Genomic DNA, 72,089 nt, shown 5'->3' on the forward strand with positions numbered 1-72,089 from the left:
TTTCATGTGGTGTTTAATTATGACTCACTATATATTTTTTTAATTATGATTAAAAATAATTTAATTATAATATTTATAATAATTAATATTATAAATATCATGCACTACAGGAAAAAGTGTTTTTTGTGACGGCAAAACGCCGTCGCAAATGGTCCGTGCACCGTCGCTAATACTTTTTGCGACGGTAATTTGGCTTTTTGCGACGGCAAAAGGGGGTCGCGACAAAGGGGGTTGCAAAAGGGATTTAGCGACGGTAAGTGCCGTCGCCATTGTTTTTTGCGACGGGAGTCTGCCTTTTTTGCGACGGCAATGTTCTGTCGCCAATAATGGAAGAAAATCTGACTTTTTGCGACGGTACAGTATTTCCATCGCTAAAAAAGGTTTTTGAGACGGCAAGAATACCGTCGCTAAAAGTGTCGTAGCTGATACTATTGCCGACGGCAGCCTGAGCCGTCGCTAAAGGTTTTATTTTAAATTACATTGCGTAGCTTTTGCGACAGTATGGCTGCCGTCGCAAAAGACTCCAAAAATGTTTTTGTGACGAGTTATTATGCAGTCTCAAAAAAAAAAAAAAAAACCTGTTGGGAAATTATTAAAAAAATTAAAATAACCTGTATTAAATGAAAAATAACTATAAAAAAATCCAAAAATTACATAATAATATAAATACATACATAAACAAAAGTTGACAAATAATGAAAATTCATAATGTTGTTCCATTCATAACAATACAGAAATAAAAATTCATAAAAACAAAAATTATGCCACTACATAATGTCGCATACTACATACATAATGTTATTCACAAATTTAAATAACATAAATCAAAATCAAAATCAAAAGTTTTCGTCTTGATTCTTTCGTGGGTTACAAAAACAAAAGTTGGTAATAATCTTTATACGCCCGCATTCCACAAGAAGCAAACTGCTACTCAGGAAATATCTGAAAAAAACAAGATAAAAATAATTAATAACCATATAATGGTGTTAATATTTTAATTACAGAAAAATATAAAAAAAAATTGACTACTATATAATTAGAAAGATAGTTTAGTAAATAATTTTGACTAGTCCGAAATCCGGCTCTAACTTCCAAATCGGGAACCCGATTCGAGCCCCGTCTTCTCCCACAAGTCTCTCGTGCCTAGGCGGTCGCGTGTGCCAACTTTCGTGCTAAACCGACGCCGTTTGGTGATTTTGGAGCATTAACGCCTCGAATTCAAGTTTCTTAAGGAACTAGTTTGCCTAAAGTGAAATCCGGCTCTAACTCCCAAACCGGGAACCCGATTCGAGCCCCGTCTTCTCCCACAAGTCTCTCGTGCCTAGGCGGTCGCGTGTGCCAAGTTTCGTGCTAAACCGACGCCGTTTGGTGATTTTGGAGCATTAACGCCTCGAATTCAAGTTTCTTAAGAAACTAATTTGCCTAAAGTGAGATCCGGCTCTAACTCCCAAACCGAGAACCCGATTCGAGCCCCGTCTTCTCCCACAAGTCTCTCGTACCTAGGCGGTCGCGTGTGCCAACTTTCGTGCTCAACCGACGCCGTTTGGTGATTTTGGGGCGTTAACACCTCGAATTCAAGTTTCTTAAGGAAGTAGTTTACCTAAAGTGAAATCCGGCTCTAACTCCCAAACTGGGAACCCGATTCGAGCCCCGTCTTCTCCCACAAGTCTCTCGTGCCTAGGCGGTCGCGTGTGCCAAGTTTCATGCTAAACCGACGCCGTTTGGTGATTTTGGAGCGTTAACGCCTCGAATTCAAGTTTCTTAAGGAATTAGTTTGCCTAAAGTGAAATCCGGCTCTAACTCCCAAACCGGGAACCCGATTCAAGCCCCGTCCTCTCCCACAAGTCTCTCGTGCCTAGGCGGTCGCGTGTGCCAAGTTTCGTGCTAAACCGACGTCGTTTGGTGATTTTGGAGCATTAACGCCTCGAATTCAAGTTTCTTAAGGAACTAGTTTGCCTAAAGTGAAATCCGGCTCTAACTCCCAAACCGGGAACCTGATTCGAGCCCCGTCTTCTCCCACAAGTCTCTCGTGCCTAGGCGGTCGCGTGTGCCAAGTTTCATGCTAAACCGACGTCGTTTGTGATTTTGGGGCGTTAACACCTCGAATTCAAGTTTCTTAAGGAAGTAGTTTACCTAAAGTGAAATCCGGCTCTAACTCCCAAACCGGGAACCCGATTCGAGCCCCGTCTTCTCCCACAAGTCTCTCGTGCCTAAGCGGTCGCGTGTGCCAAATTTCGTGCTAAACCGACGCCGTTTGGTGATTTTGGAGCATTAACGCCTCGAATTCAAATTTCTTAAGGAACTAGTTTGCCTAAAGTGAAATCCGGCTCTAACTCCCAAACCGAGAACCCGATTCGAGCCCCGTCTTCTCCCACAAGTCTCTCGTGCCTAGGCAGTCGCGTGTGCCAAGTTTCGTACTAAACCGATGTCGTTTGGTGATTTTGGAGCATTAACGCCTCGAATTCAAGTTTCTTAAAGAACTAGTTTGCCTAAAATGAAATCCGGCTCTAACTCCCAAACCGGGAACCCGATTCGAGCCCCGTCTTCTCCCACAAGTCTCTCGTGCCTAGACGGTCGCGTGTGCCAAGTTTCGTGCTAAACCGACGTCGTTTGGTGATTTTGGAACATTAACGCCTCGAATTCAAGTTTCTTAAGGAACTAGTTTGCCTAAAGTGAAATCCGGCTCTAACTCCCAAACCGGGAACCTGATTCGAGCCCCGTCTTCTCCCACAAGTCTCTCGTGCCTAGGCGGTCGCGTATGCCAAGTTTCGTGCTCAACCGACGCCATTTGGTGATTTTGGGGTGTTAACACCTCGAATTCAAATTTCTTAAAGAACTAGTTTGCCAAAAGTGAAATCCGGCTCTAACTCCCAAACCGGGAATCCGATTCGAGCCCCGTCTTCTCCCATAAGTCTCTCGTGCTTAGGCGGTCGCGTGTGCCAAGTTTCGTGCTCAACTGACGCCGTTTGGTGATTTTGGGGCGTTAACACCTCGAATTCAAGTTTCTTAAAGAACTAGTTTGCCAAAAGTGAAATCCGACTCTAACTCCCAAACTGGGAACCCGATTCGAGCCCCGTCTTCTCCCACAAGTCTCTCGTGCTTAGCTAAACCGACGCCGTTTGGTGATTTTGGGGCGTTAACTCCTCGAATTCAAGTTTCTTAAGGAACTAGTTTGCCTAAAGTGAAATCCGGCTCTAACTCCCAAACCGGGAACCCGATTCGAGCCCCGTTTTCTCCCACAAGTCTCTCTTTAACTTAGAATGTCTAAATTATGCAAAGATACATTTTAGCTTAGAATGCAAAGATACATTTTATACCTGATCTTCTGGTAGTGGTGTATATGGATTCTCGTCTTCTGCAAATTCCCTAAATGCCCGGTGGCCACTCGATGCATCAGGAACCTATGATAGTCAATACATAATGTGGTAATCATATTCCCAAATTATCAGCACCACTATAGTTCCTCACGGGTCGACTAGATTTGGTTTCTACATCATTGAGATATTGTGCACAAAAATTCATGCATTCTTCCATAAGATATCCTTTAGCAATTGATCATTCAGGATGAGCTCTATTACGCACGTATTGCTTCAAAGTAAGAAGATACCTCTCAATTGGATACATCCATCGAAACTGAATCGCTTCACCCAATAAGGCTTCATCAGCTAAATGTATAGGCAAGTGCTCCATTATATCAAAAAAACTCGGAGGAAATATTTTCTCTAAATGACAAAGTGTTATAGCGATACGATCTTGAATATATTGCAAATCTGTCGCACGATTCACTTTTGAACACAATTGTCTAAAGAAATTGCTCAATTCAATCAAGGGTTTAATTACATTCTTCGGTAACGATCTTCGAATAGCCAATGGAATAAGTTGTTGCATCAGAATATGACTATCGTGGCTCTTAAGACCCCCAATACTTCTATCATGTGAGCGCACACGACGTGATATATTGGATGAATAACCGTTGGGAACTCTTACTTCCTTCAACACTTTCAAGAACAAATCTTTCTCATCCTTGGTCATCGTGAATTGTGCTGCTGGTAAATAGGCTTTATTCGACCCTCTTAACTGCAAATGTAGGGGTTTTCTAATATTCATATCTTGTAAATCACGCCGAGCATTAACGTCATCCTTCGATTTTCCTGCAACCCCTAATATTGTCCACAACACATTGTCACAAACATTCTTCTCTATATGCATCACATCGAGGTTGTGTCTTATTAGATTATGCTCCCAATATGGCAATTCATAAAAGATACTCTTTTTCTTCCAACTGTGGGTGCGATGTCCAGCTTTCTTCTTCTCTACCTGTCTCCTATGCCTCTCCTTAAGGTCATCCCTCTTGTATTGGGTTAAAATACCCTCAGATTCTAATTGTAGCAACATCTCAATTCCAGACAACAATTTGGGTTTGAGTCGGACTTCCCGAGTACCATCAAATGATACTTTATCCTTCCAGAATTTATGGCCAGTAGGTAAAAATCTACGATGACCCAAGTATGATTGTTTCCTACTATGCTTCAACCAACACGATGTAGTTTCCTTATTGCAACAAGGACATGCATATTCGCCTTTAGTGCTCCATCCTGACAAGTTTGCGTATGCAGGAAAATCACTAATTGTCCACAGTAAAGCTGCATGCATTTGAAACATTTGATTTGTTGATGCATAAAATGTTGACACGCCCTCATTCCATAGTTCTTTCAACTCCTCAATCAACGGTTGCATGCACACATCAATCTTGTCACCAGGTCCTTTTGGGCCGTCAATAAGCACGGCTAAAATTAGAAATGGTTGCTTCATGCACATCCATGGCGGCAAGTTGTATGGAACGAGCACAACAGGCCAAGTGCTATGAACTATGTTCATCGTTCTGAATGGGTTAAAACCATCAGATGCTAAGCCAAGCCTTACGCTTCGGCAATCATTACTAAACTCAATATTCCGACGGTCAAAATTTTTCCATGCAAGGGAGTCAGTAGGATGCCTGAAGACACCATCACCAGTTCGTTCCTCTGCATGCCATCTCATTAACTTGGCCGTCTTGGATGACATAAACAACCTCTACAACCTTGGCTTTAAAGGAAAATACCTCATCTGTTTTGTAGCTATTCGTTTGCCACCTTTGTTAGGACCATTTGAACCACCATCACCATTTGATTTCCATCTACAACTGTTGCATATGACGCATTTATCAAGATTGGCGTCCTCATTTTGAAACAACATGCAACTGTTGGGACATGCATCCCACGTCTCATACGTGAAGCCCAAATCTGTTGTGACCTTTTGAGCTTTATAATATGAGTCCGGGAGTTTCACACCCAACGGGAACGCCTCATTCAATAACTCAAGCAGCATGTCGACAGACTTGTCTGTCCACTGATTAAGCACCTTCAAATGTAAAAGTCGAACAATGAATGACAAAGATGTGAACTTCTGACAACCCGGATACAATTCACTTTGTGCATCTTGAAGAAGTTTGAAATACTTTGCAGTCTCTGCATTTGGATCGAGCTGGGGTTCAAATGCATGGGGATCAGGCCCCTATGGTTCATCACCCTCAACACTTGTATCGGCATGTGGATTTCCCATAGGCCCTTGTATCATTCCAATCATATCATCCCCAATGTCTGAATTAGCTAATGTTTCATTCTCTCGATTACCATGCAGAGATACGTAAGATTCCCCATGATTAATCCAATGTTTGTATTTTTTAAAAAAACCATTCAAAATCAGATGCTCCCGTACACCCTCTCGTACAAAATAGTATCGATTCTCACACTTCCTACACGGACAACTGATCATCGAACCTTCAACCCTATTGGTGTAGGCAAACACAAGGAATTCATCAATCCCATTAATGTATTCGCTCGACATCCTATTTGAAAAATCAATCCAACTCTTATCCATCATCTGTACACATCCACAAAAATATCTCATCAAAGTAACTCTAAATATAATACCTACGTATTCATGTACCATGATACCTATCCATCCAATTTCTCTCAAATAGGTAAGTAGTCTTATCCTAGTTAGTTATTTACCGATTTAATAGGAGAACATAAAAAATGATATAATTTCATACTTTCTGAGTCATAACTTAAAAAATAAATAAATCATAACCAAACACCATATGAGGCACAACCAAAGATCTTATAAGTCTTAACTAAAACAATATCATAATTAACGAAGATAATTCATCATAACTAAAGAAAAAAAAAATGACATAACTAATGATGCATATGATAAATGGATGTGTATGGTAGAATTCTCCAAATTATTAGTATTCCATAATACTATGCAGCATTATTTATGAACTTGATAGATGAGTTATACAAAAACACACTAATCAAGTATATTGTCTGAAAAATTATTTAATAAAAATGGATCATTATTCTGTATATTATAATTTTGAACATCACATACATAATCTTATGTAACAAAGTAGAATAAGAAAGCCCAGTCCAAGTTTCTTTTCTATCTATATATATGGAGGCCCAATTACTTTCCATACTACAAATTACTTCCACAAACACACCAGCAAAGATCAACCAGGTAACGTAAATACTTAAATGCCTCGCACGCTACATGTTGGGAACATTGTAAGATATGCTCTCCTTGAAAGAAAATGCAAAAACTACATATAATGAAATGATAGCAGAACTGCATTAGCTATGGTTATGAAGTTCAGAGACTAGATAGATGTACAGTATAACCAAATTAAGCACAGAACCATTACCTATCGATAGAGTGGTGACTGGAACTTAAAATCCACCAAAAAATAAAGGCTTCAAGTTCCTGGATCAAGTCCCGGCCTAAATTCCCAAAAGTTTATCAAATGATCAAAAAGACTACTTTTCGATACAGTTGCCTGGAAGAAAAATAGAACAAATGATAGGTACATCAATAACAGTATCAGCATAATTAAACTCATGATTTATTTTATTATAAGACTTAAACTTTGAGTTTTTTTTTTCCTAATTTTTCATATTATTTTTTATTGGACACTTCTTATATTATTGAGAATTGCATTACTTTAGTGATTAAGTAGTGTATATAATATGAGAAATTTGTTGGGTTACATTATGAAATTTGAAGTATACCAATGAAGTTTTTTGAAACTCTTCAATCGTGGAACTAAACTGGATTTGAACAAATTTTGCCTTGTTAATCCACAGGTTATTTCATCTTAATCTAAAACGCACACATCGACTCCCTAGACTTGTGCCACTCCCTAAACTTCTGATAATTTAACTCTTTTTCAACTTATTTAAGTAGTTCTTTTTTTAAGTTCCACGGAGAAATTGCACGAAAATCTCTTCCACCCAGAAAAAAAAAAGCCAGAAGCACCATACTACATCGAACAAACATGAGAACCATACAAATATTAGTGTGCTGCAGAGTTGAAAAAAGACAGTGAGCTTTGTAAATATTAGCAGGACAATCTGATGGATCATCTTTTGGGGGATTAAAGTTTCAGCTCAAGAAGGTTTCCTTTTGATCAGCAAGGGGATAACAAAAGTTGCACCTTAGGATTTCTATTCCATAAAAAGATTTTGTCAATTATCAAAAAGTTGAAATTGCAATATTCAAAGGAAACAACCAGGTAGTTCAAAACCAATATAGACGGATCACAAAACGAAATAGGAGTACCATTTACATTCGAAAATGCAAGCAGTGTTATTATAGAATACAACAAATAAAAAGAATAGACTCTTTATAGCCCATTTTTGCAATTTACAAATCTGATTACACTTTGGCCTTTCAGCATGAAAATGCACACCCTTCTTCATATAGAAAGTCAAATATATGAAAATAAATATATAGGGAGAAAATATTACAACTACAGAACTACTTTCCATGTTACCTTCCTAATTTTCATAAATGAAATCAAGTAGAGTTACTTCCTCCTGACCAAACTATTCTTTGACTAATTTGGTTGCATTTCGTGTTCAATTTTTTTTCCTAATTTTTTTTTTTACATATATAAAAATAGGTTGTGAATTTTTAAAAGTTTATTATTTTTCAAAAAAAAATAAAATGATTGGAAATAATGAGTGTTTCCATAAATGTTATTATTATTTATTTAAATATACAAATTAAGTGTTATTATTTATTTTCAAAAAAATAAAATGATTGGAAAACAATGAAAACAGATTTTAGTTTTATAATGTATATATATATTTATATATAATAATGAAAACAGATTTCCATAAATGTTATTATTATTTATTTAAATATACAGATTTTATAATATCAATGTAATTAGAATTATAATGTATATATATATTTATATATAATTTACATATTTATATATATATATATATATATATATGGGTTATGGGTTCAAGTCATGGGGCCATCACTTTGTGCATTATGCCAAAGGTTAGGTGTGCACTCAATCTTTTCCCTCCCAAACACACATTAATGTGTACTAATTGGGCGTTATTTTTTTTTATATCAATATATATATATATAGATGATATAGATTTATCAATATATATACATATTGATACAGATTTATATATATATACATACAGATTTAATAATGTATATATTATCAATATATATATATAGATGATACAGATTTATATACATATATATATATATATAGATGATACAGATCTGTATATATCTATACAGAGAGAGAGAGAGAGCATACCTGTCGTCCTCGCCGCGGCACCGCCGCACCACCGTTCGCCGTTCGGCTTCGTAGGGATTTGGGGGAAAGAAATTGGTTTCACAGATTTAGGGATTTGGATAGGTTTTACACTTTTTGATCGAGCGGCATGATGAATAGGGAAGAGCGGGGGCAAAAAAAATTTCACTTTTTGCGACGGTAGGTTTTACACCGTCGCAAATGTCAAGTACTTTATTCATAAAACGACGCCATTTAAATTAGACTTATTTGCGACGGACAATTGCCGTCGCAATATGTAAAATATTTGCGACAGCAACCGTACGCCGTCTCAAAACATTTCTTTTGGCGACGGTAAAAACATCCGTCGCTAATACTGATGCATTTACTTTCTATCCGCGCATTTTTTATTGCCGACGGGGACAACGCCGTCGCTAAATCCCTCATTTGCGACGGTTTAAGCTGCCGTCGCAAAAAATCATTTTTTGCGACGGGAAAAGCGCCGTCACTAATGCTTCCGTGTTTTTTACCCTCTTTTCTTGTAGTTATGGCTCGTATATAATACAGACTCTGTGTTTATTTTAAAATTATATGAATTTTGATAGCTTGGTCATATCCACCAAAATGGGTCCTCATCAATAAAACCATCAATAGGAGACTTTAGTAGGTGTCATTAGACATTGACAAGTTCCTAAATGCACTCCTTGACAAATTTTGCCGACTTCCTTCCTTCTTAAAGCAGATTTGAAATGCAATCCCCTTGTCACACTCATTTTACTTAAAAATATTCTAGGTTTAGTTGGAAATTTTATGTGTAAAGGTGCTCTTTCAAGAAATATAATAGTACTAAAGTGAAATGAAGGGAAAAATAATTTGTGTTCATTTGTTAGGAAAAGAAAAGTTATTATTCATTTTTTTTTGTAAAATCTTATATATTTTTTGGAGGATCAATTTTAAGAGAAAATATATTCCAGTAAAAAATTGAAAATATAAATCCCATAAATTTTTAACTAATTGAACCAAAAAAAAAATATACAGATTTTTTCAACTTTTACTTTTCTTCACTTTCTTGTAAAGTGAACGTTGCTTTGTCTTTCTTCATTTTCTTAGGAAGTGGGAACAGTGCTTTTATTTGAAACTCTTTCACTTGGTACGTCTTATCAAAGTTACGTTCAAGAGAAATTACAAATAAGTGAGAATTTATATAAGTGTAAATAAATATAATTGAGAGTGCACCTTAAATTACAGTTTGGGTTTTTTTTTTTAGATTTTTTTAAAAAAATACAGGTAGTTCTATATTTTTTATATAATTACATTGACTTTTACTTTAGAAAAACTAAAAGGATTGAAACTAATACAAATAGTGGTAAACACTGAAATAAATAAAAATAAATATATATTTTAAAAGATATAACAATATTATTTTTTTCATATACGACTAATAAATTATTGATGAAATAGAGTCTAACTATTATGTAAATTAAAATTTTAAGAAAGACTAATTTAATTATATAAAAAGTATAGAATTTATTATATTTTTTGCAGACCTCATAGGGAATGTGTGCAATTTATTGATCTTTTACTATTTTATAATTTTTCTTATTTTAATTTTAAATGAACACGGAAGTATTCAAAAGATTATATGAATTTTTTTTGTTTCTTCTCTTTTGTGTTTTTATGTCAAAAAGGTTGATCACATAAAAAAACATATAACCCAATTTTCTCATCTCTTCAAGCAGAAGATTAAAGAGATAAAGTTCAAGAATCAAATTTATTTAATTTTTATTTTCAATGACACATAAACATGACAAAATAATCATACTACTCAATATGTCACTTTTAATTAATTCACATTTTTTCCCTTTTCTTTTTCCGCTACAAATCTCTCTTTAAATTTGAGATCCAAACACAACCTTAAAGTACAAAATAATTGTTATTATTATTATTATTATTATTTTATTTTTATAAAAAGAAATTGTGAATATAAATGAAAAAATTTGAACAAGGTCAAATTTATGTTACAAGGAGCCTTTTACTCTACTGTTAGGTCATTATCATCACTAGAGAAATGACTACAAATCATGGCAATATCAGCATATAAACATTCCAACATATAATGAAGAACTGGCCTTCCCTTCCCATTACAAAGCCAAGCTAAAGCCTCATCACTAGACCTAGATGCTGCACTTTTCTTCATTAAGCAATTGGTCCTGTACACCAATGTCTCCATCCTCATGAGCTGCTTCAGTAGCAGGTTTCTTCTCACTGTTTCAGAAAGCCCAAGTAAGACCAGCAATAATTAGAACAATCTTACCGTTCTACAAAAGCTAGTCACCTAGTATTTGTTAATGCAGTCTCAGTCTCTAAGAACAAATTTTAAACAAATGCTCGACATTTATTTCTGCATTCAATATCAGTCATGACTTGTAGGAGGTTGCCTGTTTTGGTGGCCGAGGTTTGAGATTATAACTTCTTCATCCATTTGATGAGTAGGAATGCATGAGTTTTCAGATATATAGTCTAACAATTTTTAGAAAGACAAGTCAATTCAAAGACACGGGTTACACTTACGACTTTGAATAAATGATAAGTCCCAGAACCACAATCGCAAAGGATAGATAGTACAACCAGTCCACCTGCATTGATGATTGTTCAATATGTCAGCTTGTGATATTTGCAAATTATATACAATGGCATTGGACTCAAAATGGATATATTCAAGAAAAATTGGCTAGTAAAAAAGAAGAAAAAAATTGAGAAAGCAATACCTGCTGATGATAGAAAAAGACGCGAATGACAACTGCCCACATGTCGGATGTAAGAATAGAGAGACTGTACATTGTGGATCCACTCATCTGTATCAAATGTAATCTTGTTAGAGATTGTTATAGTATGTGATACTTCCAAGTTCCAACTAGTCAGCGTTTGTCACAGTTTTCGTTCACCCCAAGATCTATAGATTCTATATTGAGACAGTTCTTAATTTGACGGATCAATGTTACATTTTCATAACCAGTTATATCACTCCAATAAAGAAATAAAAAATGTAAAATGTAAAAAATTATAAACTTATAAAAGACCAGAAATTCTAAAACTGTGAACAAGAAGGTTACTGACCTTTAAAACAAAAGGAATAAGGGAGTAGAGTGTGAAGCTTGCAAGAGCATATCCAACCAAGCAAAATATCTGAAATCAGGGGAAGTAATTTAGGGGTCGTTTGTTAAGGTTTTTGTTTCCTATTTTCTGTTTTTGTTTTCATTTTTTTTTTTAAAAATTGAAAATGAAAACTTATTTGGTATATTATTTTTGTTTTCAAAAAAATAAAATTGATTTTAAAATTTTCAAAATTTTTGAAAGCACAAAAAATGTGTATTCAATTTCTCGTCTCACCCACCACCTCAGTCACCACCCACCATTGGCCACCAATTAACACCACGGCAACTCTCCAGCGGGTGGGCAGTCACTATTGTGATTTTCAGCCACCTTTTGGCATCCTTCCGTCCACCTTGTGACATTCGGCAACATCCAAACACTTATTCCGTCAGACACCTCCAGCCACACATAATTGTTGGAACGTGACCTACATCGCTTAGAGTTGTCCAATCTGTGTTGATTATAAGGTTTCAGTTTCCCTCTCTTTAATACCTAGATTTTAAGAAGATGTGTGGACTGGGGCTTTTAATTTGGTATCAGAACTTGGTTGGACCTGTGATTGGTATGCCGTTTGTTTGGCTACTGTATGTTGTGATCCAGGAGGGTGTGTTAGAATATGTCTCACATCATCTGGAGTTGCCCCATTTGTGCCGATTATAAGGCTCAAGTTTTACTCTCCTTAATACTTAGATTTTAAGGAGAAGTGTGATTGGGCTTTTCAATTGCAACTACCGGTCACAATATCCGTCCTCTCCATCTTCGGTCACTAACTCTAGAAACTCATCAAATATATTTCTCTATTTTTATTTTTATTTGTTTTCAAAATATTTTTATATACCAAACAAGTTTTCTATTTTTAATTTTTGCAAAAATAAACAAAAACCTGTGTCTTGTTTTTTTGTAAACAAAAAACTGAAAACTGAAAACATTAACAAATGAGGCTACTAAACTAATATTCAATATACGTGAAGAGGGGGTAGCATTCACCAAGGTGTCTTCAAATTAAATTAGGAGACAGGCTCCACCATGCACCTATTCATTCCAACAAATCAACTTCATTTTTTCACAGTAGATTGAATTCAATATGTGAAGACAATCAATAAAGTGGATTATTACTACAACATAGCATGCTACTTTCAGTGGTGGCAGATGCTTCGATTATTGAGTTAAATATCTAGAAATTAAGTAGATACATTTTCATTCTGGAATTCCATCAATTCTTTAACATCTCAAAGGAAACCAATTAATTAGGCATTTCGGGGTAAAAATAGATAGAGCTATTTTCAAATCATGAATTTCATTGAAGTTATTGTACCCTTCATATTGATCAGTTCCACTATCAGTAATAGCCTGGATAATCAATTCATGAATTTATTTAATAGTTCCACTATTTATGTCTTAGAGAGCCCTATCGGATTTCTGTTGTGGCATACTTCTCATGGGTTCTTGGCACCATGAACAAACAATCCAAGTTTCCTTTAGTAACTCGATCAGTGTAAAATGAAAGGGAAAGTTTTAGAATCCATCCAATAACTTTCTATTCTTGCCGTGTTACTTGGAACAATGGATGACATGGAACGTAAAAAGCAAAAAGATTATTAAGATAAAACCTGAAGAAGGCCTGTGGTGAGCCGCTAATAATACATAGATTACTTACAATTTCTGCAGACCACTTGACCGATTCAAGACTCTTTCTCTCCAACAAAAATCTAAGAGAAGGTTATGGAAAAAACCAGTGTCACTTGTGATTTTACTGAACTCAGAGAAATTGTATGATTCAGATATGGTTTCTGAAGCCAAAACACAAGAAATAAGCAATGCACACAACATAGTTTCAAGAAAGTGCATATACATGTCTCGAGTAGTGTTGCATATGTAAAGGATACATCTGGCAAACACTAACTATCAATCCGAAAAGTGCAACCATTGAAACTACTTCAATGCGATCCTTGTTCTTCACACAAAATTCCTGTTTTGAGGAAGAAATGAGAACATCAGCAACTCATGTAAGGCAAGAATTAATCAAGAAATAAAAAATGTGCAATACAGATTATTTGGTGCTTGATAACATGAGTTCAAAAACTAAACAACCAAACAATTCTGTAGGCAAGTCCAAGAAATTTTGGTACTAGATTACTAGTAACTCACCTGAATAGCCAACTAGTCATGAAGTCTAAGCTTCTTTTTTGTGTCTGTGTATTAGCATATGTGTCCGTGTGATTTCGTCTGTGTCAGAGAGAAAGAGAGAGAGAGAGAGATTCAAAGAATTTACTAACCTCACTGACGTTGCTCATTGCAAAGAATAGAGTCCCCGCAATGACTAGTGTGTCCCCGAGAAGAGGTTTTGTACCACCTGAAAAGTAAATGTTATCACGAGATAATACTTCATATAGCCAAGATTAATCTTAAATGTTCCACACACACACTCCAAAAAAACAAAAACAAAAAATAGTAACAAACTCCTTAAGGGTGTTGATAAAACTATTTTGCAGGGCTGGAATATTTGCTTTTCAATTCAAGTAATAACCCAGAAGAATAAGAACAAACTCAGCTCCAAATGGAAAAGAAAATATCACCTCCACCACCCACTCGAGCATCAGAGAGGAGCACTAAACCAAGGCCCATCACGCAGAAGGCTGCACCTAAGAACTGCGATAAAGAATATTGTGTGCCAATGAAGATCCATGTGAGAATCATGGCCCAGGCTATTGTCCAACAATCCAATATTGTCACACTGGTAATTGATGAGAACTGGTATGCTTTATTAACTGCATTACAACACCCAAATTAGTACTTCGACAAATCAATACAGCAACTACCTCATTTTATGAAAATTGTTTTGAGTTCCTCTTCTACACAGCCAAAATAATATCATAATCTGAGAGACCTACAAGACTATCTTTAACAAAAGTGCGAGATCTAAAGGAAAATGATTCTCCACATAACATCCGTGTTCAGTTAAAGCTATACAGATGGTACAACTGCTAATTACAAAGTACCGATTCACTATTTGGAGCATCCTTGCAGAAGACACCAAACAGAGTCTTAGGAATAAATTGAATATCCTGTGTTTCTTAGTCGACACCACAGAATCACACCAAGTTGAAATTTGCTTACGGCATCTCCAATACTTGACTCAAACCTATATCAAATTTAAATGTGGGTAATGTACGAGCAAGAAATAATCTTCTCGTATAATCCTGTTGATCAAGTCCGCGCTTCTCCAAACGTCGTCGCTTTACTCCCTGAAAACACAAATGTGAGCTAGCCGGCGGGTGTGTGCCGGATACCTCTCTGATGCCTAAGTCAGCAAAATAGACAAGTAGACAAAAGCTCTGTGTATTCAAGAATCAAAATTGTGTTACCTCTCCATAGGTGATATTATGAGCTTTTATAGGTTCCGTGTGGCACAATCCTAGTAGGACTTTTACTCCTCCATGTAGAGTCCTCTTAGGAATCACATTCCTGAAAGATAATGCTTATCCTTCAACACCCCCCTCACTGCTTAAACCAAGTGAGATAGTTTTACCATGGTTGGATGTCAATACGACCGAGATAACATGGCCACGCTAAAGCCGCAGACTAGACCGAGCTCCAGCTAGCTCGGTTCTTCCTTTCACTGCGCGTGTACCTCGGTTGACATATTCCAACTGGGTTGTCTGAAACCGTGCTATCCACAATGAGCTTGGACCGAGCTATCTAACAGCAAGGTCCTAAGCAGAAGCCAACATACTTCGGCCCAATATAGTATGACCGAGCTAACTGTCACCACGCCGACCATGGTGACCGAGCTAACCACCAAGCTCCTTCGGACCGGACTATCTGCAAGGCTCTTCTGGACCGGACTAATTACAAGGCCCCTTTTACTCAACCCTTCTTACCGTGGCCCACAGAATGACCCTTTACCCAGCTCGGCCCAATTTATATTTAAATTACCCTCTCAATTGCCCCTTAATTCCATTTGCGCAGCATGATAGGGATTACCTGTTACCAGCCAAGCTAAAAAAAACTTTAGCCTTCTAACCGAGCTAAAAAACTTTAGCCTTCCAACCGAGCTAAAGAACTTTAGCCTTCCGATCGAGCTAACAAACTTTAGCCTTTCAACCGAGGTAAATTCACACCGTGTTGCCAATCTGTCTGGTCAAAATGTCTCTTCAGTCACTTTAACTGAATCAATTTCCATTCTTTATACACGTGGCAAACCCTTATTAGCCCAATGCAGGTGTCACGCCGCCTTCGTACCTCGCGACTTTTGAATAGTCCCGCCTTTTTTTCGTCCCACTCAAATAGGCCTTTAATGCTTGAAGAAATGATCGACATCTGCCTGACGACCGACTTATGAACCGGTTTAGCGCGGCTGCCATACCGGTGAGATGCTGTACTTCTTTTACTGAGTTGGGCCTCTCTAGATCCTGGATTGCTTTGATCTGAGAAGGGTCTGCCTTTATACCTCGGTTGGTTACCAGGAAGCCTAGGAATTTGTCTGATCCTACGCCGAACGCACACTTAGATGCATTAAGGCGCAACTTGTGTTTCTTGAGGATCTGAAACATCTCACCTAGGTCCCTGAGATGGTTATTCTCATCCTTGCTCTTGACCACCATGTCGTTGATGTAAACCTCCATTGTTCTGCCTAACAATGGCTCAAACATCTTGGTGATCATCCGCTGGAATGTTGCCCCTGCGTTCTTTAGGCCAAAGTGCATGACCTTGTAGCAATACAAACCTCTTGGCATTGTAAAAGATGTGACCTCCTGGTCTGGCTCATACATAGCGATCTGATGGTAACCTCTGTACGCATCAAGAAAGCTAAGACGGTTGTGTCCAGCCGTCAGATCTACCAGTTGGTCTATCCGTGGTAAAAGAAAGCTGTCATTTGGGCATGCCTTGTTGACTGTTTTGTAGTGCACACAGACACGTCATTTTCCATTCTTCTTTGGCAGTACTACTATGTTGGATATCCACTTGGGATAGTGCACCTCTCTGATAGCTCCTGCCTCTAGAAGGTTTCCCACTTCTTCCGCCACTATCTTGGCGTAGTGGAGTGCTGATCTGCGAGTGCCCTGTATGATTGGTCTCGCAATTGAGTGGACATTCAATTGGTGACAGATGAAGTTTGGGTCAATGCCAGGCATGTCATACGGCGTCCAGGCAAACACTTCGATATTAGAGGTCAAGAATTCCATGACCTCTATTCTCTTGGTGCTGGACATAGATGAGCCAAGCAAAAAGAACTTCTCCAGGTCTTTTTCATCTATCCTTACCCGTACCAAGTCTTCCACTGCCTTCTGTTCAGCGGCTTTGCCAACATCCGCAAACAATTCATTGCTCTCTGGTTCTTCCACCATCTGAACAAACCCTTTGGCAGCTCGGCTGCCATTTACTGTAACGAAGCATTGCTTGGACATGATTTGGTCGCCAAAGACCTCTTCAATTACTCCGGCTTCATTGGGGAACCGCATTACTTGATGGTAGGTTAACGCTACTGATCGCATGGCGTGTACCATGTCCTCCCCAAGATTATGTTGTAAGTGGAAGGGACTTTCAATACCCAGAATTCCACTTGTTTCGTCATGCTTCCTGCTCTGACTGGGAGGATAACCTTGCCAACTGGCCACTCTGGCATTGAGTTAAATCCGATTAGGGGAGATATGGCAAGTGCCAAGTCTTTGTCCTCCAGTCTCAACTGTTTGAAAGTTTTGTAGTACATTATCTCACATGAACTCCCTTGGTCGATCAAAATTCGCTTGACGTCGTAATCCTTGACGCGGAGAGTGACGACCAGTGCATCATTGTGAGGGCAATACATCCTTGCCAAGTCTCTGTCTGAAAAAGACATGACATTCGTGGCCTCTGTTCTCCCCTTTTTAATGGTGGGCTGTGCACTTAATACCTCCCTTAAGTGCTCAGCCTTCTTTATCATTCCCCTTAGCTCACATACTCGCTCAGGTTCGAATACCCCATGTATTACGTTTATCACGCCTTGAGGTGGGGCGTCAATCGGTGTTCCATCTGGGTGATCGTGGTTTTGGGGGGCTGGCTGCGTCCCTCCTTCTATGTACCGGTCTAGGTGACCAGCTGCCACTAACTTCTCCAGATGCTGTCTCAATGGCGTGCAATTTTCAGTGCGGTGCCCCTTTTCCTTATGGAAGGTGCACCGAGATCTTTCGTCGTAGTCCTTTTGCGCTTCTCCCAGTTTAGCTGGCCATCTGATGAAAGGTTCATCACGTATCTCGCTGAGAATTCGGTAGATTGGTTTCTTGAGTACCGTGGTAATGGTAGTGCGGACTCTCAACCATCTTTTATCTTGGTCTTCTCCGTTGTCTCGCCTACCTCGCCCGTTCTTGCTTGGATGTTCAACCGCGTTGACTTTTACCGAAGTCTTTTATCTGGTATTGCGGCTGTACCAGACTTTGTTTTAGCACGGGCGCCATCCTCCTCCACCCAGATGTGCTAATGTACCCTCTCCATTAAGGCTTCCATTGTGAGGGGAGGTGTCATGGTAATTGAGTCCCTCAGCCTGTTTCCGACTAGAAGTCCTCTTTTGTATTGCGCGATGGCGAGATTTGTGGGACAATCTCCTATCTGGTTGAAGGTCTCCCAATAATGACTGTTGTAGGATCTCAACGTCTCCTAGTCGTCTATGTCAATGGAGAGTAGCTGATCGATCTCTACTGGCGTCTTGGTGTTCGTTCTGAACCTCGTTACGAACGCCTCCGCTAACTGCGCCCAGGAGGCTATGCTGCCTTCTGGTAGCCTTTCGAACTAGGTTAAACCTAGGTCGCCAAGGCTGGATGGGAATAGGATGCACAACAAAGCCTCGTTCCGCCGGTATACTGCCATGACCTGGCAAAAGTGGCTTAGGTGCATTTAAGGGTCTGTTTTCCCTTCGTACGTCGTAAATTTAGACCAGATGAAACCTGAAGGTAAGGGTGCGTTCTCAATCACCGGAACGAACAGCGAGCTATGTAGCCTTGCCAAAGCTTTATCTGTTGGTTCGTAGGCAAGGTGCGGTATTGGCATTCCAACCTCGATGCTTCCATGCGTCCGAGGAGCCAACCGCTGAAGGGCTGAAACTCTGTGCGGGTCGCGTGCCTTGGCATCCTCCTTCCGTCGTGCCCTTTCTTCAAGCACAGTCCGTAAGTCGGACGATCTAGGCAACTCCGTTTGCCTAGATGATGTCTGGTGCGTATGTGAGGGCCGATAGATGCTTCCCTCAGTGTAAGATCTTAATGATCACGTTCTCTCAGACCTGGAGTAACGAGTTCTGGAAGTTCTTAATTGAGTGTCGTCTGTTCTGAGGCTTTTACTCTCTGCTTGTGATGGCGTGGTATGCCTACCACGATCTTCAGAGTGGCGATGAGGCGTATTGCTTTTGCGCCCCTCTCCTGTCGCCACCCATTTCCCTTTTATTTGGCGCTTCATCACTTCCATGTCCATCGCTATCTTCCTGATTAACTCGTCCTGCTCCTTCACCCATCCTCCAAAACTTGAGGGTCGATCCTCTGCCTCTGTCTGTCAGGACTTGATGAGCGACGGGGGCTGTTACCCCGCCTTCCCCTTGCATCCCTCCGGGGATTCTGTCGCTGGGGCTTTAGATCTGCCATGGGAGGGATGGAAGGCAAACCTTTGCGCTTCCCACCTCCATCTGGGGTTTGCCTGTCAATGGCGGACTGCGGCAAATCTTCATTGTGTGCCATTGCGTCTAATTTAGCGAGGAACACTTTGATCAAGAAGTTTTGTTCTTTCTGTGATTCCCATAGACGGCGCCAATTATACAAGCAAGAAATAATCTTCTCGTATAATCCTGTTGATCAAGTCCGCGCTCCTCCAAACGTCATTGTTTTACTCCCTGAAAACACAAACGTGAGTTAGCCGGCGGGTATGTGCCGGATACCTCTTCGATGCCTAAGTCAGCAAAATAGACAAGTAGACAAAAGCTCTGTGTATTCGAGAATCAAAGTTGTGTTACCTCTCCATAGGTGATGTTATGAGCTTTTATAGGTTCCGTGTGGCACAATCCTAGTAGGACTCTTACTCCTCCATGTAGAGTCCTCATAGGAATCACATTCCTGAAAGATAATGCTTATCCTTCAACACCCTCCTCACTACTTAAACCAAGTGAGATGGTTTTACCATGGTTAGATGTCAATACGACCGAGATAACATGGCCACGCTAATGCCGCAGACTAGACCGAGCTCCAGCTAGCTTGGTTTTTCCTTTCACTGCGCGTGTACCTCGGTTGACATATTTCAACTGGGTTGTCTGAAACCGTGCTATCCACAATGAGCTTGGACCGAGCTATCTAACAGCAAGGTCCTAAGCAGAAGCCAACATACTTCGGCCCAATATAGTATGACCGAACTAACTGTCACCGCGCCGACCGTGGTGACCGAGCTAAACACCAAGCTCCTTCGGGCCAGACTATCTGCAAGGCCCTTCTGGACCGGACTAATTACAAGGCCCCTTTTACTCAACCCTTCTTACCGTGGCCCATAGAATGGCCCTTTACCCAGCTCGGCCCAATTTATATTTAAATTACCCTCTCAGGTAAAAATCACTCAAAACACACTCCCCTCCTTGACTCAAAATTACTCAATTTTTTAGCCAAATCAAGGGAGACTTAGATGTCTACTCAAAATTTTCATGGTTAGTTTGTGGCTCTCAAATTTACCACTCTGTCATTAGGAAAGCTTTTATTCAGATTTATGCTTAAATCTGGGTTTATCCATCGGAGTGGTTTATATCAAATAAATATTTTACTCAAATTTGAGTAATGGCTGGATGGCCTTAGCATTGAATCGACAAGCTTTTGAACATAAGGTAGCTTTACAGCCCTCAATTTCCATCCTCAAGTAAAGAGGCATAGGGCAATAGGATGATTTAGAATGTTTAAATTGATGAAATAATGCCATTTTGTTACCCAGTAATACAATTACCAATCTTTTGACAAGCACAATCATTGCAATAAAAAAAATTAAAAACTCTTCGATTGATACTATTGTCAAATTAAGCTTTTTTTTCATCTACAACCTACCAATAGGAGTCAACAACAATCATAAATTGCCAAAAGAGTTCTTTTATCTGTTTTTTCAGGTTTGGAATAGGCAAATAATTATTCATCCAATTAGTTTCACGTTGCTTGTATGCAATGCGACAGAATTTATCACATTTTTGTAAAATTTCAAACTACACAATCTAGCAGTACTCATTATAATCCATTAATCTGTTGATCCAAAAATTATACACGTGTTGGCTTTTTGGCTTTTCGAAGGGTATTTTTGTGAATGTGAGCGTGCCAGCAAGGATCAATCAGTCCTTACAGAAATTATAATTGCCAACCAATTATCAGACGATTGTGTTTTAGTTCTTTTCAGCCTCAATGAAGAGGACTTTTACTGGTGGCTTGACTTAGGAGAAATTAAGAGAAATAACAGTAATATGAAGAACAATTGAAGTATTTCATAAAAATGAACACTTACAACGGTCCGAACTCAGCCTCGGAGAGGTTTACAACAGCAATCTACTTGAATCTACTTGAAGCTACTCCTATGAATCGAAGTGCAGTGCGAGTATTTAAAGTGCAGGTATTTAAAGAACAGGTATTTAAGGACTGGAAATGTAAATGACTGGAAAGAAAATATATGAAGTAAATGACTGGTTTGTATGGTCTGAGTCCGTCCCTCTTTCTGGGGGCTACCCTGCTATTTATACTCGTCAGTGATGACCTTCGAACTGCACTTCGAACTGTCGAACTGCTCCTCCATGATCGCTGGTCATGCTTCCTTACAAGTAGCTCCATTACGCCATTACTGGCAGTTGAGCTTCCCTCTTGTACTTAGATTTGAATATGAGTAACCGTTTGAAGACACGTCATCTTGCATCCCGTTTATTTGATCTAGTGTTACTCGGATCATGTGAGGACCAATGTTTATTGTCACGTGTACGATCAGGATTAAAGGCTTGAATAACCTTCCTTTATTACCCTTACTATGCCACGTGTCGAACTGTAACTGGCTTTTACAAAATATGTAGCCAACATTACCCCCCGCACTAATATACCCAATACTTGGTGATATTAGTGGATTGCAATTTTCCCGCGCTTCCAGAACGTGTATGAAGTCCATATTCTGGAAATACAACCGTCATCCATTTGGAGATCATCTACATTAACTCGTCGAACATCCCAATACCTTAGTATTCGAACAGGTTATGGCTGCATCAACTTCCCTTTCTATTGATCAAGCATATGAAGAGCCTTTGAGTGATGTTGTTCCCCCTCGAAAGAACCTCCACGCATTCATTAGCCACCTTTACCCGCCCTTCTATATTCAGGTAATGGAGGCTTTTGTAGATTATAAACCTCTGGACTATGAACACATTGCTTTTAATCCCTTGGTTTACAAACTTACAGATACAAAGAATTCTTCCCCTAAGCTCCCTTTGTATTCTGACCGAACTACCCTCGAGCCTTTGCTTCGACAAGTTGAAAATATGGATCTAGGAAACTCTTCTTCACAGACCTCTGCATGGGATGAAATTGTGACCTCTTCATCCTCTGGAGCTTCTGGCTGGACAATCTGGTCCTCTCCTGAGACTTATGATCTAAGGGAGCGAATCAATCACCATTTTGTTGAGTTTACTGACCCTTTGGAGTTTCCCTCCTACGCTCGAAGCTCAGTGGTCTACCCTTACGCGCCCATTGACCTTCGACGTAGCTTGGAGGAGAATCTGCTTGTGGCTTGGTATACTTCTTCCATGCCTACGAAGATAATGCATCCTGCCCAACGTTCAGAAGAAGCACAAGGGTATACCCCTTCATTTTTAGCCAAAAAGGCGAAGATTTGTTCTTCTGATTGGCTTGACTATATTAATGCTTTTGCTCCTTCTGTTCCCGTGCCATCTCCCATAATAGAAGCATCCACACCTTCTTCTGCATCTGCATCCTCTGAGATAGAAACACCTGCTCCTTCCCCTTCGTCTTCTGAAGCAGAATCATCTTCTCCTTCTCCTCCTCCCATCCTTTCCTGGACAGAAAAACTAAGACTTGCCCTTCCAATGGACAAAGTCTTTCCACCTTACCAACCTCCGTCACCCCCTTCTCCAGCCGAGCGAAAGCAAGCTCAACTTTTGCTTGCGGCTTTCTCCCACCTGCCCTTCAATGTTCTTGAGGATGATATTCCTCTTAAGAATTTCCAATGGGCTTGTGATATCCTCACTAGGGGTCATGTCCTCAACCCTCTTGCTCAAGCAGAGCTCCATTTGTTTTTGGACCAACTCCCAGTGCTCCTCTACTGGCATCAGAATTCTAAGATCACCATCCAAAATCTGGATGAACTTTTATCTCTCCGAATTCATGCCCAATATGAAGCAGAGAATCTCATCGAAGAGCTCGATGACTTCAGGAATAAAGATTCTACGTACTGGGATGGTTTGGTTATAGATGACTTGGAACAAAAATCGAGGGAAGAGGCCTTCGAAGCAAAGGCTGAAGAACTCTATTATGAAGTGAGGGCTCATCAGCTTATGCAATCGACTTTAGAAGAAATAGAAGAAATAATAAAGAAAGAACAGAAATTTATTGACCATTGCTGGACAAAATTTCATGACCTTGTTATTTATTCTATTCCTTATTTTTATGAGCTTGAATTTGTACCGAGATAGAGTTACTTAATGTAATAAACAAAGTCTTTATGTACTTAACACTGTTTGACTCTGTTTCCTTTTATCTCTAAAAGCTAACTCATAACTTTGAATTGAACAATTTCATACTTCGAATCAACTGTTTAATGAAGTACTAAAAGAACCAATCATGTCTTCTTCCAATTCATGGAGTAAAATTGACAATTCTGGCAGATATCATTTTAGTACTTTGATTTTAATGACTTTATATTAACTGTAACCAATATATGGTCATAGTTGATATAGCCAATCAATTTGAAACTGATCTCTTTTGGCTTCGAAGGGCAAACTATGGTAATTCCTTCTTGCTCAAACCAATAACTGGTTTGGATGTTCCGAACAATGCCCTTTTTTCCTTAAAGAGTTCTAGGGCTTGCTTCGAATGTTATCACTTCGAACAGGTCTTTAGATTTTTTGAAGTAGACCAATACTTTGAATATTCAGACATTTTTAAGCATGCAGTATGCTTCGAAGTCGGCTCCTGCATTTCGAAGCCGTTTTTGTTTGAAATTTTAGCGCAAAAATGTGGCTTCGAAGCTGGCATCAATGTGCTTTTCCCTCCAGAAATTATCGATGTTGAAAGAGATTCCTTGTTTTCGCACGTTTTAGTACTTAATGACTTACGAGATGTATCCCCGCACACAAAAGTTATTTAAAACCTTTTCACTCTGTGCCCCGGAATTGCTTACACATTCAAATCCCCTTTGGATTTCCATTTCTCTCTACTCCCTTCTATATTTTCCGAAAACCCACGATCAATGGCTTCTTCCCCATCAAAAGTTCCGACCATAGAGCGCGTAAGCTCATCTGTGGCTTTGAAGCGGCTTATTGATGCTGAATGTGAGAAATACAAGGGTGATGAGAAAAGTGCTATCGATGGGCGTTTCTTTATCCCTCGTCGCCATGTGCAGCGAGAGTACGTGCTAGGACCTATTTTCAAGGAGATCCCTTCCGAGCTTCCCGCCCTATATCCTCGCTTGGAGAATCAATGCCTTCTGTATGAAGGTGGTCTCGACTGGCAAGGCTGGAAAGTCAATCGTCCTCACCGATGCTGGCCCACGATGAGACCAGAGTGGCAAGAATGGTACGACCGAGTTGTCCCTGCTAGGACATTGGACCTTCAAGAACTCTGCCTTCTTGATGCTCTTCGACTATCTAGGGTAACTATCCCAGAAGACCCTTTTCTAATCCCCGCTGCTTTATGTTTCTGGAACCCTATTTTCAATTTCTTTCAGTTTAGGTGTGGGATGATGGCTCCCACTGTTCTTGATATTTGCCACCTATTAGGAGTATCCCCCATTGGTACCCCCATCACACCAGATTTTCCTGACTTAGTAGTCCCTTTCTCCCTCCCCTCTCTTAATGTATCTTACAGTGATTTTGTTAGAGTCGAGAACAAAAGAATGGGTCCAGTAACTGATAGGGAATTCTTTTCCTTTTTATTATATTGGCTTTGCAAATTTCTTTTCTGCACCTCCTCCCAAAGAATCATGCTCGAATTTGCTCCTCTTGCCAAAGCCTTGGTTTTGCAGAAAAGAATAGCCTTAGCCCCATACATTCTGGGTCATGTATATAGAGTTTGTTCCCTCTTTTGTGAGAAACCCCTAGATGCCAATCAAGGGGGACCATTTTGGATTCTTCAGCTTTGGCTCTTTGCCTATTTTTCTGAACTACAATCCAAATGTCTTAAATTTTCTGGGCTACACTCCCTCACTCATGGCATAAAACTGGCCAATGCTTCACTTTATCCAGCTACTTTTGCCTTTTATTTCTCCTTCTTTCATCAACTACCAGCTGCTCTTCCTGATCATCGTTTCCGTCCCTTCGAAGCTAGCATAGGTCCAACCTGGTTAAATCACTTCCTTAGTGATAGGCTCTGTGCTTTGCCTATTCATAAAGATATGTGGGCTTCCCTACTGATCCCTAGGGAACTGTTTATTGGGACCACCAACCCCAGAGCCTATAAATGCATAGCTGAGCCTTATTGTCCTGCTCAATTTGCTAGACAATTTGGCCTCACACAAGGAGTTCCAATACCTCTTTGCAGCAACACCAATCTGAGTCTTACTAAGAGGGATTTGAAGGTTCGAAAATCGAGATTAGAAGAGGCAACCTTCAAGTTTATGGATGATTTGGCCAGTTTTGAGTTCATCCCTTTCTCCCCTCATGGTACTGCATTGAAGAGATATCAAAATTGGTGGGTGAGCAACATGGAAGTTTATTTGGCCATTTCCTCTCAAAACCTATTGGAGGTGCTGGATGTGCCCAAGCCCAAAGAAGCTGAGACTGTCATTTCTTCCACTATTCCAATTACAGTAACTGCTACAACTCAGTTTACTTCTGCTGCTTCAATTCCTCCCAGAGTCACTCGAAGTATGTACCCCTTTCTCCTTTTCTCTAACCTCTTCATATAATGCTTGCTATCTTATCTCTAATCCTTCTTTTATGAAGGTGGTCAACAACAAAAGAAGAAGAGACTCTTTGAGCTAGAAAGGGAAAAAACTGAACTTCCAGAGATGGAGGAAGAAGAAAATGATCAAGAACAGGAGTCTCCCTTGAAAAGAAACAAAAGAGACCCTCAATTGGCTCAAGAGGGGATAGCCGCTAGGGAAGAAGAGGAGAAGCTCACTTTTGAAGAGTCTGGACCCCAACCTAAAAAGGTCGAGAAGACAATGGAGGAGCGAATGATTCCAACTCAAAGGAAAAGGAGAAGAAAAATTGCCGTTTCTCCTTCCGATTTTACCGAAGATTCTGATTCCGAGACAATTGCTCAAGTAATAGAAAAGAGGAGGAAGATCACTGTTCTAGCTACCAGCTCGTTTGAAGATCCCATCCATGAGGTTGTAGAACAAGAATATCCCAAAGCCATAGTTGTTCTTGAAAGAGCTGAGGAGAGGCAGCAGCAACAATTCCTTGGGACAAGTAAGTTTCTGCATGCCTTTATTCTTTTCTTGTCGACTTTTCAAGACTAAGACTTGACATTACCTCACATTTTCTTCTTTTTACAGCAACGACCACTGCATTAATCTTCCCAACGGAAACTTCCCCAATTTCAGTCGAAGTTGATCAGATGCAACGCGTGAAAACCATTCAAATCACGCTCCCACTTCCTAAGCCTATATTCGATACGTCTTTACCGAGGCCGAGTATCCCTGCATCTCTTTTCCTTGGCTTAGAGCCATACCTCCCTTTCTTGACTCTTGATCTGCCTCAGTTTGTTTCTTCGATCCTCACTCTTCCTCCTACTGCTACTTCATCTCGCATGGCAGTTGATTCTCCTTCAGGGGATGCCGATAATTTTCCAATTCATGACTCATCACCAATGCCTACTTCCAGCCCTTCCTCACTTGATTTGCTGGTGGCCAAGACCATAGAGGCTGCCAAAGATGCTCCATCTGTTTCTCCCATCCCTATGCAGCCCTTTGTGTCTTCCACCACAACACTCTCTATGCCCTTCATGTCAAGGGATGAGGTAGACATTTTTGAAGAAAGACTAGCTAGTCTTTTTGACATTCCTTCTACCTCTCCTACTTCTACTACTGAAGCTGAGCCATTAGCCTTGGCTAACTCCCTTTTGGAAATCTTCGAGAGTTCTCCTTCCTCCAGCAACAAGCCTTTTGTACCTTTAGTAGATTTGGACACATGCTTGCAACTGTTGACTTCCTTTTCGAGGATCCCCTTCGAGGCTCTACAAAGGCCTATCATCAGGAACGGGTTCCTTCAATGCTGTAACATTGCTGAGCAGTCTGCCATGAGTGTTTCAAGTCATCTATCTCAGGCTGCAGCTACTATTGATTTCTATCTCAACATTTGCCATGCTGCTAAAGCTGCGGATGATAAGCTGGTTAAGGACCAGAGTTTTGTTTCTCAGGTGCATACTGAAGTATCAACTCTGAAAGAACAACACTCTTCTGCCTCCCACTTTCGAGTCCAACTTCTGGAGAAGAAAGCTCAGCTCGAAGAGGAGTTAGCTGCAGTAAACCAAGCCTTGGTTCGAACTGATAAGAAATTGCACATCACCAATCAAGGACTGGCTGATCGAAAAGAAAACATGGCTGCAGCTATTCAATTATTTCCTTCCCTTAGTAATAGGAAAGCTATTGTACAAAAACAATTAAAGCATTGTAATGATTTTTGGGCCAACTTGTGGCATAATGTACTTGATTCTTTATGAAAGCACACTATTTTGAATATAATTTGAACAAGCTTTGTGTTTTTGCATATGGTGTTTACTCTATCCCTTGTGTCTCCCAAACGGTTGGAAAATAAGGTTTTAGATATCTGCCATTAATCTTTTTGGGATGTACATAACCATTCAAATTTCTTAAATGGTATGCTCCGAAAGGCAGAACCCTATGAATTTGATATGGACCTTCCCAATTAGGTGACCATTTGCCAAACTTATGGCTTTTAATCCCAATTGGGAGTATTGTCTTCCATACCAAATCACCTTCATCAAAGCCAATGTGTTTGACTTTCTTATTATAATTCTCGGCTGCTTTCTTCTTTTGGAAAAGAATGCTATTTAATGCCAAAATTCTGGCTTCATCTATGCCTTCTAATTCTAAGCACATACTTTGATGGTATTGTTCAGGATTCAATTGATCTTGACATCTTACTCTCAAAGATTTGACATTAATCTCCACTGGTAAGACTGCGTCATGTCCATACACCAAGGCATAAGGAGTGACCCCTGTGCTTGACCTCGGTGAGGTTCTATATGCCCACAGAACATCCAACAATAGGTTATGCCAATCCCTGGGATTGTCATCCACAACCTTTTGTATTCCTTTTTTCAAGGACTTATTGGATGACTCAGCTTGACCATTAGCTTGTGCATAATAGGGTGTGGAATTAACAAGGCTAATTCCAAATTCTGCCGCAAAAGCCTTCACCATCTTCCCATCAAACACAGTTCCATTATCAACTGTTATGGTTTGCGGGATTCCAAATCTATGGATCAAATCTTTAATAAAACCAATAACCTCTGTTTGGTCTACAGCCTTGTATGGCTTAGCTTCGACCCATTTAGTGAAGTAGTCAGTGGCCACTAGAATGAAACAATGATGTTTCGAAGAAGGTGGGTGTATTTTTCCCATCATATCCATGGCCCACCCTCTGAATGGCCAAGGCTTTACTACTGCATGTAGGTCAGTTATGGGCACGTGCCTTATTGTGCCATGCTTTTGACATGCCTGACACCCCTTTGCATATTCTATGCAGTCTTTAAGAATGGTTGGCCAATAATAGGAATGCCTTCGAAGCAACCATCTCATTTTTACACCAGGTTGATGAGCACCACAGATGCCTTCATGAACCTCAGCCATGGCTGTTAATGCTTCTTTTGGGCCTAGACATTCCAACAATAAGCCATCTCCCCCCCTTTTGTAGAGAGCATTACCATATATCATATATTGCATAGACTGCAATTTAACTTTTCTACTGGCCTTCGAAGATGGACCAGCCAAGTACTGCATTATTGGATGCCTCCAATCTTGTTCTTGTAAGTCATTATGATTGACTTCCAAGATCACATTCCTTTTATTCAAAGGTTGAATTAATCTCTGATATGTTGTTTGGCTTATGTCCCTTTGGGTATTATCCCTTCTCTTGAAGTTCGAAGCCTTTTGAGCCACATCATTGGCTCTATTGTTCAAGAATCTTGGAACATGGGTTACATTTGCTATTTGAAACTGAGAAAGCAAATGTAATGCAACAACATAATATGGCAAGATACTTATGCTTTGACACTTGAAAATTCCTTTCACTTGGTTAATCACCAATTGAGAATCCCCAAATATGTCAACTGCATGTACTTGTAATCCAATAAGAATCTCTAGTCCCACAATTAAGGCTTCATATTCAGCCTGGTTATTGGAACAGGTAGCTTCATCCACTCTAAAACCATGGGTAGTTTCTGTCCCCTGTGGAGACTTGATTACAATACCAATTCCAATTAACCCATTTGCTTTCGACCCATCGAACCACATTTGCCATGGCTCAACACTGGTCATACCAAGTTCCATGATCTCCTGGTTCTCAGTTTGAGATGGATGGTCTGCCAAGAAATTGGCTAAAACCTGCCCTTTTACTGCCCTTTGAGGGACATATTCTAGATGAAATTCTGATAAGGCAAGTATCCATTTGCCAATTCTTCCCCTCAACATTGGTCTAGATAACATATATTTAACCAAATCTGTGGTTGCAATTACCAAGACAGTTGTAGGCAAAAGATAATATCTTAATTTTATTGCAGCAAAATACAAAGCAAGACACAGCTTTTCAACAGCTGAGTATTTACATTCACACGAACTTAAAAACCTACTAAGGTAATAAATAGCTTGCTCCTTGCCTTCTTCATTATCTTGGGCTAAGAAAGCTCCCAATGAATCCTCTGCTGCAGCTATGTATAACTTCAAGGGCTTGTTCCCCTTTGGTGGCATCAGCACTGGAGGTTTAGCCAAATAGGCCTTGATACCTTCGAAAGCAATCTGATGCTCTGCTGTCCACACAAATTCCTCTTCATCTTTCAGCCTTAACAAGGAAGAAAATATTTTAGTTTTCCCTGCAGTGTTAGAAATGAACCTTCGAAGAAAGTTAACCTGCCCAAGGAACCTTTGTAATTCTTTCTTACTTGATGGGGGTTTGGCTTCGATGATTGCTTTGGCTTTATTTTGATCAATCTGTATTCCTTTCTTGTGAACAACATAGCCCAAGAAATTTCCAGATGATACCCCAAAAGCACATTTAAGAGGATTGAGCTTTAACTTGAACTTCCTCATCCTTTCAAAAGCTGCTTCTAAGTGAAACAGGTGCTCTTTCATGGATTGGGATTTAACTACAATATCATCAATATAACATTCCAGATATCCTCCAATAAGATCATGAAAGATAGTGTTCATGGCTCTTTGGTATGTAGCTCCAGCATTCTTTAGACCAAATGGCATTTTAACCCACTCAAAGGTGCCAATATTCCCAGGACATCTGAACGCTGTCTTGTGGATATCTTCCTCTGCAATGCATATTTGGTTGTAGCCGGAATGCCCATCCATCATTGACAAGACTTGGTGACCTGCTGAACTATCTACCAGCAAGTCCACTATAGGCATAGGGTACTCATCTTTGGGAGTTGCTAGATTTAAATTTCTGAAATCGATACATACCCTCATTTTGCCATTCTTCTTGACTACAGGCACAATATTAGATAGCCACTCAACATACCTGGCTGTTCTAATAAAACCTGCCTTGAGGAGTCTAAGGATCTCTTCCTTGACCTTCTGAATTACTTCTGGACTCATCCTTCTTGGTTTCTGCTTATAGGGCCTGAAATTAGGCTTCATAGGGAGCCTATGTTCCACTAATGACCTGTCCAATCCTGGTAGTTCATTATAAGACCATGCAAAGCAATCTTTGTATTTCTTCAGAACAACCAAAAGCTGGTTTCTGTCCAGATCATTCAAACAAGCACTTACATAAGTGGGCTGTTGTACAGAACCTTCCCCTAGATTTACTTCTTCTAAAGGATCTTGTGCATGAGAACTCCCTCTAGTTTCTGCTGCCTTTGAAGTGATCTTCGAGCTTGGTTCTGCCCCTAAGTTCTTCAGTTCAATATCTCTGCCCTCCTCCTCATAGACAAAATCTGTCCACAAGGCTTCCTCTTCCTGTATTTCTTGGACTTTTGTTTCAATGTCCAAGGCACAGTACTTACCAAGAGTCAAGACTCTAGCCTGTTGCTGCTGCTGTTTGCAGCCAATTATCATGGCCTCTCTCTCTTGCTCCTGAACTTTCTGGACTATTGCTTTTATGTCCAATGCTGAAAACTTGATCAAAGCCAAGGACTTGGCTTCTGGTGATTCCTCTCTTTGCCTATAACCAGGCATCATTGTCATCTCTAAGGACAACCTCTTCATCAGCACTTTTTTGGACTAAGTGCTTCAGGTGTGTCACCTCTTCATCAGCCGTCACTTCGGCTGAATTGTCATCTTTCATCAGTATACTGAGAGGTGTCACTCCCTCAATATACAATTTAGCCTCCGCAAAGTCTGCACAGGCTATGAAGGGTTGAGGATCTGCGTCGATCTCCTCTGTCTCTCCATTGCCCAAGGCCATCATGATTTTCTGATGTAAAGAAGAAGGCACACACTTGTTAGTGTGGATCCAGTCCCTTCCAAGCAAAGCATTGTATTTAGCATTACTGTCGATTACGAAAAATGCTGTCATACAATCCCTGGTTCCCACACTTAAATTAATGGGTAGAATCCCCTGAGCCATTTGTTTATCTCCAGCAAATCCAGCAATGGTTGTGCTGGTTGGTATCAACCTGGGATTCTTTTTCCCTAGTTTCTTCAAAGAAGATTTCGGGAGTAGGTTCACTGCTGCCCCATTGTCTACTAGGACTCGGTTCAGCTGTACCCCATCAAAGAAAGCTTTGATGTACAAGGGCCTGACGTGCTGTGTCATCGAATCCGAGGGGTACTCAAATGGATATGATAGATTGATGCTTACCACCTCTTCACTCTCATATCCATCTTCCATCGGGATGACCATTTCGAAGTTATCTTGCACCATACTTGCTTGTGAATCTTCACTGGAGATCTGAACTGGGTCAGCTTCCTGCCCCTCTTGATTCTCATCTCCAGCTTGAAATTCTTGTGGCAATATGTGCACCATGTTTACTGATACTGGGGGAAACGAGCCAAACTGGATGGCTGGCTGTACTTGTTTCCCCTCTTGGTTACTTTGGTTGACTCCCTCAGAAACATCCTGCATGATGCATTCTGGTATTTCATCACTAACTGATCCCTTCGAAGGATTTTTCTCAACTGGCTCTTTAGTCAGAAACGTTTGCTCAGCCATGAAGGCTTCAAACATCTCTTCCTCCACAACCTCTTTCTTCTGACTCACGCTAATCTCTTCTTCAGTCTCACTATCTGTTTCCATCAGAGCTTTCTCCAACCCTACCAAACTGGCCTTTTCTCTGGTTTTCAGTTCAGAATGAACCTTGGCCAACTGTTCTCGGCTACAGACCACTGTGCTCTGTGGAACTGGCTTTGGAGCATGGTCTGATTTTAGGTTCTTCCTCCCTTCCGTTTTGACTGATGAAGAATTTTCTCCACCTTCCTTCAGATCCTTTTGGTACTGGGTGTACCTGCGCTGAATTTTTCTCCTCTGTGATCTTGAGATGACTGGGATCATGTCGGGTTCCCTCGTCTTTGGGTGTTTAAGCAGTATCCAGTTGTTCGGAGCCACCATAGGAGGCTTGATCATCCTGCCTTGGTTTACAGTATCTCCATAAGCACGTACCTCCCTAGGTTTGTTTTGCATTACAAACCAATCCGGGACCCCAGGTACCCATGAGCTTACTGATTCAGAAGCTGACCTGCCTTTTTCCACCTTCGAAGCCATCTTCGAAACTGGCCGTGAAGGTAAGTGCTTGGTTTTGTCCTCATGTTTTGAATCTGGTTCAGACCTTCGATAAGGGTGACCATTTTCTGTCCTGCGTGAAACTGATCTAGGGAGCCAATCTCTGGCTTTGATTCCATGGACTGAACTCCTCTCCAGCTTTCTTTCAGAATGGCTACTCTGCATTCTATAATAGTTATGTGGTCTGGATTCATGCAAGAGTTCCTTGCCTTTGTCATGCATTCTGTTTACCACAGGCTCAACCACTGGTGGTCTCTGCCTATCACTAGCCGGATACGGCCTTTTGTTGTAAGCATTGGTTGATTTAGGACGTCTCTGAACATCCCTGTAGTATTGCTTCCCATCAGTTGGAAGCCCCTTCAACCACTTGTAACTGAGTCTGCACCTGGGGCACATTCTCTGTATCACTGCTGCTTCTAAAGAATCATCATCCAGTGACTCTTCATCAGAACATTCCATCTGGTGTGAGGAACCTTGTTCAATAACTGGTAGTCTTCTAGTATTCTTCTTGACGTTGGTTTGATTAGCAACATGCATCTGCACATTGACTTCCTCCAATTCTGTCAAGGACAAGTTCTGGAAATCTGATGTAATGACATTGGCTGCTGCCTCTCCAACTTCTGGAAAGGGATCACTGTCAATTCCCATGGCTTTTTCTGTTTTAGCTGAGAACTTCAAACTTCCTTTCCGAATCTGTTCTTGGATCCTGTCTCGAAAAACAATGCAGTTTTTAGTCGAGTGAGACCAAGAATTATGCCATTTACAGTATACTTTTCCTTTCAGTTCATCCGGAGATGGTAGTTTTACTCCTTTAGGCAACTTAAGGAAATTAGCCGCGAGCAAATGATCAAAGATGTCATCTGCTTTTGTTAAATCGAAAGAGTATTTTCTGTGAAAGTCTTTCTTTTTAAACTGCTGGTCTATAGTTGTATCCTTACGAATTAATGCTTCACAGATTACAGGTTCTTTGCCTACAATCTCTGCTGCATCTATTTCATAATTAGGATCTCTATAATATGTCTTATATGATGCATTATTTCGATCTTGTTCCTCTTCTAATAATGTTTCATATCGAGACACCTTATAGGTCAGTTCGACCAAATCTCTGAATTCAGTTGAATCAAACTTCTTTCGAAGCCTGAATTCTAAACCATTTTGAGCCAATCTGACGAATTCTGGCTCTGGCAGGATGACTCTACATTTATTTCGAGCCCTTTTAAATCTGGCAATAAACTGAGTAGCCTTTTCTTCAGGCCTTTGACTCAACCTAGCCAAATCTGCCATAGATACTTCTGGTTCTGATTGGAAGAATTGGGCATGAAATGCCTCTTCCATTTGTTGCCAATTTTGAATGGAGCCAGGTGTAAGGTTGATGTACCATACAAATGCTCCTCCCGTTAGGGAATTTGGAAATAATCTCAGTTTCATATAATCATGGTTAGTGAATTCACCGCATTGAGCAGCAAATCTAGCAATATGTTCTATCGTTGATTGATTTCCAGTCCCATAAAAAAGGGTAAAATCTGGTATCCTGAATCCCCTTGGGTATTCATGTACCCTATCTACCCATTCTGGGTATGGTTTTCTGTATATAGGAGTCTGGACCCCCCGAGCTATTGGTCCACATATCTCCCTAACAATATCAACAATCTGGTCTCTAGGGACCATATTTTGTGCCTGCTGAACCACTACTGGAGGAACAAACACAGGATTTGGTGGATAAACTTGTGCTTGTGGTCCTCTTGGTCCATAAGGTGGTAAATTTGGGGCTGGTTGTCCTTGCGGTGCAGGTTGCTGCTGAGGGTATGGGTAACCTCTTTGAGCATGACCTGCGAAAGGACCTGCAACAGGTGCTGGGACAGGTGTCGTGTCTCTACCATTTGTAGGAAAACCCTCCAACCCCCCGGGTGTAAATTCGAATAAGGGATTGGTGTACCCTCTTGTGCCAGGTATGGCTTCGAACATAGGATTTGTAACCATTCTTACACCAATTTCTTGTACTTGGCCAGATCCACCAACTTGTGTGGCTTCATTATTAAGTGCTGAGGTATTTTGGCCTGCTATAGGCCTTGAAATGGGTTCATACCAAGACTGAGGTGATGGTCTTTCAAAGTTTTGGGTACTAGTTTGACCATTAACTTGCATAGGCTGTTTTTCTCTAGCCAATCTTTGTTGGGGGACATTTACAACTTCCTCCGTTTGTCTTGTGTTTGTTGGTTGGTGGTTATTCATTCGATCCAAAAAGGATGTTGCCCACCTTTCCATTGTGTTCATTAGTTGTTGTCCCATGGCATTCACTAAACCATCCCATGGATTTGTTGGCATAGTGGACGGTCCAATTCCTTGGTTTTGTCCAATAATATGAACATATGGTTCTTGTCCAGAAGTACTGGTCTGCTCGACCATGGGTTCTGACAATATAGGAGTTTCCACAGGATGTGTTACCACATTATCCTCTGGATTTGGTATTTCTACCTCTCCTTCCACGCCTTCTTCGAAGCGTTCATTTTCTCCTTGTCGTCTTCTTCTAGCCATTTTTAATTAGGTCCCACTGGGCGTGCCAAAAATATATGTTGGCTTTTTGGCTTTTCGAAGGGTATTTTTGTGAATGTGAGCGTGCCAGCAAGGATCAATCAGTCCTTACAGAAATTATAATTGCCAACCAATTATCAGACGATTGTGTTTTAGTTCTTTTCAGCCTCAATGAAGAGGACTTTTACTGGTGGCTTGACTTAGGAGAAATTAAGAGAAATAACAGTAATATGAAGAACAATTGAAGTATTTCATAAAAATGAACACTTACAACGGTCCGAACTCAGCCTCGGAGAGGTTTACAACAGCAATCTACTTGAATCTACTTGAAGCTACTCCTATGAATCGAAGTGCAGTGCGAGTATTTAAAGTGCAGGTATTTAAAGAACAGGTATTTAAGGACTGGAAATGTAAATGACTGGAAAGAAAATATATGAAGTAAATGACTGGTTTGTATGGTCTGAGTCCGTCCCTCTTTCTGGGGGCTACCCTGCTATTTATACTCGTCAGTGATGACCTTCGAACTGCACTTCGAACTGTCGAACTGCTCCTCCATGATCGCTGGTCATGCTTCCTTACAAGTAGCTCCATTACGCCATTACTGGCAGTTGAGCTTCCCTCTTGTACTTAGATTTGAATATGAGTAACCGTTTGAAGACACGTCATCTTGCATCCCGTTTATTTGATCTAGTGTTACTCGGATCATGTGAGGACCAATGTTTATTGTCACGTGTACGATCAGGATTAAAGGCTTGAATAACCTTCCTTTATTACCCTTACTATGCCACGTGTCGAACTGTAACTGGCTTTTACAAAATATGTAGCCAACAACACGAAAAATTAATAACTATATTTCTACAACTACTAATAATTCTTGTTTGCTAAGATGAATTGTTGCTTTTTCAACTTTACGCTGTGTTTGGTTGGAGGATTTGAGGAGGGGTTTGGAAAGGGAAAGAAAAAAATTAGGTGAAATATGAATAAAATATACCTACATTTTACATAATTTCACACACTTTTTCCCTTTTCCTTTCTAAATCCCTCTCCAAATCTCCCAACTAAACACAACATTAAGGCTTTTGTTAATGACTCTTGGCATTCTGACTCTATTTTCACACAATTTTCAGCAAATATCAATACCTCAAATCATTGTTGTGATTAAATGATGCTATCTACAACACATGATTATTCCCAAACATCTGCGGGGTCACTGCTGTGTGACTCCCGCCGCTGTTCCTGCTGTGACCCATATGGTGCCGTCTTATCTTTATTATTTTATTTTTTTTCAAATCCTTCTCTTCTCTGATTGTGTTGTTTGCTGGAGCAAGATATTTGCAATAATATAATATTTTTATTTATTAATCTATTAAAATAAATACAAAAGAATGTTTATATATGAATAAAGATTGAGAACTCTAAAGAGATGATGTGATAAAGAGTGAGGCTCACATGTGATGTAATGTGTGTATGTTTTTGTTTTTGTTTTTTTCTTTTTATCTTGCCATATCACTAGAGTTCTCTTTAGAGTTCTAAAATTAGAGTTCTCTATCATTATTGTTTATATATGTGGGTACACATATTAAAACTTATTAATTTAAATTATTATTATACTAAAATTATATATGGGTACACATACTAAAATTATTATTATACAAATTTGTTTTGCTAAATGCAAAATCAATGAGATTTTTTTTTTAAAGAGAAAGAGAAAAAAAAGAAGAAGAAGAAAAAGGCAAACACAACTTTGTTACACAACTAAACTGAAGAAAAAAAATAAAATCCATCCCACACTTTGCAGTTTTTAATCATACAACAAATGGTCCCTAAAATTATTTTAAAATATATTGTGGCATTTATAATGTACAGTAATAATTTTACTTATATCATACTATAAAAATAAAACTTAAATTAATAAGTTTTATTTTAAATTAATTTATTTATGTGTACCCATATATATAAATATTCTTTTGTATTTATTTTAATAGATTAATAAATAAAAATATTATATTATTACAAATATCGTGCTCCAACAAATAACACCATGAGCATGAGAGATGGATTTGAAAAATAATAAATAAATAAAGATAAAATAGGCACAGCAGGAAAGGGAACGGCAACCGTATCATCAATAAAGCTAGTTAGATTCTACAGCTGTCATGGATCATACCTAAAACCAAAATCCCACACCAACCACCAACCCACACCGAATTTGCTATTATTGTTATTATTATTATTAATTTGTTGGGTCTACTCTCTCTGCGCAAAAAAAAAATTTTGAGGTTTCCTTTGGAAAGTGAATTGGTTTTTTAATTTTTTTTAGTCTGAATCAAAAAGTTTAATTTAAGAAAGATTTTTTGACTTTCTAACTTTTTTGATTTTTTTTTATAAAAGAATAGTGTAATGATTATCGGTTGGATGCGATATTTTATTTGTTATGATTAAAATAATTTATTTTATCTTTTATGACTATTTTAACCAAAAAAAAAAAAAAAAAAAAACCGAAAGAGCCTCATCCCAAACAGAGGCTGATTAAATTTACATACCCAGATAATTGCCTTGAACATCAATAAATCCTAAGAGTAAATACCAATGCCAAGATACCTGCAAAAACGCGCGAAACATTTCTCAGATCATGAAAGCCCCCAAACAAATTGTTTTATCAGCTTCCAATCAATTATGGTCTAATACCATCAAGTAATTAAAACAAATGCAATAGACAAATTACAACCAAAACCATTAAATTAAACCCAATTAAAAACACAAAAAACAAAGATTATGAATGATGAGAAAGAAAATTACCATTAATTTTTGACGCCTAACTAAGAAGATGCTTCCATAAACCAATGATACACTCAAGTAAGTGAAGAATGATAGAGTCAGAGGCATATAAACCCCTACAAGCACACACATAAAATTAAAACCAAACCCAACCATGATATATCAAAATTTACAAGAACTGAAGAAAGAAACAAGAGTAGAATCATGAAATATGAGAAGGGTTGTCACCAAGATTGGACAAGAGAGAGGAAGTGAAGCTCATGACTGCAACAGTGAAAGAAACAACCTGACCCAGTAGCAGGACGAAGAGGGTTTGCGAGAAAGCTTCATTGTTTCTTCTCCAACAGTTGAACATAGCAGAAAAGAAAATTAAGACACAGCACCAACTAACCCAGATTGAGAGATTCAAAGCAACAACAAGAAGAAAACCCACAAATCGAATGAAGTGAAGGCACAGTTTTTTACTTTTTTTAAAAAAATTATTTAAGTATTAATTTTATGTTTTTTTGTGTTTGTTTTAGTCAACTTTATGTTTAATTACTGGTAAAATTGTTATATATCCATTGAAGAAATAGACCATCAACCCACTACCCGTTATACATCTTTTCTTTTTCTTCCTAGGTGGAAATGTACACACACAGATTGGAAATTAGTATAAGGAATACTACAAATTCAAACATAATTATTTTAAAATAATCATTTTGTGATTCATATTTATTTTTGTTGTACAAATTGTAAAATTAAATAAATAGATTTATAAAGAAATCAAAATTATATACCAAGAACATATGCTGATAATTATAACTAAATTTTAACAGAAATACACAAAACAATAAAATAGTAAAGAAACCAAACCGAAGCCTGCACGGTAGCAGTTTCCTTAAAACAGATTTCGCCGCCTCACGGGTCGAGTGCTTGAGGAATCCCGGCGTCTGTCTCCCAGGATACAACGGTCAAAAACCAGCTACGGTAAAAGCACTTTCTGTCTAGCTTAGCGAACAAAAACACTGGCAACACTCTCTCACAGTAGGAACTTTCTCACAAACTGACTTGTAAAATGGAAGCAAAAATTTATATATTTGAGACTTGACAGATAGGAGGGTCTCAATTTATACATGTATAGGAGAGAGAGAAGAAACCTCTAGCCTTTATGACTGGTCACTAATGCACCATTAACCTTTGCAATAAAGGCAGAAATTACAAACCCCATTAATGCACTATTAAACTCTGCAATAAAAGCGAAAGTTACAAACCCCATTAACTCTTTCATGAAGCTAAGTTGATGGGACAATTTCTCATTCAATTCTCAATAGTTTTTGACCATTATATTTGTGGTGTAAAAATCTCATTGCAAAGTATTTAAACCCACTTGGACCCAACACAATAGACGGTTGAGACCCACTTTAATATTTAATTAAAATCATCAAAAAATCATTTTTTCCAATAATTTTATTTATAGATTTTATATTATACAAATTCAATCTCAACCACACAAATATAAATGGGGTTGTTAGCATTTTTCAATTTGCATTGATCAACTCTCTCTCACATCATAAATTTGATTATGCAGTTCCTTATATCATCATTTGTGTTTATTTTATTTTATTTATTTATTTTATGATGGTATTCAAGTAGTTATATCTTATTTTTTAAAGAATAAGTTACATTTTTAATAGTTTAAATCAAATTTTATTTTAATTTTTATTATTTTAAATTAAATAATATGATCATTACATTTTAAGGGGTTGTTTGCGATAAACAATAAGTTCACTTTTTAACTTTTTATGAAATATGGGTTGAGTTTGAAGTGATGTAGTAAAGAGGTAATGTAACTTAAATAAGATAGTATTTTTTGAATTTTTAACTTTTTTAGATCATGTCAAACCAAGCCTAAGTCTAGTTGACTCATTCGATCAAGTTGGAGGTTAAAATTAATTATTTTGAGATATTTGTTAATTTCCCAAAATGTACAAAAAAAGAAATTTAATGAAAATTTAAATAAAATGACTAAATTGAAATTGGACATAAAATGTAAAAGTTAAATTGTTCAAACTAAAATAATAGGAATCAAAATAAAATTTAAATCAAGCTATAATTATAAACAAATGTAATTTATTCATTTTTTAATAAATAATCTGCATTTGACATTAAAAGATTAATGAATGACATCATTAAAATGGGAAGATTAGGATGAACCCGAGCGACACTATCTGAAAAAAAGATTAGGATGAATATAATGCCCGAACAACAATATCTAACCTACATAATAGATGGGAGAGAATCTAATTAACTCACTACGAATTGGATTTGACTTGGCCAATTTGAGATGGGTATGGCTTCTGTCTTGTTCGGGTTCGGATTGGACCGTATTGTTGGGTTTATGGAGGCCTATCACGGGTCTCGTTTTAATAATCTGAACCGTTTAATGTGTAGAAATCGTCGATTACTATATATTTATAAAAAATCATGTTGATCGGATATCGATAGCTATGTGATCAAAACAGTTTTTTTGTCAACCGTTAATTTGTTCACCGTTCAATTTTTTTTAATACGAAACTGATTTGATCATATAGCTATCGATATCCGATTAACGTGATTTTTTATAGGCATATAGTACTCGACGATCCAGTCCAATATTCTAATCTTTTTTCAATAGTCCACCTTATTTGACATCACATGACATGTAGTGATAGTCACACAACACAATGCACAATAGTACTGTTTGGTAAAAAGAAAAATTAAATTAAAAATTAATAATAAAAAACCGAAGTTAAAAATATTATTTTTCTAATTTTTATGTATTTTTTGTTAAAATTTAAACTATTTTTATCTAATTAATTATAAAAAAAAATTATATCAAATAATTTAATACAAATTATTCAATTCAAATAAATTATAATCCACTCACAAAAAGGTCGCAAACAACCCCAATGTTCGCAGATGACATGAATAGAGTTTATGAACCTTGCATTATAATAAGAATATATACCTCATTTTGAATATGTCTTATATGATATAGCGGGTATCCGAGCTGTCCTAAATTTGACTTTAAAAAATTATTGAATTTTTTATCTTAAAAAACTATTCACCATGTTTAATTTTAAAAAAATGAATCCGTTTTTTTAAAAATTAAAATTTTTAGTTTACATTTTTTTTTTGTTTTTAGTTAATTTTTAAAATATTTTACATAATTTTTTTTTAATTTTTTAGATATACCCAATATAAATACTCATAAAAAGTATAACATATGTAAAAAAAAATTAAAAAAGTTCAACAAAAGTAAAGTATATTCACAAATACAAAATATTTTCGTATTTTATCGTATTCAATAAAATTTTTAAAGATTTTTGTATAAATTTTTTTACTCTTTAAATATATTAAGATTAAGTGATTTTAAAAATTAAATAATTGATTAAAATATTTTAAAATATAAAAATACGATCTAAAAACTCAGCAAATTGTTTTTATAAATTGAAAACCAAAGAAGGTGATTAAAAATTAAAGTTTGTCAACTTAAACTCAACATATAGAGTATTTTTTTGGGAAAATGTTTGTCAGTTCAAAATTTTATGGCTCGAATGACTCAAATCTATCAAAACAACATCGTTTTACACTCAAAATTTATCAAAATGATGTCGTTTTGAGTGATTTGAAATACAAAATTTTGAGCTATATAACATTGTTGATTTTTTTGTTTCTGTAAATTTAAATGTCTATTAAATAAATTGGGCCATTTTAATGAGTATTTGAATTTAGATAATTAATAAAAAAATCTAATAATAAAATTGATTTAGACATTTTTATAAATATTTGAATTTATGCCATGAAAATAGATATATTTATTATTTTTATTTTTACTTATAATGTATAATTAAATAATATAAAAATTAAAATTAACATATTATGAATGTACCCTAGCTCATGAATGACCACCAGTAATAGGAATGGTTCCAAGGAATATACTTATGCAATAGGATCCACAATAATATACTATTATCATCACCACTAATAAAAATAAAAATAAAAAAAGTAAAAACCCTTTTTACAATCAAGCTCACATAAAAGAAAAAAGAAAAAAGAAAAAAAAGAAGAATATATAACAAATTCCAGAGAAGCTCGGATCCGTTGATCATCTTCATTCATCCCTATCAAACCAAAGCATTCATCAGATCCAACGGTCACCAAATCGACAAATTTTCATCCGACCACAAAGGTCATCAAAACCAACGACCCTGATTAAATCTTCTCCAACTTCTCAGCCTTGACCACAGGATTATCCCTCGCAATCGCCTCTCTCCCCACCGCCTTGTAATCGAACGTGCACCCGTGCCTCTCCGGGTACCGGTGGGCCCCACAAAACGTGGTTCCGCACCGACAGTTAAACCCGGTCAACCCGACCCGTTTCCTGCACACCGAACACCTGTTCGGCCCCGCCGCCGTTGGAACCCTCCCTTCTCCTCCCTCTTCCTCCGCAGAAACGGCCGGAGATGAAACCACAGACAGAACCACCGCCGGAGCCAGCGCAGCGGCGGAGGAGGAAGGAAGGAAGAGAGAATTCTCGACCGCTGATTTGGCTGACTTGGCTTGATCTTCTTTGATGCAATGGTCTCGGTAACATTTGGAACAGAGATTGAGGGTGGTGGGGACGCCGAAGAAGCCGCAGTTGTTGGCGCAGAGGCGGTGGCCCTCCGGCGACTGAAACCCGTGTTCCTCCGCCATAGCTACAAAACAAAATTTGGGAAATATTGGAGCAAATTCAAACAAAAAAGGAAGGTTTAGAAAGAGAAATATAGATTTGAAGTGTTTTAGGGTGATGGATATGGAGATATTATTATTATTTTTTGTGGAACAACTGGAGACGATGATGAGGAGAAGAGGGAGGAGGAGGAATCTATAATATGCATTTATGAGAAGAGAGAGGGGGGAGGAAAGGAAAGGACCAAGAAGAAGAATCATAAACTAGAGAAATGACGAATATAAAATAATAATGGGGGAATAATGAGGACGAAATATCGGGGAGACAGGCTGGAGGGTGGAGTGGAGCCAAAAATGAGGTTCAAGAGAGAGAGTCAAAAAAAGAGGCCTCTCTCTCTCTTTTTTTGACAAATATACCGCTACATTTTAATTTTTGTATTAAAAAAGTGTACTTATTTCATCTTTTTATTTTTTTTAGGTCACATCAATCAACATCTCTTCTCTATTTTTTCTACACATAATACAAAAAAAGTCAAAAAGTGCACTTATTTAGTCTTCCCAAACTTGGCCTTAATCTCATTCAATTTATTGATAATTTTTTGTCAAAAATTTTAACAATATTGTCAATTGAATCAAATTGAGGTAAAATATAAAATTAATAGTTAAAATTAAGTTAATAAAAAATGTAAATACCAAAATAACATAACTAATAAAATGTAAGGACTATCTTTGTAATTTGTCCTTATTTCTTTCGCAAATGAAAAGAAAGAGGAGAAAATATTTTTTTTTACTCTTGGTTAATATCATACACCATTCTAATTTGATATTGATTAATCGAAACATATGAATTCATATTATTCGTTGAATTTTTAAAAAATAAATTGATAAATATCAATTAATAAATGCTGTAAAATAATGTTGCAAGAGGATCAAATAATCACGAGAGAGAATCTACGGCAAATGTGTAGTAATTTGAGGGGGGGCGGGGTGAGGAGGACGCGTGGGGGGTGATGTGTGGTTTAGTTGGGGGGCAATTGGGGGTGGTGTGGTCCAATTGGTGGGTGAGTGTGGTGGGCGGTTTTGTTGAGAAGATGCTCTGTTTCTATACATGTTTATAATGAGAGAGAGAGAGAAAAAAAAAAAAAAAAGAGTTGTGCTGTTGTTTGTCGTTGTTTTATGTTCTTTTGATTGGATTGTTGTTTATGCATTTGCTTAGCTGGTTTCACGTTTTGGTCAATTTTGGGTGCTCACGATTTTTTTTTTTTTTTTTTTTGGGGGGGTTGGTTTAATACACCAAAAAGTAATAATAGTAAGGCAAAAACTGAAAAGTACTTGAAATATTTAATTTATTATCTTTAACAATCACTCTTAATAATATATTTAACAAAGTATAAAATTTTAATTTATTAAATATTTTATTACGTGAGGTCTAATTTCAATGTCAAATCATTAAAAATCATTTTAGAATAATAAATTAGGGAGATGTAGTATTATTGAGCAAGAATATATATTTTTTTAAAAAAAGCATTTTTGTATCTAAAAATCACTAGACTTTTGAATAAAAATAATATTTTTGTTTTATTTTGAGTTTTTAAAAATAATTTTTAAAATTTTCATTTCTCATGTTTTGTTGTCTTTTTTTTTTTTTTTTTTAATGAGCATCTGGACCAACTTACGCATATCTCAACTAATTTCAAGATCCACGCAAATCACTCCCTTCACGTGGATCAAGCAAATTTTAGGCAGAGTCTGCAGGAGTGGCTCCAAATAGTTGATAACACCTAATAGAAGATGAACATGAGACATGGAGAGAGCACACTCCCATGCCCCAAACTGCACTAACTAGGCCAACTCCTTGGATTGTGTTTTGTTGTCTTTAATAAACTTTTTTCATATTTTAGTAATTTTTTTAGATACACCTAATTTAAATATATTTAAAAATAAAATATTTGTGAATAAATTAAAAAAATAAAATTTATTGATTTTTTTTTTTGTATTTAGTGAATTTTAAAAAAAAATTGATAACATTTTTAATTTTTAAATATATTTAGATTAAGTGAATAAAGTAAAAAAAATTGATTAATATAAAACCAAAAAAAAAAAAATTTGAAAACTTGAAAACAATTTTTGAAAAGAAAAATGTTTGGTAGCTCAAAATTTTGTGGCTCAAATGGCTCAAATCTGTCAAAACGAGGTCGTTTTACACTCATTTACACTCAAAACGACGTCGTTTTGAGTGATTTGAGCCATTTGAGCCACAAAATTTTGAACTACCTAGCATTATTGGTAAATTGTGAAACCAAACACAAGTTTCTAGATAAAATTTGAAGTGAAAAATGATTCACCTATACAATTTATTTCCCCTACAATCTCCTAATGACAGGGCAATTGGATATAATTTGTGGGCACTTACCTCTACTGTTTTAACAATTGATGATTTCAAAATAATAATAATATGCATAAAAGACCCAAAAAATACATAAAATCCTCACTATCGTTTCCCTTTCTCTGTGTCTCTCTTATTTGTTTGCGGTCACAATCTCTTTTCCCTGTCACTAACATTTAGACACGAGTATCCAAGACGAGCCAAGTTGATTAACAAAATAAAACACTTGATGGGCACGTAGGCTTGAACTACACTAGACGACAAATGTCAAAATAAATTGGAGAGAATCTCATCTTAAAAATATGTATTGCTATTAAACAAAATTTCTCAGAATTAACATATTTTCAAGCAAAAATGAAAATAATATTTATTTACAACACGGAGAACGCTCCTAGCAAATTGCTCCTTTAGTATTGCATGTCATTCATCACTCAATTGGGCAAGATTGAAGCTGGTTGGCATGAAATGTTGATATCACTTGCGTGCTTTCTTTGCACACTTTGATGGCTCCGAGTCAGAGTCGCCATTCCCGCGTGTCACGGGATGGATTTAGGGCTACAAACAAAGCATGCATGGCTGGTCTAAAATTCATTTGTGTTAAATTATTGAGCCCGAGTCGAATAGACCTAAGCTCAGCTCAGCTAATAAAATGTAAGGTAAATTATCAATAGGTTCTATTTTGGAAATTTATTAAGTAATAAATTTATCAGTCTCTTTTATTTTTATGAATAAATTTATAGTAATAAATTTATCAATTAGAACCTGTACATAAATAAGTTTAGTCAATATGACTGATTAATAAGTGCCCTTAAAACGTATAAATACAAATAACATAAATTAATATTTATTTTTAGTAATTTATATTAATTTATGTTATTTTTCTATTTATATTTGGTATTTGTATAAATTTACTTATTAAGTGATGAAATTTAATTTTTTTCTTTCTAGCTTGAGCTCAATTTGTTAAGCTCGACAAGAGCACTGCTCATGCTTTAACCTGAGTCGACTAATTTTAAACAAGCCAAGCTTTAACACTCTACAATTCGGCTCGTTTGTAACTCTAATGTGACTATGGGTGTAACTTGGGGTGGGGTTGGGAGGAAATATGAGAAATTAGAGTATAGTCCAAATTTAGGGTTTGCTTACATATTTTTGAACTCAAGTGCCAGTTTGGATAATAATTTAGAAATCCGAATTGAATTTGACCTTGGCGTGGATAAATATAAATAGTAAACCAAAACCCTTATATGTAAATATACAATATGCTATTTAATATAATACAGTTGTTGGATTTACACTAAAGATTATTTAAATCGTTAGATTAACTTAAAAACGGAAATTTTATAATACACCCCTCATTTACGTTTAGTTATAAGGATGTGAACCATATGTCTTAAATGAGGGTGTGTATCATAGGTCTCAGTTATCACGTTTGGATTTGTTTTTATTTATTGTGATGTTAATTATGTCTTAGTTATGACTAATTGTAATGTTAGTTATGATTTATTGTAATTATTATTTTAATTATATTCGAAAAGGTCATTGGTTATATACTATGCGGTATTTGATTATGATTGATTAATTTTTTCTATAGTTATGCTTGAAAAAGATTTAATTATAATATTTGTAATAATCAATACCACAAATGTCAATTGTATACTAGAATAACTTAAATATATTTCTCGTATCTCACTTACATCTGAGTTGATTTTAGAATTGACTTTTTCAGTAATTTTTTGACTTTTTTACTAATAGAGGTGAAAAAAAAATGAATTGATTTTTTTAACTAATTTGACATGTTCTCAAACAAGCTCTTAATCTCTTCTTTCTCATTCATCGTGCAGTGCTTTCGACTCTATCGTTACTCTCTGCTCTAAGTTTATATTCTGTCATTTTGTGTATTGCTATAGTAATATTTGTCATTGTTAGGTCATTTGGTAACAAATTATTTGTTATGTTATTACTGGATATTATTTGTTTTGACGTTGATTTTACCTTCCCAAAAAAATAAAAATAATAAAAATAATAAAAAAATTGTAAATATGACACAACCTTTATCAGTGCTAAATTCAAATTAGGAAAATTGTATTTTAGTGAAGCAGTGATAAAAAAAAGTTATATTTTTATGATTGTGCAAATTAATTTATGTACTTGATGCAACTCTTCCTTTGTGTAAAAAAAAAAAAAAAAAAAAAAAAAATTAGTTGTAGTATAATTTTTTTCCCACTACTCCATGTTTTTGTAATTTCCCCATTCAAATTTATAGATAATTCAGATTTAGCTTGAATTAAATTTATCAATTTGGACCAAGTTTAATTCAAATTTATGAATAATTCAGACTAATTTGAATTTAATTTATCAATTTGGACCGAGCTTGAGTAAACTCATACGCGTTAACGTCTTGTTGAAGCTCGGCTAGTGTTGGTCGGTAAGCCCACCAAATTCTAATAATCAACCCAATGTCAAACAATCAAAGCAGGATTTGATCCAACCCCTCAACGAGAGATGAAAAGTGAAGTCTTAACTATATATATATATATATATATAGGGTTAATTACACTAATAGCCTCTATAGTTTGGAACTTGTGTCACTTTGATCCATGATTTTTTAATTGTGACACATTTGACCCTGAATTTTGAATCTTGTTCCAAATAAGGACAATTAAAAATATCATTAGATTTTTCAAGGGTAAAATTGTCAATTTGATAAAATATAAACTAATTTGACAAAAATAAATGTCAAATTTTTTTTTTTAATTTTTTTAAAATTATTTTTATCCACCAATGATAAAATTATGTAAAATTAATAAAAATTACATGATTAATTTTTTAAAATTAATTTTACATGATCATCATCCAAACACATAATAAAAATTAATTTGGTAAAAAAAAAATGTCTAAAAGATTTATTAATTTTACATAATTTTATTTTTAGTAGGTAGAAATAATTTTTAAAAATTCAAAAATATTTGTTTGACATTTATTTTTGTCAAATTAGTTTATATTTTATCAAATTGACAATTTTACCCTTGAAAAATCTAATTATATATTCAATTATCCTTATTTGGAACAAGGTTCGAAATTCATGGTCAAATATGTCACAATTGAAAAGTCAGAGACCAAAGTGGCACAAGTCCCAAACTATAGGGACTATTTGTGTAATTTGCCCATATATATATATTATATTTAAGTTTTTATATAAAATTATATTTCAATTTTTGTAAATGAAAATTGAGAACTTATGTCTTCAAGTTTTAACATTAGGGCCCCGTTTATTTGGAGAGTTAGAGTATCTCCAATGGTTATTGCTACTATTGCTATTGCTATAATTTGGCAATGAATGGTGTTATTTTGCCAAATTATAGCAACGGTACTCCAATGGTCACTTGCTATTTTGGCAATTCTCAACCAACTTTCCCTCCAAATTTATAGATTTTGTTTGGATATAGGTTTTTTGTGATTTTATTTTTGTTTATTTTTTTGTCTTTTGTGACTTTATTTAACTGTTTGTAAAAAAAATTATATATTTATATTATTTCCAACTAGACAAATATAAAAAAATTAAAAAATATATATATATAATTCACCCTACCAAAAAATATATCACTACATATTTAATAATTTTTTTTAACTACATATAAAAAATAAATAATCACTGAACAAGATCTAAGTCGTTGATTAAATAACAATCCAATGGCTGAGATCAATACTCTAGAATAATCTGCTCAATCCTCTAGATCACTGTCTCTCTCAACAAACCCCTCTACTGGTTCTCACCTTCTTTATGACCGATTCACCACAACATTTTGATCACTGTCTCCATCACTCTCACCATCTTCATCTCTCTCTCTCTCTCTTTGGTTCTCACCTTCTTTATGACCGATTCACCACAACATTTGTTTGGTTGTTGGGAAATAGAGCAAAGGGATAGTGATTATTTATTTATTTGTTCCGAACTTCTCCGATTTTGATGTCGAAGCTCTCTACTCTACTCTAATCTTATTCTCTGATCTTAATCTTCTCCGATTTCGGGTCTCTAATTTTTATTCCAGATTGGCTTAGATGGGATTCGAATACTTGATACAGCAACTAGTCGGACACTAATGCTGTGTTTGGTTGGAGTTTTTGAGGTGAGATTTAGAAAAGGAATGAGAAATGTAATCCTATTTATGTTTGGTTATAATAAAAAATATATGGGAAAAGAAAGGGGGTGAGAAATAAATAAAGAAATAGGATACCTTTTAGGACATCAATTCTATTTTATAACCAACACAACCAAACATAGTTGGGATTTGGAATTCTATTAATTCTTTCTCCTTTTCCTTTCATTTCCATTTCCCTTTCCATTTCCCTTCCCAAATCCCCCAACCAAACACAGCGTAAGAATATATCCACTTGAGACCATGACACGATATGAAGTATGCTCTCTGCTTTGTCTTATTTGTAAGTTGCAAACGAATTACTTCTAGAATTAGCATTGAGGATTCCCCCCTCTCTTTTAGGTACTGGATTCATATATATTTGCCTTTCGGGCCAAAAGCTCCATTGACATTGGACTTAATGTAGTTTATGATCATTTTTGTTGGACTCTCTGCTTTCAGATGCTGTGTTGTGCAAAGAGTGTTTGTGCAATGAATTGACTCTCAACTACCAAACAGTGCCTTTATATCTCCAAACATGCATTGGTCTAGGGTTTTCAGATTGCCTCAGATTTACAAGCATATACATCACTTTTCTTCTGGATGCCGGTAACTTCGTTCATCAGAATGTATTAATATATCTAATTCATATTTATCACTCTCAAACAAATCTGGGCTTACACACATTACTCCAATTTGTGATTTTTTGTTGAAATTTTTGAGTAATTGGTGAATTTGGTATTGCTGAAATTTGGTGATTTTCGTATTGGTGAAATTTGTCTAGGAAAGGCACAAATTGGTGAATTTGGTGTTTTTTTTTTTTTTTTGACACATCTTGAAGTAATTGGTGAATTCTGTTTTAAACAAAATGGTATATTTTGTTTTTAAAATAAAAAACTTCTAACATTTTGGAAGGTCCCAACTGAAAGGGAATGAGGGAATGAAGAAATCAGTTAGTTTTTGGGTGACTTGGCAGATTTGGCAGTTGCCAAAGTAGCTGCTAAATTTGTATAGCATGCCATTGGAGAAGCTATTTTTGCCCAAACTGCTATATTATAGCATTGGCAGCTATTTTAGCAATCCATTGGAGATGCTCTTAGAGGGAGGATTGGAATTGATAGTGAAGTAGGACCCACTAACATTGTGTTTGTTTTGAGAGATAGGGAGGTGATTGATAGTGAGCTCCAGATTATAAATCCCCTTGGAGGGGGGATTCGGATGGGTTTCCAAGACTTGATATTAGAAAAATAGTCCGCCAGACTAGAAATTTTTTATTTTTTATTTTTTTTAATTTTATTTTTTACATGTTGGGCATTTTTTTTGAACATTAATATTTAATTTTTTGTATTTTTTGTTAAGTAAAAATCATTATTTTATTTGTTTTATTTTTTTCTAGAAATTTTTTACATGTTGGGCATTTTTTTTTAAAAACATTAATGTTTAATGTTTTTGTATTTTTGTATTTGTTTTATTATTTTATATTTATTTTATATAAAAATAATTTAACAATCCCCACACTACAACTATCATAAAAATAAACAGAATTTTACTTAATTCCCTTACTATCAATCCCCTCATTATGAATTCCCTTCATTCTACCTCTGAAAACAAATGGGCCTAAGGGTTTAGTCAATGAAAATTTATTTTTGTCGAAGCTTTGTATGAAGATATTTTTTTGTGGAGCTTTATATTAGAAATACATTTTTAACCTTCACGATTAGAGACTTGAAACAAAAATTTATGTTTTATTTACTATTTTTATTGGGTACAAATTTTAGAACAAATTTAAAATCCAAACAAATCATACCAGTTCATTCACTACAACAAAATACACATTTGGCAATCAAACAAAATTTAATGACCAAAAGTTGTGAAATTGGCGACCAAAATTTTTTTTTGTCGGCAAAAGTACAATATTTAGCTACTAATTTTTTTTGGTCAGGGTATGTTAATTATTGACAACTAAAAAAAAATTTAGTCGCTAAAAATACCAAAATTGGCGACAAAAAAATATTTTAGTCGCCGTATATTGAGTTTTGGCTATTAAAACCATTTAGTCGCCAAATGGAAAATAAAAAATTATTTTTTATCTTTGGCGACCAAAAACATATTTTCAGCGACAAAAAAATATTTTACTCATCGTATATTAAGTTTTGGCTACTAAAACCATTTAGTTGCCGAATGGAAAATAAAATAAAAAAAAAAATTATCTTTGGTGACCAAAAGTTTGGTCGCCAAAAATTTATTTTCAGTGACAAAAAAATTTTTAGTCGCCAAAAAACTAAAATATTTGGAGGGAAACATTTCAAATTTTGGAGGGATTTACAAAATTAATAGGCAACTAAAAATATTTAGTCACTAATGGTGTAATATATATATATATATATATATTTGGTTTTCAAACCACAAACCAGTCTGCCTCTTCCTCTTCGCTGCTCCTCTTCCTTTCCTTCTCTCACTGCCGCTCCACCAGTCGCGCCTCCACCGCTCCCCCTCGTGGCTGCAGGCAACCAGAGCACCAATTCACCTAGATTTGCCTTATTTTCTCTCTGTAAAATCTCTCTATATTCGTTTATCTGTCTATCCATCAACGTGTTAGGTTTTATTCTTGGCAACCCCGTTTGACAAAACTCCTTTCAGTTGTATTTGTTTAGCACCTTTTATTTCAGTGAGGATATGAGTTTATTAGATGCGAATCCAACTCGAATCGTGCCTTTGCCAATTTCCATGGATCAAAACCGAGGTTGTAAGAGGATCAAGTTTTCCAGATTTTCCAATTTTGGTCATCCCGCTCGAGCGGGGAAAGTGACGCTCGAGCGGGGATTGCAAGCTCACAGCATCTCTGTTTCGCCTGAAAAGTACTGGATGGTGTGATTCGACGCTTGAGCGTGGAAACTTCGGCTCGAGCGTGAAGCCTATATGAATCACATAATTTTGAAGCCTCCGCTTGAGCGGGAATTCCCACGCTCGAGCGGACCTCGCGAACACAGATTCTTGGATTTCTATAAGGAATTAGTTTTCTTCCAAAATTAGGATTACTTTGGTTTTCTATAAGTAGATAGGTTTCTCCCAAAAATTTGGATAAGTCCTCCAGATCTTGTTTTTGGATTCTAAGGTTTATATATGGGGATATTTTACTAGTTTTCTTTGATGTTTTGATTGAGTATTCAACTCATGGTTTAAAGAGTATACATCAAAGGATTATTTGTTTGTTCTACACAAAAGAGAGAGTTGTTCTTCGGTGGATTCTGAAGAATTCGAGCCTGAAGCTTTGGTGGATTCCGAAGTGGCTCATCGTCAAGACAATTCCGAGGTAAAGACGAGGTTGGAAGAGGCACATAGAGGTTGGTTTAATTCGGGCGTGGATTCGCTAGGTAATTGAGAGTATACCTGTGTAATTCCTTTATATCTTCTTAGTGGATTGTTTTGTGGCTGTTGCCCGTGATTTTTTATCACAATTGGAGGTGTCCAATTGTGATTTTTTCATGTAAAATCGTTGTGTCGTTTTGTTTTGATTGTTTGATTGGAATTGTTATACACTGCTTAAAATGGATACATAATCACAAATCAACATCTAGGGGATTTCTAGATTTTTCAATTGGTATCAAAGCAGGTCGCTCTATTTTTTTTTGTTTTATAAATCTATTAGAGCGAGATCTTGTTTGATTTGTGATAATGGACTCAATTCATGAGGGAAATTCTATGGTTCGACCACCCCTACTTGACGGATCCAATTATTCTTTTTGGAAAGCTCAGATGAGATCGTTTTTGAAATCTATAGATGAAAAAGTTTGGCAATCTGTCATGAATGGGTGGAGTGAACCAACAATTACCGTTGATGGAGTAACTTTCCCCAAACCAATTGAAAAGTGGGACACAATTGATTACCAAAATAGTAGCGGAAATAATAAAGCTATCAATTCTCTCTTTTACGCTGTCACACCTGAAGAGTTTAGTCGAATTTGAAATTGTGAAGTCGCAAAAGAGGCTTGGGATATCTTACAAACTAGTCATGAGGGCACTCCTTCAGTTAAACGCTCAAAACTTCAAAGGCTCACGTCTAGTTTCGAAAACCTTTCAATGAAAGATTGTGAGACCTTTGATGAATTTTATGCGAAGTTGAGTGACATTGTAAATTCCAGCTTCAATTTAGGTGAAAAAATACCAGAATCCAAAGTTGTGGGAAAAATTTTGAGATCCTTGCCCGATCGGTTCCAACCAAAAGTTACGGCTATTGAGGAGGCTCAAGATGTTGACAACCTCAAGCTGGATTAGTTGGTTAGAAATCTCCAAACTTATGAGGCACGTAGGAATTTCAAAAAGAAACAAAAAGATATTGCTTTTAGTAGTGCTCATAGAGTTGGAGAGGATTCTGATGAGGATTGTGAAATAGATTCCAAGATTACGGCTGCTTTTGTTAAACAATTTAAAAAATCTTTTTTAAAAAAGAATCCTAAACTTTTGGAATCTACTCATACTCATAAATCTAAAGGCAAAGATAAACTCAAAATTAATTCTATAGCCAAGAAGGAGAAAGGAAAGATACAAGGGAACTCTGAAATAGTCCAATGCTATGAATGCCAAGGATTTGGCCACTTTGCTTCAAAATTCCCCACTCGTTTGAAGAAGAAGAAATCCTTCGCTATCACTTAGGATGATGAATCAGAATCTGATGAAGATGAAAGTGACATCAAAGATCAAGGCGAAGGAGGACATAAACAATTCTTTGCTTTCATGGTGGCTTCTGAAACTGAAGGACAAACAGAGTATCCGAAGAGCTCGGTTGAGAATACCACTGATGATGAATCCTCGTGAAGTGATGATGAAGAGCTTGAGCAAGCTTATGAAAAGTTGTATAAGGAATCTCTTAAGTTATCCAAATTGAATGACAAACGCACTATGAAACTCACAGCATGTGAAAGTGAGAATGTCAAACTAAAGGAGGAGATTTCCGAAGCTAGGCTTGATGTCATCAAGATAGCTAATGATCGACAAGCTCTTTGTGCAAAACTCTTGACTTGTGAGACAGAGAGGAATGAGCTACAGCAAATCTATGCAACATATGAAGAAAAAATTGAAACTCTCAAGATGTCTCAAGTTGCTTTGGAATAATTAATGATCAAGAAAGAGGAAGAACTCAAGTGTGTTATGGCTACCATTGGTCTTTAGAACCGAGGATCAAAGACTTTGGATAATATCATTGGGTCTCAACAAATTTGTTCTGACAAGAGTGGCATTGGCTTTGGTGATAACAAAGAGCAAAAACAGAATGCATCTATATCTCATGATACAAGAACTCAAGGAAAGGGAGAACAAAAAATTCAACATAAGGATGGACTTCTCAAACTTCCTAGAGTTAGTAAGGTAAAAGAAAAGAAAGTACACCTTGTTTTTATTTGTCATCATTGTGGTTTGCATGGTCATATTCGCCCTTATTGTTATAATTGGCATGGGAGAGTGCATTTGCCTAGACCTAAAAATTGGAAGTTGGAAGCCAAGTCAAGACGGGTTCCCATTGCAGGGGAAAGGAACCACAACGTCAAGACACCACCCAAGAACTGCAATTCTCACAACTTTGTTCGTACTAAAGCGGTTTGGGTGAGAAAACGTGACTTGTGTTAATTTGTTTATTTATTTTAATTTTTGGGTTTCTGTGTGTTTTTTTTTTTGTCATTACATGTGTGCTTGTTCGTTTTTTGTCTTGCTTTGGATAAGAAAAAAAATAAAAAAAAATAAAAAAACCCAAAAAGATTTTCTTAGTATGGTTTTGCAAGCTTGAAATTTTTGAGTGGTTCTTGGTGCATATTGGAATTGATGAGAATATCCATTACATGTTAATATATGTGCGCTTTCTGTGGTCATTACTCATTTTGGAGTGTGTGTTTTTTGATTAGTATATCTCATTCTGTACACACTCTTGGATTAGCAAATTTTAGAGTCTTCCGCCTTAGTGATTATTTTTTCTCTATGGACTTCTGTTATTGATCTTTTGTGTTTCTAGAGGAATTGACCTATATTAGCATATCATGGGTGATGTTGAGTCTCTTAACCATCTTCCATCTTTTTGCATCTCCATGGCTTTCCCTTCTATTCTTTGTAGTCCAGCCATGAGGAAAAGGCTATCTAAGAGTCACCAACCAGGCCATCCTTATTATATCCATGCTTCTCTGGTTCGGTTTCCATACTCTTGAGCGTGTCAGTCGCCAATAAGTGTGCAAAAGAAAAAGAAAAAGAAAGAGTAGAAGAAAAAATATGCAAAAGAAAGAAAAAATGTGCAAAAGAAAGAAAAAAAAAAAGAAGAGAAAAGATTCATTGATTGAGGGGGAGCCTCCGCCTTTACTCACCAAATACCCTTTGATTCCTAGTGGTTTGACTTTCCTTTGTTGTGCTTAGATTCTCTTGTCGGAGGTCCAACTTTCAGATCACTACTAGGATTGAATCTAGTGTTTGTCGAACTCTAAGAGTCACACACAAACTTTTATCATGGGTCTATGCTTTTCACATAATGCATCACTTTCTTTCGTGGGGACTCTTCTATAGACTATGCACATTGTGTTTTCAAGTAATTGTGTTTCTTGGATAATCTTGTGTGTTCTAAGGTACAAATCTGAGATTTCTTGTTTGCTCCACCATATTTTTTTGTGTCGTTTTCTTCTTGTTCACTATTTTCAGTGTTTGTAGTTACTTTTAGTGAGTGGGAGTTTGGTTAATCTTGATTTGGGTTGGTAAGGGAGTTTGTTTTTTTCATTGCAAGAGTTGTTTTGCATGAACACTTTGATATGTTTGGTAAGGGAGATTGGCTATATGTTTTGCATGTTGCTATGCATTGTTTGCTTATTATTTCATTCTTGCATACTCTTGATATTTACATCGTCATATCATTGCTTGTGTGGTTTATGATCTTGCTTTTGTTGTTTGAGAGTTGTTTTTCATGAGTCTTAGTTTTCATCTATTCATGTTTTCCATCTCATGTTTCAAGTTAGTCGTGTCATATGTCTATTGTTTTTTCATATACTCTTGCGGGACTAATAGTTGTTTTGGAGATTGTGGCACTAATAATTGTTTTGCAGATCATAACCTTGAGAAAGAAGTTGGCTTTTGTTGGCTGTAATGGGTTGGAGTGTTTAGGATTTTATTTGTCAGGTGTGTTTTGTCACGGCATTGCCAAAGGGGGAGATTCTTAGGTTTTATTCTTGGCAATCCCGTTTGACAAAACTCCTTTCAGTTGTATTTGTTTTCGTACCTTTTATTTCAGTAAGGGTATGAGTTTATTAGATGCGAATCTAACCCGAATCGTGCCTTTGTCAATTTCCATGGATCAAAACCGAGGTTGTAAGAGGATCAAGTTTTCCAGATTTTCCAATTTTGGTCGTCCCGCTCAAGCGGGGAAAGTGACGCTCGAGCGGGGATTGCAAGCTCACAGCATCTCTGTTTCGCCTGAAAAAGTACTGGATGGTGTGATTCGACGCTCGAGCGTGAAGCCTATATGAATCACACAATTTTGAAGCCTCCGCTCGAGCGGGAATTCCTACACTCGAGCAGATCTCGCGAACACAGATTCTTAGATTTCTATAAGGAATTGGTTTTCTTCCAAAACTAGGATTACTTTGGTTTTCTATAAGTAGTTGGGTTTCTCCCAAAAACTTGGATAAGTCCTCCAGATTTCTTTTTGGATTCTAAGGTTTATATCTGGGGATATTTTGCTAGTTTTCTTTGATGTTTTGATTGAGTATTCAACTCATGGTTTAAAGAGTATACATCAAAGGATTATTTGTTTGTTCTACACAAAAGAGAGAGTTGTTCTTCGATGGATTCTGAAGAATTCGAGCCTGAAGCTTTGGTGGATTCTGGAGTGGCTCATCGTCAAGACAATTCCAAGGTGAAGACGGGGTTAGAAAAGACACATAGAGGTTGGTTTAATTCGGACATGGATTCGCTAGGTAATTGAGAGTATACCTGTGTAATTCCTTTATATCTTCTTAGTGGATTGTTTTGTGGCTGTTGCCCGTGATTTTTTATCACAATTGGAGGTGTCCAATTGTGATTTTTTTACGTAAAATCGTTGTGTCGTTTTGTTTTGATTGTTTGATTGGGATTGTTATACACTGCTTAAAATGGATACATAATCATAAATCAACATCTAGGGGATTTCTAGATTTTTTAAACGGCAAGATCGACGACATACTGGAGATTGCGACGGCGATGAATCAAGAGAAGGCGAGGAAACTAAATGGAACCCTTCTCAGTATGAAGCTCTCCTCAAAAGAGGTGAACATGTCACCTCTGTTCTTGAAGAGATTGCCAAGCTTGTAACTACTTCTCTTCTCAATTCTCTTGTTATTCTTTGTTAATTTTTTGCCCTTAAAACCCTAAACCCTTTATTGTTTGTTAGAAACTGAGTCCGTTTACCTTCAAGTGTTTCTTGGTTAAATAATTTTTGTATTTTCTTTTATTCATATTCAATTAATTTTCAAGTTCTATGGATGCCTATTCCAAACTTTCTAGATTGTTGATTGGACAGCTTGGTTTACTTGCAAACTATAGCATGGATAAACCCTAAACACTTTTCTTTAATTAGGTGATCCTTACACCTAATTTGCTTGTTTTTAAATGTTGGAGGTTTTTCTTGAATAATCTGAAGTTTCTCCATGACAAGATGCATATTAATTTAAAATTGATTATCTGGAGTGATGTGGGTCACAGTTGGTAATTGTTCGTTATCATCTGCAAACACATTTCAGGTTGTACCTAAGATAACTAGAGGGCCAACAAACATGTAAGAAAATACAGGGTATAATTGCCAAACAAAAATGTGAATGCTTGCTTAAAGTTATGCTCTTATACGCCGATGGATCAGTTGCCAAGAATCGATGCGCAGATCACGCAATCGCAGCATATGGTGGCCAAGTATTCAGTGTTGGAACAATCTTCTGTGTATAATAAATAAATTGAAACTAGATCAAACAAATAAAATAAATAACTTACTGGATTTATTTTACCGAACCGAATGAATAATTAAAAGATCAAGTCGAGTGTGTGACACTCTATTCTTAAAACAGATTCACCTTACTACGGTGCTTACGGAAAAATAGCGTCTATCTCCCAGGATACAATGATCTTCACAATTTATAGTAGCATTTCAAACAATTTGTACGGCGAACAAAAACATTGTGTTCTATACTCTCTTAATTTTCCTAAAAAACTAATATGAAGGGAATTTATGTAAATGAGCAAAACAGGACAACAAAATGGAATTTTCAGATTATTTTTTCAGATCTCCAAACCGCTGGAGTAGGGTTGGTATTTATAGGCATATAGATATGTCCGAACAGGTGCTGTCTAGAATCGAATAGGTATGAAACTGTTTGAACATATATAATTCAAAATTCAAACAGATCTGCTGGTAACTGCTGGCAGTTTTGGACAGATAATTGCCCAACAGTTTGGATCTGTCCGAGTAGTTAAAAAACCTGTAAATAGTTTGAATCTGCTAAAAGTTTGAATTTATTATGGACTGGTAATGGTACAATTATGGACAGAAAATTTAAATTCAAATTTGAAATTAAATTCCTGTAATAATTTTTGAAAAAATTCAAATGAATTTTGTCCAAAAAATTAATATTAGAACCGACTTGACCTACAATCCACACCTGCGCCTGGCTTGGCTCGGCTGGATGGTCGGACAGACAGAGGCGGCGCGCGCGCGTATGTATGATGGTTTGAGCCAAGATTCCTTTGTCCATAACTCTTCCCTTCTACAAATTTAGGGTGCCCCTTGGGGCCCAACCCAAGTTAGTAAACTAAGAGTTTACATACATACACAAGCTCTCTTAAAGTTTTAATGTGGGACAAGCCTAACAAGGAAACTCACATTTAATTCTTTAAATGTCCATTCCACGAACCCAAAAACAACGTCAACTTCCCATTCACTCATAAATGGTTTTGACGAACCGTTTTCATCGTGTGACTTGCTATGCGGCAAGAAACACGTCACCTCTTCGGACCCGCCCCAAAAACGTTTGGGACCCACTCTATTTTGGGCTTAAAGTTGGCCCAAAATAAGCCTATAAAACCAAATTTTCCAACAATCCCCCACATGAATGGAATTTGACGGAGAGAAAATGTAACAACATGATCTAATTACAGAGAGTATAGAAATTAGAAATATTCAGCAAAATATAGGTAGCTTTTGGCTTTGAACCTTCCCTTGTGAGACACTATTAGATTTACTTCCTAACTAGTGAGGATAGGTAGGTTTTGTAAAATAAAAGAAACAAGAATTATAATTTTTATTTTCAATTAATTTGAAAATAAAATAAAATTTTATTTAACCAAATTAATTCCACACAGAAAATTAAATTTTTGTAACACTTCAATAATTAAAATATGAAACAGAATTTTAATTAATGAACACTCATAAATAATTTCTGAAAATCAAAATTAATTTCTGACAAATTTCAACAAATAAATATTCTGAATTGTTAATGACACCAATATATTACTGCTAGTTGTCAAAGAAAATAAACAGTATATTACTACTATCTGTCAAACAGTATATTACTACGATTTGTTTTTTCAACTAGAATATTATTTTGTAAAATCACAGAAAATAATTTCTATAAGAAGAAGAAAGAGAAAAGGAAACAAACGAAAAATTTTGTATAAACAAAATAATTTGAATATGTCTTAAGACTGTTACAACAATCTTCTGTGTACAATAAATAAATTGAAACCAAATCAAATAAATAACTTACATGATTTATTTTACCGAATCGAATGAATAATTAAAAGATCAAGTCGAGTGTGTGACACTCCGTCCTTAAGACAGATTCGCCCCGTTACAATACTTACAGAAAAATGGCGTCTATCTCCCAAGATACAATGACCTTCACAAATTGTAGTAGCACTCTAAACAATTTGTACGGCGAACAAAAACCTTGTGTTCTATACTCTCTTTAATTTTCCTAAAAAACTAATATGAAGAGAATTTATGCAAATGAGCAAAACAGGACAGCAAAATAAAATTTTCAGATTATTTTTTCGGATATCCAAATTGCTAGAATTGGGCTGGTATTTATAGGCATACAAATCTATCCGAATAGGTGCTGTCTAGAACCGAACAAGTATGAAGCTATTTGAACAGATATAATTCAAAATTCAAACAAATCTGCTTGTAACTACTGGAAGTTTTGGACAGATAACTGCCCAGAAGTTTGGATCTGTCCGGTAGTTAAAAAACTTGTAAACAATTTGAATCTGTTAAAAATTTGAATCTATTGTAGACTGGAGATGGCACAATTATGGACAGAAAATTTAAATTCAAATTTGGAATTAAATTCCCGCAATAATTTTTGAAAAAATTCAAATAAATTTTGTCCAAAAAATTAATATTAAAACCGACCCGACCCACAGCCCACATCTGCGAATGGCATGGCTTGGCTCGGCCGGCCGGACGGCGGCGGCTCGCGCGTGTAGTGGTTTGAGCCAAGGTTTCTTTGTTCGTAACTCCTTTCTTCCTTCTACAAATTTGGGGTGCCCCTTGGGGCCCAACCTAAGTTGGTACACCAAGAGCTTATATACATACACAGCTCTTTTAAAGTTTCAATGTGGGACATGCCTAACAAGGAAACTCACATTTAATTCTTTAAATGTCCATTCCACGAACCCAAAAACAACGTTAACTTCCTATTCACTCATAAATGGTTTTGACGAACCGTTTTTATCGTGTGATTTGCCATGCAGCAAGGAACACGTCACCTCTTCGGACCCACTCCAAAAACGTTTAGGACCCACTCTATTTTGGGCTCAAAGTTGGCCCAAAATAAGCCTATAAAACCAAATTTTCCAACATTCAGTTCTTGGAAATGGTAATCAGCCTCGATAAGGACCTTGATCAATTCATGGTGAGGCTCCTCACTTGGTTCATACTTGTATGTATGCCTGTATAATTTCTCTTTATGTGTATGATTATATGTAGGTTTTGTTTAAATTTGATTATTTTGTTATTGCAATATGATGTGATTTGTCAAATTAGAACAATAGTTTGATGTTTGGTTTATCATTCTCTGTCTAATTTTAGACATAAATTTGGAAAAAAACTTGAAACGTGAATAATCAAAGTAAAAAAAAGAAAAGAAAAAAAGACTCTAAGGACTAAAATGAGAAAAGGGCCAAACATATAAAAATCCTCCTTTAATGGATAATAAAGTCCATTCTACAAAAGCCCTTTCTTTATGGAGAAGTTGTCCCAAACAGCGTAACTATTCTTTTTCTATGGTTTAGACAGATTTTTTTATTGGATAATAAAAAAGGAAAAAGTAAAACCAAAAAACAAACAAACAAAAACCAAAAAGAAGTTTTGAATAAAGCATGATCTTGCATTTCCAAATGCAAACATTTGTGAATGTCAAAACATTGTTCTCTTTTGTAATTTCCTATGTTGATATGCTTTGCCTTCGGAGTTATATTTGTCTATAAACTTGCTCTTAAGTCCTTTTTTGGGCCTTTGGCTTGGCAATCCACTGAACTTTTTTTAATTTCTGATGTCAGACAAATTTGGAGCTGCAATGACGGTTGTAAAATCTGATATTCGTGGTAATATATCGATAAGATGCTTTTCTTCTTAATTTTCACTTATATGCTCGTTTACATTTAATTAATTATAATCCTCTTCAGTAAAAATAAATAAATAAAAGTTAACATGTCACACTATGCCAATTTATGATTGGCAAAAGATGGTAAATGCACTATTGGGTACATATTGAATTTGTTCTTTGTTGTCCTAATAATGTTAGTTTAAAACGTGGTCTTGAAGTCTTGTACTGGATATAAATTTGTCGAGCTCAATTTGGAATATTTTGGATTTGGGTTTCTATATATTTTGTTTGACGAAGTCTAACTGGAAAACATAAATGCTAACCTACATTATATACATCTCTCTAGTTAAATAAAGTATAATGAAATTTTTGCATCTTTATATTATGTTTTTAATACTGAAGGTTGTGGAACTGTAGTGCCTTCAATGTTCAAGATTTATGAAAATGCAAACTGTCACAAGTAACAAAATTTGATGAAAACTGCTAAATGATTTTGATTCTGAAACAATTAGGATCATGTTGTATACTGGTGAGAAAAGAAAATTTTGGAAACACTGCATGTAATTGTCAAACTAAAGTTTACTAGGCAGGCATGAGGTTCAATTTGGAGGCTGTATAAATTTTCAACAAAATAGAAACATTAAAATGATTTTGATGGGATTATATGCAGAGTATAATATATCTAGATTATTAATTTTAATTGTAGAATTGTTATAATTTGCAGAGTATAATATGTCTAAATTATTAATTTTATTATAATTTGAAATGTCAATATTATTGAATTAGTGCCAATGGTTATTTTATTTATTTTTCTTTTTTTACATATTGCTTTTGTATGGGCTATTGTAAATGTGTACGAAGAGTATTTGTTCTGTATATGAAAGACATTTATTTTAAAACAATCCTCTGTTTTGGAAATTCAGTGTTTTTGTATGTAATAAGTAATTTAGATAGATTATACTTGCTTTGTATGGATTTATATGATATTTGGAATATGATGTTACGAGTTAAAGTTTTTGAATAGTTGATAATGAAATGAGTATTATTCATAATGGATTTAGATTATAATTGATAGATGTATTATTCTGTATATGTACAGGTTATAAGTTACAGGTTGCATTGATAATGAAATGCATATAATTTAAAAATTAATGAAAAATATTTAATTTGAGCCTTTTAAAATAAATAAATAAATAGAGCTTGAGCTTTTGGCGACTAAACATTTAGTAGCCAAAAAATAAAATGGAACTTATTGGCGACTAAATAGCTGGTAGCCGAAAAATAAAAATGAAAGTTTTTGGCGACTAAAAAATTAGTCGCCACGCCAAAAAGGAGTGTCACGTTTTTAACGACTAAAAAATTGGTAGTTAAAAAACTAAAGATGAAAAATATTTTCTTTTGGCGACTAAATATTTTCTTTTAGGCGACTAAATTTTTAATCGCCAATTGGTGACTTTCAGCGATTAAAAAAAAATTAGTCGCCAATACCTTTCCTGACAATCATCTATCGACAAAACTGACAACTAAAAAATTTAGTCGGCAAAAGTTTTCGACGACTAAAAAATAACTTTTGGTGACTAAAAATTTAATCGCCAAAAGTGTAATTTGTTGTAGTGATTCTATATTCAAAGTCAATAATAAATGTTAAAAGTACATAACATTAGACTTCAAATCAACAACTTGAATCAAAAGAAAATGTGTATAAAATTAGATATTTCAAAGTGTAATTTATTCAAAAAAAGTCCCAACTAATCAAAATAAAATTATTTGTTTGTAGGCTAATAAATACGCTAGGTTGTTACTTAAAACATTATGTAAAAAAATGAATCCATGATCAGTGGCGAAGCCACATGAAGGTCAGGGGTGTCACGTGCCCCCTCCTCTCCCAACCCACCCACCCACCCGTTCGCTCGAGATTTTGGATTTACAATTTTTTTTATAAATATGTATATAAATAAAATTTTAAACAAAAATGTTATTTAGAATAAAATGTCAATGGCATTTTTAATTTATGAGAATTATAGTGATTGTTTTATTGAAAATAAAGGGACTATAATAAATTATATTTTTATGTGTGATAATTTTGTAAAAAAATCTCAATATAAAGATAATATCTATCATTATTGATATATAAATATAATTAATCTCACTATATATACATAAAAATTACTAGAGTGTTAGTTATATTTGCATGTAGAGTAGGAATGGCAACGGGGCGGGGCGGGGCCGGGGATCACACTCCCCGTCCCCGATCCCCGATGGTCGAATTTTCCCCGGCCCCGGCCCCGATCCCCGACGGGGATTCTATCACTGCCCCCACCCCCGCCCCCAACGGGGATCGGGTTTCCCCGACCCCGAGCATTCCCCGGCTATAAAAAAAAAAAAATTTCAGATGCCTCACACTTACACACACAGATCTGAAACAAAAAATACTATGTTTTATCATCATCAACAAATACAGATTTAAACTTAAAAAAAAAAAATTGATCTAACACAGACACAGATCAGATCAGATCACTCACACACACAGAAAAAAATTGATCTAACACAGACACAGATCAGATCAGATCAGATCACACACACACACACAGAGACAGATCTAACACAGACAAATCTGAGCGACGCCGTCGGTGGGTTCGGTGGTGGTGGTGACAGAGATCGAGATCGAGAGTGGCTGGGTTCATCGGTGACCGCGAGTGGGTTCGTCGGTGATCGAGAGTGGCTGGGTTCGTCGGTGATCGAGAGTGGCTGGATTGAGCGACGTCGTCGGTGGGTTCGTCGGTGACCGCGAAAGAGAGAGAGTTGACAGTGATGTGAGATAAACGAGAGAGTGGGAGAGAGTTGAGATGAGAGTGAGGGAGAGAGAGATGAACGAGAGAGTTAGAGTTGAGATGAGAGTGAGGGAGAGAGTTGGTTTATTATTATATATATATATATATAAATATATAAATATAAGGGGCATAAAAGTAATTTCACTTCGGGGGAAATTCGGGGGCGGGGCTGGGGATCGGGCCGGGCCGGGGATCAAACACTGATCACCGTCCCCGGCCCGTGACAGATCAGGGATTGATTTTCAAATACCGTCACCTCCCCGTCGGGGGTATTTTTCGGGGAAAAACCGCTTAAATCGGGGTCGGGATCGGGGATCCCCGTCGGGCCGGTTTCAAATTGCCATCCCTAATGTAGAGTTCACCCTTTATATGTTGCTTTAATATTGGTTGGTGATATCATATGTCAATAATGACGTGATATCACTATTATATGAAATTTTTACTCAAATTTTGTAAAAGTTTAATTTATCTTACCATTATATAATTTATTTTAAGACTTAAATATATGATTTTTTTATATTATCCATGATATACTAATTATACGCAGTACTTTCTTTTCAATTTTACTCAAAATTAACTGTAAAATTTTATGTGAAATACTTTTGTAATAATTTATTTAAGTTTTTTTATTTAATGTTAATTCAAAAATTATTATTATTTTCTTATTGTTAGTTATGAAAAAAAAAATTGAAATTGTAATTAATAAGTACCCTTTCTAATTTAATTTTTTGACTCCACCAGTATCCATGATCTACATTTATTGTAAGTGTCACATTCCACAAACGTTAAATCTATATCACACACTCACTTTCAAGATAAGATTTGTAATAAATTTTCAAAGTAGATAATATTTTTTTACAGTGAATTAGCTGTAACGTTAAAGTTCATCGTTGAGGGAAGATGATGATGTTTGCCATTTTGGAATTCCCATGCAAGCTTTAGAAGAGCTTAAGGTTTGAAAAAACACGTCATCGGTGACAAGGGAGTCGGATTCATTGTTGCGGTGCCATGACCAGTGAGCATGTGTGGTGTTCAAAATTCTGAATCGGCCATGTCCAAAGCTTGGCTCACGATATAGCGAAATTGAAGGACTTGGCTTCTTAAAACTTCAATCATGCACATCACCAATATACATATGAAACAATGTTATCCTCAAAAACTCAACATGGAGTAGTAAGTTTTTACATCTAATGTTTGTATCAAATTTTAAATAGTGATATATAGATGAGTCAATATTGATTGTGGTGTAACAGTATCAAAAGTTTACCTATCATGAACCAACCAATATCAATTTATTTTCATTTTCACTCATGTATGGATATGGATATGTATTGACCAATATAATCGATATTAGCCAATATTTAAAATCATGATTGGTATTTATCATAGAAAATTCTTAACTAAAAGCAAGCAAAGCAAAAGAATAATTGAAATTTTTGACTAGAACTTACTTGAAAGCAAGGCCTTCTCTGTTTCCTCCATCACCAATGGTCACATGTACTGGACCACAAGGGTCTGCCTTCTTGTTATAAACCCTAGTCTGCGATGGAAACATAAACACAAATGAATCAAACTATGCCTTCGTTTGGTATAAGTTAAAATAGCTTTTTTTTTGGGCTAAAATAGTCACAAAAAGACAAAATAAATTTTTTAATTTAATAAGATAAAATATCACATTCAAATCATAATCATTTTATTTTTTTTCTCATAAAAGTCAAAAAAACCAAAAAGTTTATCCGAGACTTTTTAATTTTGGGCTAAAATAGCCAACAAGCCAACTCATATCCCAAACGAACCCCTAAAATCATTTGTGGGGTCCATTATTTTTATCTCAAATTTATTTCCCAATATGTGAAAGTCATTTGTGGACTTTAGATTTATTTATTTTTTAAAAATGTTTTTGAGTAAGTATATGTGTTTTCGAAAAGTATAAATAACTTACAAATCTTTCGTATGCATGAACATGTCCTGCAAAAACCACATCCACTCGAGCCCTATACAACAGCTCCTCCATAGCCTTCCTCATGGTCTCTCCTTCGCCTTCATGTGCCTCATTACTATTATACCACGGTGCATGAATAAGCACCAAGAGCCATGGTGTCACTGTCCTATCAACTTTCGCCAAGTCAGCCTCAAGCCACTTGTACTGATCAGAGCTGGCCTCAAAGTCCGTGTAGGATCCCAACATGGCAATGTGGGTCCCTGCAGCATCAAAAGAATAGTACAGATTGGAGTTGGACCCACTCTCCTGGTACGGCATGAGCCACCTGGAATTGTAGGCTTTGAAACCATGAGGGTAGATAATTGGGAAAGTTTCGATTTCATGGTTGCCTTCGGTCACCATCCATGGCCGACGGCTCGCGTATTGCTCGACTAGGCGGCCGAATGAGTCCCAAAGTGGTTGTTGGGTATCGGCGTATGACAGATCACCCGGTAAGAGAAATATATCATAGTCCTTTGCATCAATGTGTTCTAGGGTTGATGCTGTCCATTCAGTCTGCCCTAGATCACCTGCCTCATCAAATTTGTATATTTTTTTTGTTAAAGTCAAGCCTCATCATGTATGATTTTGTATCTCATATATATGATGCTAATTTTTAGCTTCAGAAGAAGGGTAATTCCTTAGAGCAAGAATCTAACAAAGCAAAAAATGGTTTATTTATTTATTTTCCTCAAGAGCAAAAGATATTTGAAATTCTAAACTCGTAGGTAAAACATGGCTCACAATTAGATCTAAACATCGCTCATGAGGATTATAGAAAAATCAAGGTAAATTGAGGATATAGAAAAAAAACAATTGCAACTTTTTTAGGTACTCAAGGATTATAAATGTACAAAGGAAGACACTAACAACACAAAATTGTACCACATAAACGGCATGAAAATTGTGAGGCTTAAATCCATGTGAATGTTCTGCCTTAATTCTGTAACATAGTTTTTGTGTCCTTTAGCAATTTCCATGTACAAATTAATGTAATGTCACTAAACATAAATCCTACTCATTAATTAACATTCTTAAAAAAAATTGTCACAAATGTTCAACCCATTACTAAATCAGTTAGATTAGAGTTGGGCTATATTTATGTTCACAGGCCTTGTCACACATACACACACCCTAGGCCTCAACCCAATAAATTGTGCTTTCGGCTAGCTATGCTAATTGGAGCCAGCTAGTTCACTCCCATCCCATGAACTATGAAGTATTGAACACTTTTCCTTCTCTCTGTTTGTTGCTTATGCTTTAATCTTTACCTTCTAATGTTCTTACCTTAGCAAACACATACTCATGCCAAAAAAAGGGCAAGGAAATGACATCAGAAAGAAGCTTTAATCTTAAAATGTTTTGCCTATACTTCCACAGTCTCAATTAAAGTTAACTCAAGTATTAGAGATATTTTTCTGACATAAAAACTGCACTTTAAAACTTATGCCTCCCATTTAATATTGTCAAGATCAAGAAATTATTTACCGGTCCTAAGTCAAATCCATATTATATCTCAACTTTGGTAATTATTGATTCATATAATAATATTTGTTATATTTAGGTTAGTATTTTAAGAGATAATAGAAATAATGCCAATTAATGAATAAAATAAAATGCTGATTCAAAAATGGCTAATAATTTGTTAGGACCATACTATTTAGCTTTCCCACCAGCACCTAGTCTTGTCAATATCATATCACATCAATCATGCCATACTAAGATTTAACCAAAAAAACAAAAAAATAGGAATAAATTACACCAACACTCCTTGGAGAGTTTGATAATTATAGGCACATTCTTTCAAGTTTTCGAATTTTTTCAACAACCATTACTTTTATCTAACAATAATAATATAGAAAAACATGAGCCATTTTAGTTGTCCATTAAAAAACTAGATGCAAATTGTTGAAGTCACCATATTAAAAGACTTAATATGGTGAATTTTTCCTTATTCGGTTAAAATTTAGTCAAAATTAATGGGGGAGTGAAAAATGCAATTTTTCCGTATCCATTATGTGATGTCATTAATAAGGGAATATTTATTAATTTAGACACTTGAGGGGCATCGTTGTAATTATCAAAAAAATCAGGGGTTTATTCATGAAGAATTGATAGATAAATAGAACAAATGCTTCCCAATTTGATTGTTTTTTTTTTTCTTTTCATTATTTTGAGTTTTTTGTGACAAGTCTTGCCCACATGGTTTATAGTACATTAGGCCGACATGGTTTATAGCACATTAGGCCCCATAACTCTTTTAGTTAACTCAAGTTAATTTTGTTCTTTAATTGGTTAAGTCATGGTTTCAAAATTTGGAAAAACAACAAATCAAGGCATTTGAAAATATATATATATAACAAATACACGTAGATGCAAGTCCTTTTGTGTTAAAAAACACAAAAAAAAAAAGAAAAAAAAAATTGTATCCTAGAAAGATTCTCACGTTTTGATAATTATTTGCCCTCCCTCCACTTATTGGTAATTTTTCCTCAAAATTTTAGTAAACATTATGATATTGATCTAGTGTAGCATGTCCTTAAGTTACATGTTCAAGTTAATGACGTTGTTGTGTTGTCAAGTTAATTATTATTATTATTATTATTATTATTATTATTATTATTATTATTATTTTGTTTCAAACTTTAAATATCATAACTTTTATGGTACACATCAATATTTGAAAATTTATAAACAAGAATAAAATGAAAGATTAAAATATCTTAATATTAGAAATTTCATAGTTGCATTGTGAGAAATTGTGAAATTACACAATTTTTGTATGTGAGAAATTGCAAATTTCAATTTTTTGTACAAAAGCTATGAAATTTATTGTACAGAAACTGTGAAATTTTATGAAAATTGAAAATTTTCTTTATTTTTTAAAAATTATGTATTTTTTATTTCTTTTTATGTTTGAGAAACTAAGAAATTTCACAATTTTTGTTATAGTAACTATGAGAATTTATGAAACTGATAAATTTTTTAGTTCTTCAAAATTTGCAAAATTTCTCAGATTCTACTATGAAATTTCTTGGGTATAATTTAAAAATATATATATATATATATATATATTATAGATTTTGATGAATAAGTTCCAAATGTACATTTTATGAAAAAAGTGAGTTGTTACACAAGGCAAATGCGTAGTGCATAATTTAAGTTGTTAAACAGATCTCACATTTTAACAATATAAAAGTATTTCGTTTAGAACTTGACACGTGAAATTTAATCGATTAAGAGATATTTTGTGAGACTAAAGAAAGATAAAATAAATGAAATAAGTTAATAATAACACAAAATATCACATGAAAATCATAACTATTTCACTTTTTTTCTCAAAAAAAAAAAAAATAAAAGAGTCAAAATCATCAAAAAAATTCTTCCCAAACGAACTCTTAATCTACTATAACTCTATGTTATGGACCTACTGAAAATCTTTCTTTAAAAAAAATGATTATGCATACGGCAATCCCATAAGTTGTGATGGGAAGGGTTATGAAAGGAGGCCATGAATATTAGGGATGTAAGAAAAATCGGTAAAATCAAGCCAGTCAATGGAAACTAATCGAAATTTTAGTTTTCATTTTTTTTTCTTCATAATATATAGTCTGTTTTGATTTTGAAACTTTTATACCGATACAAATCAAATTGACAGAATATTACATTTAAATATTTTTATATTATAATTTCTTAAACATTATATGTGAAATAACTAATATAATACACTTTTGTGATAAAAATTAGATAGAAAAACATTTATAGAGCAATTTTCACATATTTTTAATATAAAATTCTATAATCTATTATAAAAACCTTTTAAAAATTCATGTAAAATTTTCTTCTACACCAAGTTGACAAAACCGAATTATAGCATATGGTTTGTATCGATTTCTCAATCATAAAACTGAAAGAATTGGTTCGATACTATATATATATCCTCAACACCGACTAAATTGAACCGTTTACGCTCCTAATAAATATTTGTCCAATATACATCAATCAATATCTCTTCAACTTACCTCTTAAATGCATTTAAACTAATAATTTCTATAAGATGTTTTTTAACGTGTTTAAAATAGTTGTATATTCCATCTAAAAGGGTCAAGGTTATTTCTCAGTTTTGATGCCTGAAGTGGATGTCGAATTTGAGCGTTGGATGCTCGCCACATCAACACTGTATTGGTTCAAACTTTATTCACTTAGTTTAAAAGTTTATAAATCTTTTTTTAGTTTAAAAGTTAACAAGTCATTAAAAAATTAAAAAGTTAACAATTTATATTAAAAAATTAAAATTTTCTTTTTCTCTTTACTTTTTACATATTTTTTCGTAAAAAATCAAAAGGTCATCTCAAATATAGTCACTTTGTTTGGTTTAGATTTTCTAAAAATACTTTTCAAAAAATTTTACTTTCTTATTTTTCGTATTTTTTTAATTTTTACTGAATTTTTTAATATTTTAAGCAATTTTTTATTTTTATTTTTAGACACCCCTAACGTAAATACACTTAAAAAATATAATTTTCGTGAAAAAAATCTTTACAAAATTCACTAAATACCAAAAATACAAAAAAAAAGAAAGAAAATTCAGTATATTTTTCGTATTTTTGTGTATTTATTAATTTTTTGAAATATTTTATTTTTTAAATACATCTAAATAAAGTGTATCTAAAAAAGTAACAAAAAATGCTTAAAATTTTAAAAATATTTACTTAAAAAAAACTCGGAAAAAAAAAATTAATTTTTAAAAAACTAAATTTAGAAAATTGAAACAAAACAAACTGAGTAGTTTTTTTACCTTATATTTTAACTAAAAAATTAAAAAATTACTAAAATAACATATTTATAAAGAAAGCCTCAATTTTAGATCAACGTAAAATAATAATAATAATAATTTGGGTTAATAAGTCAGCAAAATCTTTCAACCAAACTGTTCCTCGTACCCGAATTAGAAAGAAGCCATATCCCACCTAAAAATAGGTAGAGGAAAAACAAAAAAGGGGAAAGAAGACAACTCACCAACAATTGCAAACTCGATTGGCAGGGATGAAGTTGGTGTCCTGAAACTAAACTCGGGTCCTGAACCACCACACCTGTAGTAATACGTGGTGCTCGGCTCCAATGGTCCGATGGTGACGTGGTGGATATTACCGGAGGTGTAAAAGAAGTACTGATACTTTGTATGATCTCCGGTGGCCGATGATTCGTACGTCCCCGATACCTTCCCGTATTCCACCATTGACGG

General features: G+C 35.8%; 4 protein-coding genes across 5 annotated transcripts in view; 1 reads left to right on the plus strand and 3 right to left on the minus strand.

Moving 5' to 3' along the window:
* Positions 1 to 10,561: 10,561 nt before the first annotated feature.
* On the minus strand, positions 10,562 to 38,856 carry LOC114307144 (uncharacterized). Of its 2 annotated transcripts, none has more exons than XM_082919533.1 (11): positions 38,445 to 38,856; positions 38,238 to 38,332; positions 37,982 to 38,039; positions 14,377 to 14,568; positions 14,077 to 14,153; positions 13,687 to 13,769; positions 13,458 to 13,509; positions 11,765 to 11,833; positions 11,416 to 11,502; positions 11,219 to 11,283; positions 10,562 to 10,912 (listed from the first exon to the last, which is right to left on the minus strand). In XM_082919533.1, exons 1-11 carry the CDS (start codon positions 38,569 to 38,571, stop codon positions 10,822 to 10,824), a joined length of 996 nt encoding a protein of 331 aa, XP_082775659.1. In that variant the 5' UTR covers positions 38,572 to 38,856; the 3' UTR covers positions 10,562 to 10,821. The 2 variants fall into 2 exon arrangements, with proteins under 2 accessions (XP_082775659.1, XP_082775660.1); XM_082919534.1 differs by having other exon boundaries at positions 38,503 to 38,764.
* LOC145822464 (uncharacterized) lies at positions 26,211 to 27,674 on the plus strand. Its single transcript, XM_082919530.1, has 2 exons — positions 26,211 to 26,405; positions 26,492 to 27,674. The coding sequence occupies exon 2, from the start codon at positions 26,554 to 26,556 to the stop codon at positions 27,655 to 27,657; it is 1,104 nt and encodes a 367-aa protein (XP_082775656.1). The 5' UTR covers positions 26,211 to 26,405; positions 26,492 to 26,553; the 3' UTR covers positions 27,658 to 27,674.
* A 3,296-nt stretch (positions 38,857 to 42,152) lies between the features above and the next one.
* LOC114307142 (A20/AN1-like zinc finger family protein) lies at positions 42,153 to 43,182 on the minus strand. The gene has a single exon (XM_028252520.2). It carries the CDS (start codon positions 43,170 to 43,172, stop codon positions 42,453 to 42,455), a length of 720 nt encoding a protein of 239 aa, XP_028108321.2. The 5' UTR covers positions 43,173 to 43,182; the 3' UTR covers positions 42,153 to 42,452.
* A 22,489-nt stretch (positions 43,183 to 65,671) lies between these two features.
* Positions 65,672 to 72,089, minus strand: part of LOC114307135 (purple acid phosphatase 22) — a 6,804-nt gene continuing 386 nt past the window's right edge. The window contains exons 2-5 of the mRNA XM_028252514.2: positions 71,864 to 72,089; positions 66,806 to 67,374; positions 66,315 to 66,403; positions 65,672 to 65,969 (exon numbers count right to left, since the gene is read on the minus strand). The exon at positions 71,864 to 72,089 is cut by the window's right edge and continues 66 nt beyond it. Of these exons, the coding sequence (XP_028108315.2) occupies positions 65,741 to 65,969; positions 66,315 to 66,403; positions 66,806 to 67,374; positions 71,864 to 72,089 (1,113 nt within the window). The 3' untranslated portion in view covers positions 65,672 to 65,740. The remainder of the gene's footprint in view (positions 65,970 to 66,314; positions 66,404 to 66,805; positions 67,375 to 71,863) is intronic.

Source organism: Camellia sinensis, chromosome 3, assembly GCF_055761805.1.
Source record: "Camellia sinensis isolate YWXY chromosome 3, ASM5576180v1, whole genome shotgun sequence".
In the NCBI taxonomy this organism is placed as follows: Eukaryota; Viridiplantae; Streptophyta; class Magnoliopsida; order Ericales; family Theaceae; genus Camellia; species Camellia sinensis.

Bases quoted from the DNA above. Each gene is read 5' to 3' on its own strand.
- LOC145822464 (XM_082919530.1), top strand. From the start codon at position 26,554: ATGCAACGCGTGAAAACCATTCAAATCACGCTCCCACTTCCTAAGCCT.
- LOC114307144 (XM_082919533.1), bottom strand. From the start codon at position 38,571: ATGTTCAACTGTTGGAGAAGAAACAATGAAGCTTTCTCGCAAACCCTC. The intron at 11,834-13,457 runs GTAAGTAATCTA...CCCTGATTTCAG, and splicing joins TCAAGTGGTCTGCAGAAATT to ATATTTTGCTTGGTTGGATA. The intron at 11,284-11,415 runs GTATTGCTTTCT...TCATCAATGCAG, and splicing joins TCTTTTTCTATCATCAGCAG to GTGGACTGGTTGTACTATCT.
- LOC114307142 (XM_028252520.2), bottom strand. From the start codon at position 43,172: ATGATTCTTCTTCTTGGTCCTTTCCTTTCCTCCCCCCTCTCTCTTCTC.